The 72089-nt window shown below is 45.4% G+C and overlaps 2 protein-coding genes across 3 annotated transcripts; both read right to left on the bottom strand.

Annotated features, from left to right (window-relative positions):
- Positions 1-26028: 26028 nt before the first annotated feature.
- LOC136571951 (olfactory receptor 5V1-like) lies at positions 26029-26955 on the bottom strand. The gene has a single exon (XM_066572570.1). The coding sequence runs from the start codon at positions 26953-26955 to the stop codon at positions 26029-26031; it is 927 nt and encodes a 308-aa protein (XP_066428667.1).
- Positions 26956-39349: 12394 nt separating this feature from the next.
- On the bottom strand, positions 39350-48824 carry LOC136633435 (uncharacterized). Of its 2 annotated transcripts, XM_066609171.1 has the most exons (3): positions 48377-48824; positions 43075-43198; positions 39350-41849 (listed from the first exon to the last, which is right to left on the bottom strand). In XM_066609171.1, the coding sequence occupies exons 2-3, from the start codon at positions 43141-43143 to the stop codon at positions 39939-39941; spliced, it is 1980 nt and encodes a 659-aa protein (XP_066465268.1). In that variant the 5' UTR covers positions 43144-43198; positions 48377-48824; the 3' UTR covers positions 39350-39938. The 2 variants fall into 2 exon arrangements, with proteins under 2 accessions (XP_066465268.1, XP_066465269.1); XM_066609172.1 differs by lacking the exon at positions 43075-43198.
- Between the last annotated feature and the right edge of the window lie 23265 nt (positions 48825-72089).

Below are 72089 nucleotides of genomic sequence, written 5' to 3'. Positions count from 1 at the left end.
TCCTCCTCTATAACATGATGCCGAGCTGACAGATTCCCTTTAACCCTTTCCAATCCACTGTCTGACGTCTAAAGACATTCTGATTGAAGGCTGTACAGCTCCAATGTCGGAATACGCCTGGCAGGGTATTCTTACTGTAGATTACTGGCCGCTCTGCTGTCGGGGGCCTCTCCAGCATGTCCCATACCACAGTAGTGGCTCTAGCCAGCAGATGGTGCCATTGTATAATGGCAGAAAGAGAAAGCCCCCCAGGAAACCCTGAATCCAAAATTGGACTAGAAATGGTTAAGGATGCAAACCTTTTTACCACTTTTGTTTTCTCTTTTTCCTACCCCCTTCAAAAAATCATAACTCTTTTATTTATCCATCAACAAAGTTCTCTCAAAGATTGTTTTTTTGTCCATTGAGCTGCATTTGTTTTATTTCCATAGTTTTTATTTTTTAGAACAAAATATAATATATTAAAACTTTAGAACTACAAATGATGATAAAGAATCAAATAAAATCATATAACATATATTGTACATTTTTGGTTTTAGTCCAAAAGCATTCTAGGTTCAAAGTTGCAGTAGAAGTAAAGAAGTAATAGGGGAGTAAATAAAATTACGTCTAAGCCCTCCAAATATTGTAGACTTTATCAGAAGTGAAAGCATTACTTGCAAGTAGAGATGAGCGAACACCAAAATGTTCGGGTGTTCGTTATTCGAAACGAACTTCCCGCGATGTTCGAGGGTTCGTTTCGAATAACGAACCCCATTGAAGTCAATGGGCGACCGGAACATTTTTGTATTTCGCCGATGCTCGCTAAGGTTTTCATGTGTGAAAATCTGGGCAATTCAAGAAAGTGATGGGAACGACACAGCAACGGATAGGGCAGGCGAGGGGCTACATGTTGGGCTGCATCTCAAGTTCCCAGGTCCCACTATTAAGCCACAATAGCGGCAAGAGTGGGCCCCCCCCCCTCCCAACAACTTTTACTTCTGAAAAGCCATCATTAGCATGGCATACCTTTGCTAAGCACCACACTAGCTACAACAAAGCACAATCACTGCCTGGATGACACTCCACTGCCACTTCTACTGGGTTACATGCTGCCCAACCGCCCCCCCTCCCCCCCACAGCGCACACCAAAGTGTCCCTGCGCAGCCTTCAGCTGCCCTCATGCCACACCACCCTCATGTCTATTTAGAAGTGCGTCTGCCATGAGGAGGAACCACAGGCACACACTGCAGAGGTTGGTATGGCTAGGCAGCGACCCTCTTTAAAAGGGGCGGGGCGATAGCCCACAATGCTGTACAGAAGCAATGAGAAATAGAATCCTGTGCCACCGCCATCAGGAGCTGCACACGTGGGCATAGCAATGGGGAACCTATGTGCCACACACTATTCATTCTGTCAAGGTGTCTGCATGCCCCAGTTAGACCGGGCTTTTTAATTCATAGACACAGGCAGGTACAACTCCCTATTGTGAAGTCCCTGTCGACCGACAGCATGGGTGGGTGCCAGAAAGCCGCCGGCGGTACATAGAAATATCCCATTGCATTGCCCAACACAGCTGAGGTAGTAATGTCGTGCGTAATACAGGTGGGCTTCGGCCCACACTGCATGCCCCAGTCAGACTGGGGTTCTTTAGAAGTGGACACATGTAGGTTAAACTCCCTGTGGACCCACAGCATGGGTGGGTGCCAGGAAGCCACCGGCGGTACATAGAAATATCCCATTGCATTGCCCAACACAGCTGAGGTAGTAATGTCGTGCGTAATACAGGTGGGCTTCGGCCCACACTGCATGCCCCAGTCTGACTGGGGTTCTTTACAAGTGGACACATGTAGGTTACACTCCGTGTGCACCTACAGCATGGGTGGCTCCCTGGAACCCACCGGCGGTACACAAAAATATCCCATTGCATTGCCCAACACAGCTGAGGTAGTAATGTCGTGCGTAACACAGGTGGGCTTCGGCCCACACTGCATGCCCCAGTCAGACTGGAGTTCTTTAGAAGTGGACACATGTAGGTTAAACTCCCTGTGGACCCACAGCATGGGTGGGTGCCAGGAAGCCACCGGCGGTACATAAATATATCCCATTGCATTGCCCAACACAGCGGATGTAACGTCAGCTGTAATGCAGGTGGGCTAAAAATTTATTTGATTACACTGTAGGCGAGGGCCCCCAAAAATTGCTGTATCAACAGTACTAATGTACATCCCAAAAATTGGCCATGGCCAGCCAAGAGGGCAGGTGAAACCCATTAATCGCTTTGGTTAATGTGGCTTAAGTGGTAACTAGGCCTGGAGGCAGCCCAGTGTAACGAAGAATTGGTTCAAGTTACAGTTCCAACGCTTTTAAGCGCATTGAAACTTTTAAAAATTGTTTAGAAAAATTATTTGAGTGAGCCTTGTGGCCCTAAGAAAAATTGCCCGTTCAGCGTGATTACGTGAGGTTTCAGGAGGAGTAGCAGGAGGAGGAGGAATATTAGACACAGATTGATGAAGCAGAAATGTCCCCGTTTTGGATGGTGAGAGAGAACGTAGCTTCCATCCGCGGGTGCAGCCTACGTATTGCTTACGTATCGCTGCTGTCCGCTGGTGGAGAAGAGAAGTCTGGCGAAATCCAGGCTTTGTTCATCTTGATGAGTGTTAGCCTGTCGGCACTGTCGGTTGACAGGTGGCTACGCTTATCTGTGATGATTCCCCCAGCCGCACTAAACACCCTCTCTGACAAGACGCTAGCCGCAGGACAAGCAAGCACCTCCAGGGCATACAGCGCTAGTTCAGGCCATGTGTCCAGCTTCGACACCCAGTAGTTGTAGGTGGCAGAGGCGTCACGGAGGACGGTCGTGCGATCGGCTACGTACTCCCTCACCATCCTTTTACAGTGCTCCCGCCGACTCAGCCTTGACTGGGGAGCGGTGACACAGTCTTAGTGGGGAGCCATAAAGCTGTCCAGACCCTTAAAGACTGTTGCACTGCCTGGGATGTACATGCTGCTCGATCTCCGCACCTCCCCTGCTACCTTGCCCTGCTACTCAGTTTCCACAACCCTATACGGCAGCATCTCAAGGCTGATGAATTTTGCTATGCGGACGGTTAACGTTTGAGCGTGCGGGTGCGTGGCGGTGTACTTGCGCTTGCGCTCCAACAGTTGCGCAAGCGACGGCTGGACGGTGCGCTGAACTACACTGCTGGATGGGGCCGAGGACAGCGGAGATGAGGGTGTGGGTGCAGGCCATGAGGCGGTAGTGCCTGTGTCCTGAGAGGGGGGTTGCATCTCAGTGGCAGGTTGGGGCACAGGGGGAGAGGCAGGGGTGCAAACCGGAGGCGCTGAACGGCCTTCGTCCCACCTTGTGGGGTGCTTGGCCATCATATGTCTGCGCATGGTGGTGGTGGTGAGGCTGTTGGTGTTGGCTCCCCGGCTGAGCTTTGCGCGACAAAGGTTGCACACCACTGTTCGTCGGTCGTCAGGCGTCTCTGTGAAAAACTGCCAGACCTTAGAGCACCTCGGCCTCTGCAGGGTGGCATGGCGCGAGGGGGCGCTTTGGGAAACAGTTGGTGGATTATTCGGTCTGGCCCTGCCTCTACCCCTGGCCACCATACTGCCTCTTGCAACCTGCCCTGCTGATGCCCTTGACTCCCCCTCTGAAGACCTGTCCTCCTGAGTAAGCGTTGCACACCAGGTGGGGTCAGTCACCTCATCGTCCTGCTGCTCTTCCTCCGAATCCTCTGTGCGCTGCTCCCTCGGACTTACTGCCCTTACTACTACCTCACTGCAAGACAACTGTGTCTGATCGTCCTCCTCACCCACAGAAAGTTGTTGAGACAGTTGGCGGAAGTCCCCAGCCTCTTCCCCCGGACCCCGGGAACTTTCGAATGGTTGGGCATCAGTGACGATAAACTCCTCTGGTGGGAGAGGAACCGCTGCTGCCCAATCTAAGCAGGGGCCCGAGAACAGTTCCTGGGAGTGTTCCCGCTCCTGAGCAGGTGTCATTGTAGTGGAGTGAGGAGGCTGGGAGGAAGGAGGAGCAGCAGACAGAGGATTCGGATTTGCAGCAGTGGACGGCGCAGAACTGCGTGCTGACGATAGGTTGCTCAAAGCACTTTCTGCCATCCAGGACAGGACCTGCTCACACTGCTCATTTTCTAATAACCGTCTCCCGCGTGGACCCATTAATTGGGCGATGAATGTGGGGACGCCAGAAACGTGCCTCTCTCCTAATCGCGCAGCAGTCGGCTGTGACACACCTGGATCAGGAGCTCGGCCTGTGCCCACACCCTGACTTGGCCCTCCGCGTCCTCGGCCGCGTCCACGTCCTCTAGGCCTACCCCTACCCCTCAGCATGCTGTATTACCAGTGATTTGATTTCACAGGCAGGAAATAAATTGGCGCAAGACTGCAGGCCAAATATAATTTTTTCCCTTTTTTGAAAACGAAAGGCCCCACTGCCTCTAGTGAATGAATAATCTAAGTTTAATAACTGTGCTCTGGCCCTGCTAATGTGTCACAGAACGTGAGGGTAGCAGAGTTATTAACTCTGGCAGAGCAGGTATTTTTTTTCCCAATTAAGGAAAGCAAATGGCGAAGCCAGGAGTAAAACGTAGCTGGGTGCGTCTGATTTTTAAACGTTGCACACGCAGCCGACACGTGTCCACAGCCCTTAGGACGGACAGAGGCTGGACAAATAGAATTTTTTTCACTTGTTTTACAAGCAAAAGGCCGCACTGCGTATATTCAATGAATAATAACTGTGTTGTGGCCCTGCCTATACAATTCTTTCCCTGCAGTATCAATGGAGGGTACAATGCTCTGCAGAAGCGATTTTGAGAAGAAAAAAAAAATGCAGCACAGCTAACAGCAGCCAGCACAGTACTGCACACGGTTAAATATGGCCCTAGAAAGGACCGTTGAGGTTCTTGAAGGCTACACTCACTCCTAACACTCTCCCTGCCTATGCAACACTTCTGTCCCTAATGCCGGGTGCAACGCTCTGCAGAGCCGATTTTGAGAAGAAAAAAAAATTGCCACTGCTAACAGCAGCCAACACACAGCTATCAGTGGCCCTAATAAGGACCTTTGGGGGGTCTTGAAGCCTACACTAACTACCAATTCTTTCCCTACAGCAGCTCCGGTACAAACAGCACTGTCCCTCATCTAACTCACAAGGCATCTGAGGCGAACCGCGGGAGGGGCCGACTTTTATATTAGGCGAACACCTGATCTCCCCAGCCACTCACAGCAGGGGGGTGGTATAGGGCTTGAACGTTGCAGGGGGAAGTTGTAATGCCTTCCCTGTCTTTCAATTGGCCAGAAAAGCGCGCTAACGTCTCAGGGAAGGAAGGGAAAGTAACCCGAACAACGCATGGTGTTCGTTACGAGTAACGAACATCCCGAACACCCTAATATCCGCACGGATATCAAGCTCGGACGAACACGTTCGCTCATCTCTACTTGCAAGCATTCTTTAGTCCATACAGGTCTAAATGATCAACACAATAGTTTCTCCTACAGTGGAGATTGCCATATTTTTCCATGTCTCAATATAGTTAAATTCTATAATGCAATTACTTTGCTTCCTAAAATTCATAGCTTAGTTGGAATTACAAACAAGCCTGAATCTAATTATGCTAAGGCTTTATTCACACAAGCGATTTAATGCTGGCCAAGAATCACAACCATCTGATGCATTGGATTCCAATTAATCATTTCAGATGAGCGATTTTCCGATACGTAAAAACCGTCAGCCACAAAATATAGCGCATATGTGCACATTCTGGCCGGCCGTTTTTACACTGGATGGAAAAGAAAGGTCTGGACCTATCTTCTGGCTGGAATACACCGGCCAATCCCTTGACTCTTATGGGAGCCTATGAGAGCTGCTGGAAAAGAGAGGTTGGAGGGAGTTTAGCAGTGCCTCTGCTAAACTCCCTCCCCCTCTCTGCCCCTTGCCAGCTGTAGGCAAAGTGAGAGGGTGGGAGGTTAGCACACTAGCTCTAGCCCTGTCCTGCCCACTCGCATTGCAGGCAGCTGGCAAGGACCAGAGAGGGGGCGGGAGTTTAGCACACTAGCTCCCGCCCTGTCTTACTCCTCCTTTTACCGTCAGCAAGGGGTGGAGAGGAGGAGGGAGGTGGGGGTTTAGCAGAGTATATACATCGCAGGGACTTGGTCACGTCCGCCTCTCGTTCATGCAATTTTCATTCACGCTGCGGCTGTGACACGGTCGGCCGAAAATCGCAGTACCTGTGTGAAGGAGCCCTAAGCGAGGGGATTTCTGAATTACTTAGCAAATCAAAGATGACAATTTTCAGAAGATAGCATCTCAATACTTCAAAAGAAAGGGGCAGCCTCATAATAAATGTAAGGATGTGTATCTGTTGCCACATTCACTCTAACAGATGTACATTGGCTTCACATTCTCTCTGTTGAACTATTTGGGTATATTTAAGCTAAATGTGTTGGTGTATAAAACCTTCTCAACATAACCTTCATTAATGTTTCTATATGTGGGCAACATTTAAGTGCTTCAGGGTTATAATTAAAGCTTGTTCCCATCCATTGTCTTTAAATGTTTGGTTTCAGACCTTTTTCTATTCCTTCAGTGGATATGTTTTTTGGAACCTTGAACGGTCATGAAGTAATGTGTATGGGTTTCAACCCTTTGATACCCTTGGAGGATATTTGGGTTGCCCCTACGTGATGAATGTTTATGTGTATGTAGAAAATTGTGTAATTGTGAAAATGTGTAAAGATCGCCAGAATTAGGGGATAAATTAGACTGAGTTAGTTCAAATGTGATAAGTGATTCCCTTGTAAAATCTGAGCAAGAGTTTTCAAACCCTGTGAAAGCCAAATGCATATATTCAAATGGAGAATAATATACTGTAATGAAATATTTTGATAGGGATATCATTCTCTGGGAGAGTTTTAGAGACTCTTATGGTTATAAAATGTTTTACAAGTTTTCAAGTATATGCGAGTCAATGGGGGAAAGGGTAGAGGGGGGAGAAAGATTCCATATTGGTATCACCATAAAGGATTTGGTGGGGACTGGATAAGTTAGATGTTTTGCAACATGGAGCCAATGTTTCTGAATTTCAGATCGCAACCAAGGAGCTAATTAGAAGACATGTGAAGCTACATAATAATCTTGAATATTTTGGAGGCCTAGACCTCCCACCCATCTATCATTGATGAGAATAGTTCAGGCTATACGGGGTGTATGTCAAACACATTGAGATAAAATCTTATTGACTTCATTAAAGAAACGTGTTAATTCTATTGGGAGGGAACGAAAAAGATATAATAATTTTGACAATAAAAAACATTTCTAAAGTGGCTATTCTTCCCAACCATGATATTTCAAATTTAGTCAGTATTAGAGAATCTTCTGGTAGTCTTTTTAACATACGTTCATAGTTGAACTGATATATACTCACCTTGTCCTGGCAGAACGATGTTAGCCTATTGAATTCAATGGAGCCGGCAATTCAGCTGAGAGCTGCCCCTGAGCCAATCAGAGGCAGCACTCACTCACCCATTCATGAATTCATGAATGGGTGTGAGTGAGATCTGCCTCTGATTGGTCAGGCTGTGACCAATCAGAGGCAGCTTATTCAGCAGGCGGAGATTTTAAATCCCCGGCTGCTGAATACTACTCACAGCTGTTCAGAGCAGTTCAGGAGGACTGCAGCCGGCCGTGCTGAACTCCGTCTGCCGGGACCAGGTGAGTATATATATATTTTTTTTATTTTTACACATTTCTGGATGAATTGCAGGGAAGGGCTTATATATTTACGCCCTTCCCGACAATTCATCCCACGATCGCCGGCAGCCCATTGCTTTCAATGGAGCCGGCTGTATTGCCGGCTCCATTGAATTCAATGGGCTAACATCGTTCTGCCGGGACAAGGTGAGTATATATATTTTTTTATTTTTACACATTTCTGGATGAATTGCAGGGAAGTACTTATATATTTAAGCCCTTCCCGACAATTCATCCCGCGATCGCCGGCAGCCCATTGCTTTCAATGGAGCCGGCTGTATTGCCGGCTCCATTGAATTCAATGGGCTAACATCGTTCTGCCGGGACAAGGTGAGTATATATATATATATATATATATATATATATATTTTTTTTTTTTTTTTACACATTTCCGGATGAATTGCAGGGAAGTACTTATATATTTAAGCCCTTCCCGAGAATTCATCCCGCGATCGCCGGCAGCCCATCGCTTTCAATGGAGCCGGCTGTATTGCCGCCTCCATTGAATTCAATGGTCAGTGCTCGTTTAATCGAGACGAGTACCGCGTGGTGCTCGTCTCGATTAACGAGCATCTCGAGCACCCTAATACTCGAACGAGCATCAAGCTCGGACGAGTATGCTCGCTCATCTCTATTTATAGGATACATTTGCGAGTTTTGTGCATTTATTTTAAAGTATAAGATTTAGTAATTACTGAGACAGAAGGTTCCTGCCTTTCACTGAAACAATAACTGTAGGGAACCCATTATTTCTAAATTTGTTTTTTCCGTAGCTTAAAACATAGCTTTTATTATAATTACAAAGATAAAAGATTACAGACACATAAACACTACTACCAAAATTCGACAAACACTAACTTTACAATTATAACTTGTATCCTTGGTATTTCTATTTCCTTCTATAAACATAGACATTAAATTGGTCAGCAACCAGGACCAGATATGCATCCCTAATGGCGACTATGTGTGGTCAAATCACCACTATGTCATCCCTTGATGATTAGGATAGATGAAAATAGGGCAAATGATACCGGCTTGTTTGTCCTATGTCAAGTGTCTATTAGTGCTGCTATACCTGATCAGTGGCTAATTAGCACTCACGTTGTGGGTACTCCCACTCTGAGGAAATAGACCAGGAATAAGAAATCTTTCTGGACTGGTTTTATTAAGAAGATAATTCATTAACTGCAAGATGTATACCAACAGTGGGAGATGATCTCATGATACCTCGAATCACCGCTCTCTGCCGCCACTAAGTAACAACCTATTGTGGCAATACCCACATTAAGTTACTATCTAGGATCAATGATAGTGTAGATTGTTATCGGACTACACCGGTACCGATCTGATGACCTCGTTGCCAGGTGCCAAATTGGTAGATATGGAAGTCCGTGATGAGGAGATTTTGCTAGCATTATCTATCAATAGCATGAAATCCCTCCATGTTATGTCAAGACACCTCCATGAGAATCAATGAATGAATTCTACTTTATTGTGAACATTGCCAATTCTTATACAAGAAGAAGGCGTATCCAAATGTTGCCTGGTACAAAGATTAGTGTTACGTCGCTTACTGGTACAAAGGTGAAACTACTTGTCGCTTACTGGTACAAAGGTGAAACTACTTAAGACTTATTGACATCTACCAAATAGTCTCAAAGCTCAATCACAGAATTTACCCAAGTCAGGCGATTGCTGGTGCATTAGACAATAGTGATGAAATAATTGTGTGTCTTCTCTGTTAACATAGCTTAATTTGTCTGTTGACTTCTTATCTTAAAATCCTAGTTCCTGGCACTACAAAGCATAGGTTTTAGTCTTCTATTTAAGGGTCAATAGTCCAATACAAGGTAAGAAACATACACTTATTTCATTCTGAAACTTAACACTTTATATTCCATTACATTCCCCCCTTTTGCTTCTTATCTTGTCCCAGAACAACAGTAAATATTTGAAGTCCTTCAGTCCATCCAAGTGATGTCGACCAGCCTTTATCAATAACATTTCACTATTGTTCTGAGCAATACAAGAATGATCATAGCCGGGTGAACATAAGAGCTGGGCTTACATACCATTTTGTGCTATCATAGTGGGTATCACCTTTTTAGCAGATTTTGTTAATATGCGGCGTATAGAACATACTACAGAACAACCTACTACTACAAAAGCAATTACTATAATATTCAAAGTGGTAAGAGTGGTAAGAAGAGATGTGATCCAAGCACTCCATTGTCCAAAAATGTCCTCCAACCATGATGTAAATGGATCAGAAACACCAGAATTTTTTTTCCCCCAAGTTCAATAGATAGACTTAGTAGTCCGTGCAAAGCTTTAGTCACTGATCCGTCCAGAGCCGTGTTGTTGGGATGTAAGTGCAGCATGAACCCCCATTCATCTTGCAGACTCCTCCTTTCTCTGCTAGGAACAGGTCCAAAGCAAGATGGTTCAGGAAGGCCATAGAGGATGTTGAGCCTAGTTGTTCCACTAATCCTTGTATGGCATCTCTGGTGTAGTTTACAAATCTCTGTTGATTATAATTTATATAATTAATCCAATCAATATTTTTATTAATTGTGCACCAAGGACAAAAGACAGATTAGATTCCTCCTATAATCTGGTTTCTGGTTTTAAACTCATTCTGCATTCCCCTCGGTACCCTATTCCATCAATATAAATACCTGCATCAAAAAGATCCACCAGGGAGATTTACATGGCAGTCCAAGCAGAGATTCTTTATGTCCTGGTGGGGGGTGATAGTGTGTCCTGTCCACCCAGCTGCGAACAGCTGAAAGGGGAGGAGTACCTTTGTAGGTGCGTACTTACCTTTCCAAAATTTGGGCAGGGTTGCACGCATCCTGCTATCACCACAAATCCACCAGACATCCTGCAATGGAGGTAACATATGTTCAAATTGAACCTGTAATTGCTGAGGAAAGCATAGGCCTAGACAAGGGGCCAGACCAAGCAGAATCTCATAAGGACTGAGACCTGTCTGTTTGGTGGGCGTGTGTCTTATTGACAAGAGAGACAAGGAAAGACACTCAGGCCAAGGTTTATTGAATTTGGTCATTGTTTTTAAAATTTTATCTTATTTAATTTTTTTTTCCTGGTCCCATTCAGCCTCTTTACTCCCCCACTGCTTTGAGGATGGTAGGGTATGTGGAATGCCTGTTCTATGCCTAACATCCCTGCCATCTCACCAAAGGGAGCACCACTGTCACTCTCAATGGTTTCTGGGACACCAAACCTACAGACCTACAGAGAGCAATACATACAAGGACGTATTGAAACGGTCCAGATTTAAGGAAGTTGTATGTAGTTAATATGCAACCTCTGGGAGGGGTACAAGGGCCTAGGAGTGTGTTTAGAAGGAGTTTTCACAGTCCTACCTGAGTTGGACAATGCACAATTCATACGTCCCTGAGTATAAGAGACAGCAACTACCGAAAAACCGGGCACATACCAATACCTGGAAACAAGATCACACATTGCAATTTTGAGGCATGCATGAGGTCATGTGTTATGGAGGCTAGCACTGGAAACAAGGCTCTTGGAAGACAAGGCTTCCCGTGAAGTGTCCACATGCCACTGGAATCTGAAGTGGCTCCTTTTGCTTACCAACCTGACACTTCATGGGAAGATGCTTGTTTCTGAAAAGACAAAAGATGATGTTGTGAGACATTTAGCAACGGTGACATGTCATCTTCTTCTTGGCAGGTGGCCAGAACTGCTGGTGTGAAGGGTAGCAGGGCTGCTTCTTTGGTTGCTTGGCCTGCCAAGACATATCTAGAGTCCGTGTAAATGTTAGCTGTCTTGTGCCAGCATACAGGCATGTGTAAAGGCCTGCAGTTCAGCTTGTTGGGCTGAGACGTGTTCAAGTAATGACTGTTGATGAAGGACAGGGGTCTGTGTGGTGACCGCATATTCAGTTTGAAATTGTCCATCTACAGCATACCCGGAACCATCACTCAGCACGGTTAAATCGGGACTAAGTAGTGGAGCGTCCTTGATGGAATCAAACCCACAAGCTTCCATCTGCATGAGCTGGGCGCAGTTGCGAAGTTCTTCTTGAGTCGCTTGCTCAGTGTCATCTTGTTCCAGTAAAAGAGTAGTAGGATTCAAAGTCTGACAGCGGGTGATGGTAACGTTGGCAGGCATCAGTAGGGCACATTGGAATCTCTGGCAACGGGCTGCAGACAAGTACTTGGGCAGAACCTGTGTTAGAATGGCAGAGATATCATGCAGTGCTAACAGTTGTACCTCATGATCCAGAACTAGGTCTGCTCACTTGTCCTACATCCTGGAGACTGCCCCTACTGCTCGTAGACAGGAAGGTGATCGTCGGACGACGGGGAGTTTAACCCCTTAACGACGGCCCCATCGGGAAACTACGTCCTCAGAAAGTGGGCCCTAATTCTAGAGGACGTAGTTTTATGCATCCTCTTTGGATTGATGCCCACTGGCCTGAGGACGTGACAGCTCCATGCTGTCGGTGCCCGCAGGTAGCCGACAGCATGGAGCTGTCATCCCAGGATGCGGGCAGTCCCCCCCGGCATTGCGATCGGCGCTATAAAATGAATAGCGCCGATCGCAAAAAAGTAAATAAAACAGTGTAAAAAAGTAGTAATTCAGCTGCTATGATGGATCGGATCCATCACGGCAGCTGAAAATACTCACACGGCTTGTCGGCGGTGTCCCCCGGAGATCTGGTCCTCCCGGACCTGCCGGCGGCCTTCTGCGCATGCGCGCCAGCCGATGATGTCACGCGCACGCGCAGAAGCCCGGGTGTCCCCGGCAAATTTAAAATCTCCTGGCTCCCGGCTCCTGAAGGTAGCCGGGAACCAGGAGGTGTTACCGGGGACCACTGTGAGCGGTCCCCGGGCCCGCGATCACCGCTATCCATTGCGATAGCGGTGATCGCGAAAAAGTTGAAAAAGTAAAACAAAAGTAAAGTTTCACCTCCCCTTATGGATCGGATCCATGAGGGGAGGTGAAGATACTCACCCCCGGTCCTCTGCGATGTCCCGATGTCCCGGGACCCGAAATCCCCGTCTGCGCATGCGCGCCCGATGATTGACATCGGGCGCGTGCACAGAGGGGCTCGAGCCCCGGAAAATTCCAAATTGCTCTGCTCCTGGCTGCCATGTGTAGCCAAGAGCAGAGGGATGTCACTGGGGACATGATCACTGTCATCCAATGGATGACAGTGATCATGTAAAGTAAAAAAAAAGTGCAAAAAGTAAAAAAAAATAAATAAAAAAAGGGGTAAAAGGTAAAAAAAAAATAGTGCAAAAAGTTAAAAAAAAGTTTTAAAAAGTTTTAAAAAGTTAAAAAAAGCTTGCGTTTCATCTCCCCCCACGGATCATATCCGTGAGGGAGGATGAAATGACGTACCTAAGACCTGTGGATTTATCCGCGGACCTCACCCCAGCTTCTGCGCACGCGCCCGTCGCCAATGTGGCAGGCGCATGCGCAAAAGCCGTGGTTTTTTAAAATCTCCCTGCTCCTGGCTACAAAACTTAGCCGAGAGCCTGGAGATTTCACGGAGGGCCGCGGTGAGCGGTTCCTGATCACGTGTTCGCCGTTATCCAAAGAATAATGGCGATCACGTAAAAGTTAAAAAAAGGGGAAGGTTCATCTCCCCTCACCGATGCGATCGGTGAGAGGAGATAAAACTTTTTACCAGAGGCCTCCATATTTGCACCCCGACGCAATCTTCTTCCGTGAACTTTCCCGTATTCTGCGCATGCGACCGCCAGCAAAACACCGGACACATGCGCAGGAGTCGGGGAGCCCAGGAAACTTAATATCTCCTTGCTCTTGGCGACCAACGGTCACCGAGAGCCTGGAGCAGTGACAGGTGGCCTCGCTGAGCGGTCCCCGGACACGTGAAAAAATGGTAGCGATCTACCTTTGGCCGGTCTCACATGACCGGATAGGAATTACGGATTCCGCATGCGTTTGATTAGCGGTAATACGCAGATCAATCGCATTGGATTACACAATTTCGCTCACATTAGTGGGTTGGAATTATGTAATCCACTCGCAGAAAAGAGAACGCAGCAGGTTCTATTTTACCGCGGATATCCGCAACATAGAGCCCATTGTGCTCCATGGTCGTGGATATACCTGCAGCCCATACGCAACTACGTTGTATACGGGCTGCGGGTACCCGCGTCATCGCTAAGCGACGGTGCGGGAAATACAAACAACAAAAAAAAAAGTGTACTGCGCATGACCGCCCGTGTAAGTACGCAGTTATGCGCAGTACATTACGCGGCCGTACGCAGGGTCACAGCCGGGCTCACAGCCGGGATCCACCTACGGCTGCGTGAGCCCGGCGTTATTCAGACCGCTACCTGTAATACGCAATTTACAAGAAGCCCCGGGAACGCTCGCCTTCCTGCAGTTCCAGGAGCACCTTGTTGAGCGCCTTCTGTGTGAGACCGCCGCACCTCGTCAAGCTTACGGAGACTCACGGAACGCCACTTTTTACACCCCATCCCCGCCACTGAGGTCAAAAAATGACCCCCAAAAAGCATGAGAGGAGGGGGGATACCCGATTTTATTGCCCTATGTGCCCATCCCAACCAGCCTCCATAATTACCCGTCTTTGGAAATACTACACAGTTCACATTATTACTTTTATCTAAGATTTGGGGAACGCCGAAAAGGGCGTGGAGGGGGGGGGGATTTTAGGGAGTCAATTTTTATTCCGTACAAATGAGCAATGGGGCCTGGGATTTATTCAGTTGAGCCCTGCAATCCAACGGGTGTTCCCTCCATTACAGGCCTTGCCATGTTTCCTGTAAGTAGATTAGGGCCACAATGGGTATGTTTTTGAACAAGGGACAAACGGGGGTATCCATTTGGGGTGAACGTCTTCCTTCCTATGTACACTGTACAAAAAAAAAAGGTTTTAAATTGACAAAATTGCCAAAAAAATGAAAATCGTAATTTTTTCCTTCTGCTTTGCTGAAATTTAGTCAAATACTGTGGGGTCAAAATACGCAGTACACCCCTAGATGAATTCGTTAAGGGGTCTAGTTTTTAAAATGGGGATATTTGTGGGGGTTCTTTATAGTTTTGGACGCTCAATGGCTCTACAAGTGGGCAATGGGGCCTGGAATTTATTCCGTTATACCCTAAAATCCAACGGGTGCTCCTTCCATTATAGGCCTAGCCATGCGTCCTTTAAGTAGATTAGGGCCACAAGGGGTATGGTTTTGAACACGGGACAAACAGGGGTATCCATTTTGGGGTGAAAGTCTTCATTCCTATGTGTGCTGTACAAAAAAACAGTTTTTAAATTGATACAACTGCCAAAAAAATGAAAATTGTAATTTTTTTCCTACTGTTTTGCTTAGATTTATTCAAAAATTGTAGGGTAAAAATACACAGTACACCCCTAGATAAATTCGTTAGGGGGTCTAGTTTTCAAAATGGGATCATTTGTGGGGGTTCTCTGTCGTTTTGGCCGCTCAAGGGCTCTACAAGGGGGCAATGGGGCCTAAATCACCCTTATGCTAAATTTCTGTTCTGAAAGCCACCGACTACTCCTTTCATTTTGGGCCCCGTTGTGCATCCAGACAAAAGATTAGGGCCACAATGGGTATCTCTCTGAACACGGGAGAAACAGGGGTATCCACTTTGGTGTGCAAGTCTTCATTAATGTGTGTGCTGTACCAAAAAAGCAGTTTTTAAAACGACAGAATTGCCAAAAAAACAAAAATCACAATTTTTTCCTTTTGATTTGCTTCAATTCATTCAAAAACTGTGGAGTCAAAATGGTCAGTACACCCCTAGATAAATTCGTTAAGGGGTCTAGTTTTCAAAATGGGGTCACTTGTTGGGGTTCTCTTTGATTTTGGCCGCTCAAGAGCTCTACAAATGTGCTATGGGGCCTAAAACGCCTTCAAGGAAAATTTATGTTCTGAAAGCCACCGACTACTCCTTTCGTTTTGGGCCCCATTGTGCATCCAGACATGAGATTAGGGCCACAATGGGTATGTCTTTGAACACGGGAGAAACAGGGGTATCCATTTTGGGGTGAAAGGCTTCATTCATGCGTGTGCTGTACAAAAAAAGCTGTTTTTAAAATGACAGAATTGACAAAAAAATGAAAATCACAATTTTTTGCTTTTGCTTGGCTTGAATTCATTCAAAAACTGTGGGGTCAAAATGGTCAGTGCACCCCTAGATAAATTCGTTAAGGGGTCTAGTTTTCAAAATGGGGTCACTTGTGGGGGTTCTCTTTGGTTTTGGCCACTCAAGAGCTCTACAAAAGTGCTATGGGGCCTAAAACGCCTTCAAGCAAAATTTATGTTCTGAAAGACACCGACTACTCCTTTCATTTTGGCTCCCGTTATGCATCCAGACATAAGATTAGGGCCACAATGGGTATGTTTCTGAACACGGGAGAAACGGGGGTATCCATTTTGGTGTGTAAATCCTCATTTTCATGGGCTCTATAGGAAAAAAATATGTCTTTAAAATGACATATTTGCAAAAATATGAAATTTTATTTTTTCTCCCCTAAATTGAACTAATTCCTGAAAAAACGTGGTGGGGTCAAAATACTCATGACCCCCCTCAGTGAATACACTAAGGGGTGTAGTTTTTAAAATGGGGTCATTTGTGGGTGTATCTATTATTCTGACACTTATGAGCCTTAGCAAACTTGGCTTGGTGCAGGAAAACAAAGTGCTCCTCAAAATGCTGAAAAGTAATGTTAAATTTGTACGTCCTCTAAATGGTTAAAAAAAACACAAAAGTTTTTCAAGTGTGCATTCAGAATAAAGTAAACAGATGGAAATACATATCTTATCAAAAATTTGTACAGTATGTTTGGACATATTTGAGATATTACGGTTGAAAATGTGAAAAAATTACAATTTTTTCAAAATTTTTCCAATATTGCTACTTTTAATAAATATACACAAATTATATCGGTCTCTTTTTACAATCTAAATTAAGTACAACATGTGGCGAAAAAACAATGTCAGAATCACTGGGATATGTAAAGCCTTTACGGAGTTATGCCACGGTGAACGACGCATGTCAGATTTCCAAAATTTGGCTCCGTCACTAAGGCGCAAACAGGCTTCGTCACTAAGGGGTTAACCTGCTGGAGTAGTAGGCTGCGGATCGTTGGTGCCCTCCGTGCTGCTGTGTGTCCATTGTTCTCATTGCAGTAGAGCCTGAAGGGTTTGTTGTAGTTGGGCAGGCCCAGAGCTGGGGCTACCAAGATGGCTGCTTTAAGCTGGTGAAAAAAGTCGATGGCTTCTTCTGTAAGTTGGAAGGGTTCTTTCTTGAGACAGTCATACAGTGGTTGCATCAGTTATGAAGCATTCACAATCCATGGTCTACAATAAGAAACAAGTCCTAGAAAGGTAAGTAGTTTAGAGACAGAAGTGGGTACCTTAATGTCCATAACAGCAGATTTACGATGCTGGGTGAGATGACAAGCTCCTGATGTGAGACAATGTCCAAGAAAAGTCACAGATGAACAACAAAACTGGAGCTTCTTCTTTGACGCGTTACAACCGTTCTTTGCCAGGAATTGAAGAAGAGAAATTGAAGCTTCTTTGCATGTGGCTTTGTCTGGAGCACAGAGCAAAAGATCATCAACGTATTGCAACAAAACAACAGCCTGTGATTCAGGATGCCAGCCTTCCAACACTTGACCCAAGAGCTATGAGAACAGGGAGGGTGATATCTGAGCTCCCTGCAGCGTCACAAGCCAGGTATGTTGCTTGCCTATGTGTGTGAAAGCAAACAAATGCCTACTGTTTTTTATACAGAGGGATAGAAAAATACATGGCAATAGGACTCCTGGTTTCTACCTAACCTGAACTGGTGGTACTGCTAGTCTGCCTATATCCGATGTCCCCTCACTCCAAAGGCGGGCTGGAACTTGTTGTAAGCATTGTTTCAGCTCCTCCTCTGACAACAAAGGTGTGCATACGGATATAGGGGTTTCTGACTACTGACAAAATGCAGCTAGTATACAGATTTCTTTCTCTGCTAACTGACCCGTGATTTTAACCGACCCATCGTCCCTGAACTCTAAGAGGTGTGGATTTTCGGCAGCAAATCCGCTCCTAATAGGTTGAGAGGAGGGGTTTAATTAACCAACAATCGAGTAGTCAGAGAATAATTGGTTGTGAACTTCACTTCCATTGGCTTAGACAAAGTAGTATCTTTTGGTGTTCCATCTACTCCTACATATAAAAGACTTTGTTTACTGACGTCACTCTCTTTGACATGTCTGCTATGTATTACACTAGTGGCTGCTCCAGTGTCTACCAGAAAGGGGAGAGGACCTTCTGAACCTAGAGTCAGAGACAATAGGTACTGGGCCCCTTCTGGATTTACTAACTTGCAAAGGGCATGCGTCATCAATGAGTACAGACACTGGATTACCTGTTTCCTAATGGTCAGAGGAGGACGGTCTGGATTTGGACTGTCCATTCTCATTGCGAGAGCCCGGCCTGTCACCATGGCAACAGGACGCCAGACACTGGCGTCCTGTATTGCCTGTACCTATAATCGCTGTACAAGCGATAAGGCATGGCAGAGCAGTAGCTCTGCCATGCCTTATGACAGCGATCATCGGCATAGTGCTGCAAGTCCCTCAGAAGGACTCAAATAGTGAAAAAAAAGAACAGAAAAGTGTAAAAAAAGAAAAATGATAAAAAAAAATGTAAAAAAAACCCCTTTTTTTATGCTTTTTCTAATATTAGCATAAAAAAAGGGAAAAAAAATTAAAACCCCACATATTGGGTATTGACGTGTCCGTAACGACGTGTAAAAAAAGTTGAACATGCTTTTTATTTTGTACGACAAAAAGCGTAAAAAAACCCGCTAAAAAACAGAGGCAAAATGCTAATTTTTAGCATTTTGCCTCACAAAAAATGCAATAAAAGTGATCAAAAAAGCCGTACATTCCCCAAAATAGTACCAATAAAAACTACAGCTCGTCTCGCAAAAAATAAGCCCTCACAGAGCTCCGTACATAGAAAAATAAAAAAGTTACAGGACTTTAAATGCAGCTATAGAGAAAAAAAAGGATTTCCAAAAAAAAGGGGGTTTTATTGCAAAAAAGTGTAAAATCCTAAAAAAAATATAACAATTTTGGTATCGTTGTAACTGTACTGACCCGCAGAAAAAATTTAGTGTGTCATTTATGCTGCATGATTAACGCTGTAAAAAAAAAGAAAAAGAAATCTATGTCAGAATTGATGCATTTTCTCTCCCTGTTAGGGCGCCCACCCACTGGCGTTTGCGATTTTCGTGCGTGAAAAACGCCGCGTTTTCGCGGCGGTTTTCCCGCATTTTTCGCGGCGTTTTTTGCCGCGTTTTCGCGGCTTTTCCATTAATTTCCATTGACTTTCATGGGTGCATTAGGAGAAAAATAAGGACACATATGCAACTGACAGTTCCTATGTTAAGAAACGCAACTCAAAGCAACGCAAAACGCCAGTGGACAGGAGTACATTCAATTCTAATTGCTCTGCAGGAAAAACGCAAAACGCAAAGAAAAAAAAATCGCCAGTGGGTGGGCGCCCTTATCATAAAAATAAAAATAAAAAATTTTAAGATTTTTTCTATGTACCCAAAAGTGGCACCGATAAAAACTACAGATCGCCACGCAAAAAACAAGCCCTTATACGGCTGCGTCCACGGAAAAATAAAAAAGTTATGGCTTTTGAAAAATGGAGATGGAAAAATACCAAAAAATCGCTTGGTCCTCAACGCCAAAATAGGCCATGCCATTAAGGGGTTAAACACACTGAGTTACACATTCATTCCAACCTAGACAACGAGACAGCTTATTTGACAGGGTTCTTTGTCATATAAAATAGACAGAGTTTAGACCTTAAGTGAACCACTTGATATAAATGAACACACTTACCCAACTTTGAGCAGACAGAAGCACAGAGACACAATGAGGAATAAGAATAACAGTTTCTTACCAGCCGCCTTTATCCTGATTATGGGTCTGTGCATTCTGTCCGTTCGAGAGTAAGTCGGGTCAGAGGTTCTGGTCACACCTCGGTCCCTGCTTTTGGGCACCAGCTGTTATCGGACCACACCAGTACCGATCTGATGACCTCGTTGCCAGGTGCCAAATTGGTAGATATGGAAGCCCGTGATGAGGAGATTTTGCTAGCATTATCTATCAATAGCATGAAATCACTCCATGTTATGTCAAGACACCTCCATGAGAATCAATGAATTCTACTTTATTGTGAACATTGCCAAATCTTATACAAGAAGAAGAAGGCGTATCCAAATGTTGCCTGGTACAAAGATTAGTGTTACGTCGCTTACTGGTACAAAGGTGAAACTACTTGTCGCTTACTGGTACAAAGGTGAAACTACTTAGGACTTGACATCTACCAAATAGTCTCAAAGCTCAATCACAGAATTTACCCAAGTCAGGCGATTGCTGGTGCATTAGACAATAGTTATGCAATAATTGTGTGTCTTCTCTGTTAACATAGCTTAAAGGAGATGTCTCGAGGAAGCAGTGAATTTTTTTTTTTGCCCAGTCCCCCTAATTAAACATACATTACTAATTACCCCTGTAAATTACTTTCCTAGCTGGTTTCTACTTACCGTTCCAGCGTTTCAGCAACTTATAAAACTTTTTCCCAAGATGGCCGCCGGCTCTTTTCGCATCGCTTGCTGCAGCCCGACGTGCGCGCTCCCGAGACGCTACCAGCTGTGTCTCCATGGCAACCAGACGCCCCGCAGCCGCCGACCGGACCCCTGGAGTGAACACCGCCGACCTGTCACCCACCGCCAGGCACAAGGTAACCGGCGCAGTCCCCCCCCCATCACAGCCCCCCCGGCCCAGCGACAGCCCCCCCCATCGCAGCGGCAGCCCCCCCGGCCTAGCGACAGCCCCCCCCATCGCAGCGGCAGCCCCCCCGGCCTAGCGACAGCCCCCCCATCGCAGCGGCAGCCCCCCCCGGCCTAGCGACAGCCCCCCCATCGCAGCGGCAGCCCCCCCGGCCTAGCGACAGCCCCCCCCATCGCAGCGGCAGCCCCCCCGGCCTAGCGACAGCCCCCCCGGCCTAGCGACAGCCCCCCCCATCGCAGCGGCAGCCCCCCCGGCCTAGCGACAGCCCCCCCCCCATCGCAGCGGCAGCCCCCCGGCCCATCACTTACCAGGACAGCTGGACGGCGGGACAGCTGGGCGGCTTCTCCGGACAGCTCGGCAGCTCTGCACCTTCCTCTAACAGAGGAAGGTACAGAATGGCCGCTCCAGCGCGCTCCCGAGCAGTGACAGCTCGTCTGCGCATGCGCAGAAGAGCTGTAGCGGGGAGCACACTGAAGCGGCTCGTGCTGAATGGAGAAGACCGGACTGCGCAAGCGCGTCTAAAAAAGCAAGCTGCCGGCGAATTTAGACGGAACCATGGAGACGAGGACGCTAGCAACGGAGCAGGTAAGTGAATAACTTCTGTATGGCTCATATTTAATGCACGATGTATATTACAAAGTGCATTAATATGGCCATACGGAAGTGTATATCCCCACTTTGTTTCGCGAGACCACCCCTTTAATTTGTCTGTTGACTTCTTATCTTAAAATCCTAGTTCCCGGCACTACAAAGCATAGGTTTTAGTCTTCTATTTAAGTGTCAATAGGCCAATACAAGGTAAGAAACATACACTTATTTCATTCTGAAACTTAACACTTTATATTCTGTGACAAGATCAATGATAGTGTAGGGGTCATATTTTATTGACCCTAATGAACTGCATTTATTAGAGGGGATCGACGCGTTTCTTTAGCCCGATATTTTGGTTGGGCTAATTCATCAGGATCCAGAACATTATCAATGCATGATGAATCAATTGTTCCATTTAGTTGTTAGAAATGTGCAGTATAGGACAGTGGATAAACCCCGCAGGGAGTCAGCAACTTTTACAAGGGTATATGTTATCCGATTTAGAGCAGTCTAAGAACAATGTCTACTGACTGCTTATCAGATTGCTGTTCCAGTGGTAAGATATAACCACTGGATACTCTCGCAGTTTGTTAAATTGTGGAGTTAATGTAGCATGGGTCTATGACCTTGTATGCATCTCCAGGGAGTTATGCTACATGGACATTACCTCGTGCGTCTCCACACCCCTGTACAGAGACAGCTTGAGCACCAACAACTTATATGGGGCTTGCTCCAAGATAGATTACAGCACAGAACTACAGTAATTATTTAGCCTAGCGATATCACTGTTGTCCCTGATTATGTTAAACTGCTGATCCCTTATATCAGCCAAATCAGCGGACAAGTTACAATGAAGACGCCTAAACTATATGCCGGCTAACCCATGTGCTCAGCAGCGCGGCATAGTATGTGCTTATGCCCGCTCTGACAGTCCTGGTATGACGAGTTAGAACTGCCGTATATGAAGGGGAAGTCCCTCCCCTAGCTTTCAATGACTCACCTCCCCCTGTTCTAATCGGCGTGGTTCCAGCGGGACGAGCCCTCAATATCCCGCTCTCGCGATACTTCCCCACACTCTGACGTCCTCGCGCATGCGCCGTACAGCAAAAGGGGAACTTAGTCCCCTGAGCCGGAAAACTCCTGCTGCTGTCCTATGTAATGACGCCGCTGGAGTTCCCGCATGCGCTGTGTGGGCAATTCGGGACTTAGTCATAGATGAAGGTTACTTTAATTCTGCATCACCTTCATCTTAGGGATTGACCAAATGGATTTCCTATGGCTCCTATATTTGCTCCTTAGGTATTATGAGGATCCCCCAGTGTACATCTGTTTTGTAATAACGATATACTGGTAAGACCAGGTCCCATATAAACTGTATAATCAGTACCCTGGAGAATAATTTAGGTGTAGGGGATGTGGATATATTTGTTTATTTATTTTTTTGGACATACAGAATGGAAAAATTGTAGATCTCATTTATAATTATGACCTAAGATGTATCCGTATTGTCCTCTCAAAACATAGATACATTTTTAACCACTCCTACTACACCTCCCGGGTGTATCTCAGGAGTCCCAGTCTTCTGGCAAGAATAGTAATCACTAAAGCTATTTGCTATATTTGTAGGATTGGTAAGCTTCTCTTTATTGTTTCCATCTAACAGGTATCAGATTCTTGATTTAATATGTTGGGCTTCAATACAGGTGGCTAGTGCTTTCCCAGATTTGGCATTTTGTGAGTAATAATGGGCATTGGTTGTTTTTAGTTTTCTGTAATAGTTTTGGAGTAAGTAACCTCGAAGTTTATCTTCGTACTGGAAAAACTCTTCAGACAGTTGGGGTGTTTGTTTATCTTGGGTTTCAAGATTTTTAATCTTATCAAGTACCTCGTTCAAGGTTTTAGGTTTTTTTTAACACAGCGGTCTTTTGAGATAAATGAGCACCTATGTATGCTTTATGTACGTTCCACAGAACATGGGGATTTACATCAGAAGAGCTATTAAGAGCAAAGTATTTTTTGAGATTGCACTCCAAGCTAGGTCTGTGTTTCGTCTGTGATAACATGAAATCGTTACTAAGCCAAATGTATGTTGGAGGTTGGTTATATGTTCTGCTTATCTCAAAGATATTGCAGCATAAACAGATCATGTAATTACTTCCACTGATGATTTTTGAGAAAGATGAAGTACATTTCTGTCTACAATAAACATGTTGATCTTTGAATAGCTGTCATGAACATGTGAATAGAAAGAGTAATCCATTTTGGAGCTATGTATAATCTTAGGCGGCTACCTGTGTCTGCTGCCCTCTTGCTTTTCCGGGCAGATGCGGGCATTGCTCTGCTCCTCATATATAAGTGGGTTAGTAGCTGTGTACATTCGATCAGCACTGTAGGAGTTAATCCTCCCCAGTGCTCTCACCCTAGTTGCAGGGTAATAGGCTTTTGCCCTCCAATTTAGCTGAGCTGGGGATCCTCCTCATTACCTGAGTATTGGTGTGATTTTTTCTCAGTCACCTAGCAAATGTCTTCTGCTTCTGACTCCTGTGTCTGCCCAGATTCTGGGACTTATTATATGGATTATGATTTTACTCTGCCTGTCTGACATTAGGCTGGATTCTGATTGTAGTTCAGAATGTTTCACAGTGTGTTGCTCTGGTGTCTCTGACTCCTGTGGGTCAGTGACCAACTACACTGGGACTAATCCAGGAGGTAGCAGCCTGCAGTGAAGACCAGATCCCTATACAGAGGTTAAAAGGTGAAAACTGTGGAACCGTTAGGATACAGCCCTTAGAATTAGCCCAAAGCCAACCAGTTAGTTGTCACAGTGGGCCCACACTAGCTGTCCATAATACATAGCTCACCAGACCTCAAAAAGTTCGTCCCTCCATCATATATCATTTAAGGATTGTGCATGTCTGCACAATCTGGAGGTGGTATCCATGCACTCATCTGAAACTACAGTTGAGTTCACACAAATAAAAAATTTACCTTGGTTACACTTAGAAAGCAGGTGCAATATTCAATAAGTTAAATATTTTGTTTTTTGTTAGGAGCATAAAACAAAGTTAATGTGTATATGGAATTATTTATAGAAGAGACTATTACCATATGTTCCTTGAATGGGTTGAAATGCAGCAGAATTCTTTATTGCAATCAACACTCCTTTCGATTTTGCTAAAAGTCCTCATTAGTAAATGATTCAGAGCAATTTTGGAGCTTCATCCCCTGTGGCCTCTGGTCTCTCCATCTTGGTCCCTCGCTGGAGATTGGGAATAAGAGAAATTTATGTGTTTCTTTATCTCCTCCGTGGCATCCTGGATCTTTTAGCTATAAAGGGAAGCCTGTTTTGCAGTAAGTTTAATTTTTGGTGTCACTTTAGAACCCTGATGGAGCAGGAGCTCTGTATTCAAGCAACCATATGCCTTGGCAGAAAAGCCACACCCCAAGTTTTTTTTTTCCCAATGGTACTATTTAATGTACCGTATATGCCTGCAAAGACATATCTGGACCATTGCGTGAGGTGAAGCCTGTGGATTTGGAGCCCTCTATTATGAAGTCAAAAGTATGTATGGCAATGAAACACCTAGCCAAAAATTAAGCACCTGACATAGATAACATACCAGCAGAGCTATTGCTACCAGTACCAGTGAAAACTATCATGGCACTATGCCAGACAGTACGGGTATCCACACAATGGCCACAGGACTGGAAAAGATCTGTTTTCATCCCTCTACCAAAGAAAGGCGACTTCCAGAATTGCTCCAACTAGTGAACAATAGCCCTCATTCCACATGCAAGCAAGATCTCTTTCAAAATTATAAAGGAAAGACTGAGATCAGTAGTCAAAGCAGTTCTTCGTCATACGCAAGCAGGAATCCGTTGAAGACACGGCACCCGTGACCATATTGCAAACCTGCGATTGATATGGAAAAAATCTCAAGAATGCCAAGAGAATATCTGCATGTGCTTCATTGACTACATCTAGGCCTTTGAGTGCATTGACCATGACAAGCTGTGGTAGGCTCTACAAAAGGTGGACATATCGGCGCATCTAGGCAAGCTTATAAAATCACTTTATACCAATCAAGAAGCGACTGTGAGAAGACAGTATGGGGACACAGATTGGTTTGGGATCGGCAAAGGTGTGAGACAGGGCTGCATCCTCTCACCCTTCTTGTTTAACCTATATGTGGAAGTGATCTTGCGGAAAATGGACCTAGACAAATTGGAAGCCAGGGTGAGAATAGGTGGCAGAAACATCAACAATCTCTGTTCCGCAGATGACACAACTCTACTTGCAGAAACACAAGCTGGTCTGAAGCATACTTTACTGATACTATACTATGTTTTACATCATACCGCATCTGACTGCTGTGGGTCTTCAAAAGGGCCCAGAGGGACATGGCAACCAACCGGAAAACTGCAATCTCATCATGGGAGGGCTGTTCTGGAACCTGCAATATTGATCAAGTGATTTAAACACTGGTCTTGGCTGTTGCTGGTGGGTGTCAGCTGTGAGAAACAATTGGCACCCATATTGTATGGAGAGGGATCGGCTCCTAGTACCCCTCCAAACAAACCCTTTATGTCCTGTGACAATAAGGATTTAAACTATAATAATAAAAGCAAATATAGTTATAAAGAATACCAATGTTCTTTTGGGGTCCAGAAGTTTTTTGTTTTGATCACATATACTAGATGGCTTTTGCAATGTTATCAAACAAAGTATGTATAGTTTCATAAAGCTCATCTGCTTTACTATAGCTCGAGTTAGCTATGATAACTCATGTTAGAATATTTTTAGACAATATCACTTGAGTTTGATGTTCTGTATTATACAATTTTTAACATCCTTATTTCTGATGCTGTAGATGATAGGATTTAACATTGGAGTGACCGCACTATAGAGAACAGATACAATATTGTCTATCTTCTGAGAATGAGAAGATGGAGGCTGGAGATAATTAAACAAAAGAGCTCCATAATAGAGGGTGACAACAGTGATGTGAGAGGTACAAGTAGAAAAAACAGCATGTCTTCCTTGTGAGGAACGGATCTTCAATATGGTGGAGATGATATAAACATAGGAAATCAAGGTCAAAAGAAAAGAACACAAAGCTATAGTTCCGGCTGCTAAATACATTGCTACCACATTAAGCCAAGGATCTCTGCAGGAAAGTTTTAAGAAGGCAGGTACTTCACAAAAGAGATGGTTGACATGATGAGACCTACAGAAGGGGAGTCTCCAGGTGATGGGCACTTGTATAGAGGAGTTTAGGAAAGCAATAATCCATGGTATTAGGGCTAAGATAATGCAAAATCTCATGTTCATAATACTGTTGTAGTGCAATGGTTTGCAGATGGCTACAAATCTATCATAAGCCATTACGGCAAATAACATGCACTCTGCTGCCCCAACTGTTAAATGAAGAAACATCTGGCTAATACAGCTACCCCTTGAGATACTCTTGTCTGCAGATACAGTATTTATGAGGATTACAGGAACTACAGTGGAGGAGAAACAGATGTCAATGAAAGAGAGATTACTCAAGAAGAAGTACATGGGGGTGTGTAATTTTGGGCTGATCCTTACTGTAATGAGAAGAAGACCATTTCCTAACAATATGATAAAATACATCAGCACAAATACAAGGAACCCTAAAACTTGGAGGTGAGGGTCAGTAGATAATCCAAGCAGGAAGAACCGACTTTGAAGTGTTTGGTTGACGTTCGCCATAGAGTTATCCATAACCTTCAACAAAGAATGAAGTTGTAGACAGTTAAATAGTTTGACTGAACTTGGCAATAGTTATATAAAAGGATGTTAACAGACTTCACAGATTAAATTAGTGGCCAGAACCAATTAAATCATTGCATTCTAAAGAACACCGGAAATTGAGACTTGGAATCTGATTGGTTGTTATTGATGACTACGCTACATTTTCTTGTTCACTTTTGTTGTCTTCTACATAAAAGCATTAGTATATTACCCTACGATTATAGGGTTTGTATCAAAATAGCAAGTTATCAGCTATCCACAGGGGAAATAACTTATTGATCGTGGGGGTCTCACTGGTAAGAACCTCGCCAATCTCCAAGATGGGACTACAATTAAGCAAAAGGAGACCAGTGCTTTTGGAGGACTGTCTAAGCTATTAGGTGACCTCCTCTTTGCTTTTATTCTTTATTTACCTCTTAATATGTAAGAAAAACATGATAGAAAGGAGGGATAAAGGTGAAACTTTCATGATTTGTATAAAGTGGCAGCAATACTTAAACTGCTCTACTCCATATGCCATCTATCATGACCTACAATCTCATAAAGCTGTCAGAATTCTCTTTGTTAGAGATTACTCCACCCTAAACTAGATTACAGGAAACCCACCTAATACCATTGCAATTATGTATCTCTCCTCAGGCCTAGATAGATAACCTAGTCTAACCAAAATTATTTCATAACCTTTTTCACCCAAAGCCACAGAGATTCCTCTTTTTAACTACAGATATATTTCAAAATAGTCAAACCATGCAAAGGCAAGAATACAAAGATAAGTCTTTGGCTTTGTCTTTTTTTTTTGTTTCTATGGTAACAAATGTTACATCACATGAAAGCCTTATGTGTCTAATACATGTTTTCAAAATGTTGTGTTTGTATTTATGGCAACAGTGATCTAGGCACGCGGGAAAACAAAATGGCAGAGTCTAAGGCGATATTCACAGCAAATGAGAGCAGAGGAGGGATAAAATTCTTGTTTCTGCAAGAAAAGTCCGCGAAGGATATTCATGGTGATATGTCGCAGACATTGGGGGATCCATGCCCCTCAAATTCTACAGTTAAGAACTGGGCTGCCAAATTTAAAGCGGGCCACTTCAGTACCAATGGTGAGGAACGTCCTGGATGACTGAGAGAGGTTGTTGTTCCAGAGATCGTCGATGCTGTGTACAACCTCATACTGAAGAATCGGCCAATTTCAGCTAAAGGAATAGCAGACATCTTGGGGATTTCTCATTAATGTGTTTGTGTCATTATCCATGAACATTTGAACATGAAGAAGTTATCTGCAAAGTTGGTCCCCAAATGTTTGACAACAGATCAGAAAAGCATGCGAGTGAAAACTTCCCGGTCCATTTGTGAGCATTAATAAGAACTTCCTGGATCGACTGGTCACTATGGATGAGACCTGGATGTATTTGTATGAGCCTGAAACCAAAGAGCAGTGAAAAGAGTGGAGGCACAGTGGTTCTCTTCGCCCAAAGAAGTTCAGGGTGCAAAAATCAGCCACTAAGGTGATGGCTGCTAGTGGACTACCTTCAAAATGGTTCCACCATCAATGCAAGGTATTACATTGAACTTTTGGACCAATTGAAGGCAGCTCTGAGGGCCAAAATGCGCGGAAAGCTGTCCAAAGGAATCAATTCAAAAAATCTTTACACCGCTCTGTGTCTGCCGTCAACTGCACACACAGCGTACGGCGACAGCCGCTGATAGAGGGAAAGTCAGATACACGCTATATAGCCTGCATTGCATTTCCAAAAAAAAATCCTTCTTAGGGCTACCTGTGACCGTGTGCATTTAACTGCGTGGCTGCTGGGAGTTGAGGTGCATCACTATTGCATATAGCACAGCTAGGCCTGCTTGCAGCCTTCCGTATAATTTATTTCTGGCTGCAGTTTGCGTAACATAAGCGCTGTCTGCCTCCAACTGCACGCCAATAAATCAAAAACTTTTTACACAACTCTGTGTGTGCCGTCAACTGCACGCACAGCGTACGGCGACAGCCCCCGATAGAGGGAAAGTCAGATACACGCTATATAGCCTGCATTGCATTTCCAAAAATTTTTAAAAAAATCCTTCTTAGGCCTCGGTCACACAGGCGTTTTATCTCGCGATTTGCGCATGCGCATGTGATCTGTGCATTTTTATAACCATTGCTTTGCAATGGTATCAGACACATGGCCGCTTTTTATGCGGTTGTCCGATAAATTATAGGACACAAGAAATCGCAGATCGCGCCTATCTGCGATCTGCGATTCCTTGTGTTCTCTATATGCGCTCAATGGGGCCGGCGGCAGCAGCGCTGACCCCATTGAGAACATATACTACACAAATCATTCGGTGGCTTCCTGGGACCCACCCATGCTGTGGGTCCACACAGACTTCCCATAGCGCAGTTGTACCTGCCTGGCCCTATGAAAAAAACCCAGCCTGACTAGGGCATGCAGTGTGGGCCGAAGCCAACCTGTACTTTATCTCACGTTAGCTCAGTTATCCGGGGCATTGCAATGGGATTTATTTATCTACTGTCGGTGGGTTCCAGGGAGCCACCCATGCTGTGGGTGCACACAGACTTCCCATAGTGGAGTTGTACCTGCCTGTGACTATGAAAAAAGCCCTGCCTGACTAGGGCATGCAGTGTGGGCCGAAGCTAACCTGTATTTTATCTCACGTTACCTCAGCTATCCGGGGCACTGCTATGGGATTTATTTATGTACCGTCGGTGGCTTCCTAGGACCCACCCATGCTGTGGGTCCACACAGACTTGCCATAGCGGAGTTGTACCTGCCTGGCACTATGGAAAAAACCACAGACTGACTAGGGCATGGAGTGTGGGCCGAAGCCAACCTGTACTTTATCTCACGTTAGCTCAGTTATCCGGGGCATTGCAATGGGATTTATTTATCTACTGTCGGTGGGTTCCAGGGAGCCACCCATGCTGTGGGTGCACACAGACTTCCCATAGTGGAGTTGTACCTGCCTGTGACTATGAAAAAAGCCCTGCCTGACTAGGGCATGCAGTGTGGGCCGAAGCTAACCTGTATTTTATCTCACGTTACCTCAGCTATCCGGGGCACTGCTATGGGATTTATTTATGTACCGTCGGTGGCTTCCTAGGACCCACCCATGCTGTGGGTCCACACAGACTTGCCATAGCGGAGTTGTACCTGCCTGGCACTATGGAAAAAACCACAGACTGACTAGGGCATGGAGTGTGGGCCGAAGCTAACCTGTATTTTATCTCACGTTAGCTCAGCTATCCAGGGCACTGCATTGGGACAAACAAGAGGAGCGATACAGCGCTAATGAGACGTTCACAGCTACACTAGTATTGGAGTCCGCTCTAGGCCCGCGATTGCTGAGGGTTTGTGCAGAGGCCTATGTCCTGGGTGCAGTGAAAGTCCACTTCCTGCCTACAATTGCTGAAGCTGTTGGCCGAGACCTATGTCCCGGGGGAACTGCAACTCCGCCAGGTTGGGGCTGTGCAACTTTTTCCTGGCTAATCCAGTCATTGGAGCAGGGAAAGAAAACGTCACTGATTTACTGAGCCAGTCGCAAATGAAGTAGCATCGAAGTCTGCTTCATGCCCGCATTTGCTAAGGGTGTGGGCTGAGGCTTATGTCCCGGGGGAACTGCAACTATGCCAGGTTGGGGCTGTGGAGCTTTTTTCTGCTAATCCAGTCATTGGAGCCGTGAAAGAAAAGCTAACTGATTTAATGAGCCCGTCGCAAATGAACTAGCATCTAAGTCCGCTTCATGACTACGATTGCTGAAGCTGTGGGCTGAGGCCTATGTCGTTGTCGCGGTGCAAGTCTGCCATGTTTGGCCGCTCTGATTTCTTTATTGTTCACATCTTGGGTTGCCTAGGACCCACCTATGCTGTTGGTGCACATTTAGTTCCCATCGCGGTGTTTGATCTGTCTGGCACAAAGACACTGACTGACTTGGATAGGGGACAGAGTGCAGATGGCTTTCCCCTTGCGGTGTCGATTGAGCTATGCGACTGTAAGATGGTGAAACAGTCCTCCTGCTGGGAATGTCCGTTTCTGTTGTAACTGTCATTTTGTTTTTTGACCACAAGAGGTCACTGTGCTCTGGACTGGGACAGAGAAAAAAGAAGTGCATCATGACCATAGAGAGCAGCAGAGGAAAGCGGTTAGATGCGTGTGAGCGAGATGAGATGAGCTGGTGAGGACTGCAGCTAGCGAGACAGACACTGCGATCCACCGGAAAAAGGACCCCAACGAGGACCGGAGCTTCCGTGAGGGGAGCTGCATTAGAGACTGTTCCAGAGTTTGTCAGACTACCATCTTAACGGAGAAGATGGTCATTACAGACCGGGCTCAGAAGTAGCGGCGTCAGTGAGTTCATATGGTTCTTGGATGAAATCCTATTCCTGCGTTCCGGACAAAGTCTAAAGGTACCCACCAGACCCGGGTCAGCCAGAGAACTAAGGCCTCTGGTGTAACCGTGCACGCACCGCCAATCTGACTGAGACTAATAACAAGGCCGGCAGTTAGTTAGTTAGTTAGGCATACTGATGGCCGCCGGCCGCACTGCTGGGGACTGAGCTGTCCGACATAGTCCTAACACACAGAGAACTCTATACTCGTAGAGCTGTCTAAGGATATCTACAAGTCACACGTTACGCAACTGTACTTTGCCTTGACTTGTGAGCTATATATATTGTTATATCTGTTGAGTGGTGTTGTGTAAGGGGAGAATACGGGTGTGTTGATAAGATTGTAAGCTCTTGTGCTGTGCCGCCGGTGCTTCCCTAGCATCCTCACTGATTGTTCCTGCTTCCAGGGTGATAGAAGGTAATAGCGGCTGGTTAGAGACGGCCTGCGGCTAGGCAAAAGCTTGGAGGATATTGAAGGCGCACATTATAGAGCACAGCGCTGCATGACACAAGAGTCTCAGCTTCCCCGCTGAGTGTATGTAACTTTCTGGGGGAGTTCGGGTTGGTTAAGGGTTCGGCCAAATTAAGTAAAATCTCATTGCTACGGATTGGTTTTGAGTCGCGTCTTTTGTTCAGGACTTCGCTGTATTCTGGAAAGCCCACCCCGGTCGTCGGCTTACACTTGGCGTAGTTCGGCAGGATACAGCGATCGTCATGGACGGAGACGTGGCGGGAAACATTCCCCTAGCGCCAGCGGCCCAGGGTGCCCCTGCGCAACAAGAATTCCTAGCCCCAGTACCTGTCACGCCAGCCCAAGTAGGGTACTTATCGGCTGGAGCACTAATGCAGCACTTGCCAAAGTTTAACGGTAAAAATATGGGGTTGCAGGACTGGACCGAAAGGGTACAAAGTATAGTTAAATTGAGTAATTTGATACCTGCGCTGCGTGCAGAGATAGCATTGGGGGCCCTGGAAGGCGACGCTAGACGGACCGTGATGGTACGACCCGAGTCAGAAAGAGACACTTTGGAGAAAATATTCTCCCTGCTGGAGGGGGCACAGGGAGGGCGAACCAGGGTAGCGCAGTTGCGCAGCAGCTTCTTCAACCGGTCCCAGCGAGAGGGTGAAACGTTAATACAATACTCTAACGCCCTACAGGAAGTGTTGAATGAAGTGCAACGACGGGATTCAGGGGCCATGGGAGCTTTCAAGGAAGTGGACCGGCTACTACGAGACCAATTTATTCTAGGACTATCCAATAGATTTTTACAGGATAAACTGCAAGAGATGACCCGGGCAGATGCTGACCTGACATTTTATAATGTTTACCGGGCTGCTGTAGAGAGAGAAGAAGAGCCCATGGCTGTGAGTGTGAAGGCAGTGAGTAGCACCCAAGTGACAGGGGCCCGGGGAGGTCTTGAAGACTCCGAGTCCTTGAAGGATGTGGTCCAGGCCCTACGAGCAGAAATGAGAGAACTCCGCCTGGAAGTGTCCCAGATGAAGGCGGACTCATCCAGGGCCCCGGGATTGACCTCATCGTCCTGCCCACCTCCACAGAGAGTGTTCCGGGGGCGAGGATCCATTAATCCAGACCCATCCGGGGTGCGGGGATCAAGGGGACCTCTTTGCTGGAGCTGCCGACAGTATGGCCATATCGCTCGAGAGTGCCACCAACAGACGGAACCTGAGCTGGCTTTAAACTTCCGACTGCCGCAGTAACAGGGCATCCTGCGGCAGTTCCCTCAGAGCTAAGCCCACTACGCAATGAACGCGATCTCTATGCCAGCAGTCCCATTATGGAAGCTGAGCTGGAGGGCCAAAAGGTACACTGCCTAGTGGATACCGGATCGGAATGCACCCTGATGCCGTTGGAGTTTTTCGAGAGACACTTCGGGCATATGATGGAACCGGAAGATGGAAGTGTTATCCGGTTGACAGCTGCCAATAATGGTGCAATGGATGTACAAGGGATCGTCTGGATGCGAATCCGGCTGTTTGGGCAGGACATTGGCAAAAAGGGGATCGTGCTGGTAGATCATCCGTCCCGAAAGGGACTCGATGTAACGCTGGGCATGAACGTGCTGAGAGACCTCGATCATCACCTCTATGCCAAGGAAGGGCCTAAATACTGGCAGCGGACCACCACGCACCGGCCAACTCAAAAGGTCCTACAGCAGATGGTGAGGAGCTGCAGTTTACAGAAGAGCCTCATGTCAGGGTGTCCTATTGGGCATGTGAGAGTACCGCTGAGAGCTCCAGTGAAGATTCCACCACGCCAGGAGAAAATCTTGATGCTTCCAGTGGGAGCTGGGCTGCCATTGAATGGACTGGAGGTCCTGATCGAACCTGCTCCACGGGGAGAACTGCAGAACCGCCCGCTGGTAGCCCGAGCACTCGTCACTGTGAAAGATGGGTGCGTGCCTATACGCTGCCTCAATGTCTGGGACAGTGAGTCGATCGTTCCTGGGAATACCCTGCTGGCTGAAGTTCATGTGCCCGAGGGCGGTGTCATTCACCGGAGGAGCTTCACGCTACAGCCAGATGGGAGGTCAGCTTGGACCTTTGCTGTGAAGGTCCAGCAAGAACAGGCCCCAACAGCTGAGTGGAACGGTCGAGTGATCATGTCTCTGATGGGAGTGGACCCCCGCTCTCTGACCCCGGGGCAACAAAAGCTTCTGGAAGACACGCTATGGGAATACCAGGAAGCGTTCTCAAGGCATGATGAAGACTTCGGGTGTGCCACCGCTATCGAGCATGAAATCCCTACCTGCGACGCTGTGCCAGTTCGAGAACGGTACAGGCAAATCCCACCCAAGATGTATCAAGAGGTGAAAAATATGGTGGCCTGCATGCTGGAAAACCAGGTGATACAGGAAAGTAAAAGCCCGTGGGCTGCTCCTGTGGTCCTGGTGCGAAAGAAAGACGGAAGTCTTCGGTTCTGTGTAGATTATCGGAAATTGAATGCCCAAACCATCCGGGATGCTTATCCTCTTCCACGGATCGAAGAGTCACTATCCTCCTTGGGTCGAGCCAAGTACTTTTCCACGCTCGACCTGGCTAGTGGATATTGGCAAGTGCCAGTAGCTGAAAAAGACAAGGCAAAGACAGCCTTTATCTTGCCCATGGGACTATATGAGTTCAATAGGATGCCGTTCGGACTGACCAACGCTCCAGGGACGTTTCAGCGGTTGATGGAGCACTGTCTGGGTGACCTAAACTTTGAATCAGTATTGATATATCTGGATGACATTGTGGTGTTTGGGACTTCATTCGAAGATCATCTTAAAAAACTGCGGCAGGTCCTGGGACGACTACAAGATCATGGTCTGAAAATCAAGCCCAAAAAGTGTCAACTGCTTCAACAGCGCATAGAGTTCCTGGGACATGTGGTCACTCCAGAAGGGGTACAACCGGCCCCTAGCAAGGTGGAGGCCGTGCAAAAGTGGCCCCAGCCAAGAACCCTACGGGAAGTACAAGCGTTCCTAGGCCTGGCCGGTTATTACAGGAGATTTATACCCAAGTTCTCTCATCTGGCCGGTCCACTAAACGAGCTGCTGAGAGGCACAACTGGAGGGCCCAGGAATCGCCCCATTGAGTGGGGGCCACGATAGCAAGAAGCCTTCGAGGCATTGAAAAGAACTCTGACCAGCGCCCCAATCCTGGCCTATGCACAGTTTGATAGCCCGTTCTTGCTGTACACGGATGGAAGTTTACATGGTCTTGGAGCTGTGTTATCTCAAGTTCAAGACGGGCGTGAGAGGGTCATTGCCTATGGCAGTAGGTCGTTAAGGGAGTCGGAGCGCAACCCTGACAACTATAGCTCCTTTAGGTTGGAGCTTTTGGCGCTGGTCTGGGCCATGACTGAGAAGTTTGCAGAGTATCTGATGGGTGCAGAAGTGACTGTGATGACGGACAATAACCCGCTAGCACACTTGGAAAACGCTAAGCTAGGCGCCCTTGAGCAGCGATGGATGGCCCGCCTTTCCAAGTATCGATACCGCATCCAGTTCCGGTCAGGGAGGGAGAACGGCAACGCCGATGCCCTCTCCCGAGTTCCAGTGGGGTCGCCGACCAAGAGGGGAGAAGAGGATTTAGAAGACACTGAAATTCCACACCTCGGCAGAGTACCACCATTCCAGAATCTGACACATTCAAGTGGGGTGGCTTCAGGGATGCCGATGGTGTTGGGGAAGACGTTGGGAGATTGGGAACGAGTCCAAAGTAGCTGCTTGGACCTATGGAAAGTGAGAGAGTGGGTCCGAACTAAGGTTTGGCCTCGCCCGGACGAGCGGGCCAGTCTGACGCAGGAAGGTCAGAAGTTGCTGAGACAATGGGATAAGCTGAGTATTAACCAGGGGCTCCTGTGCCGGACCATATACGTACAGTCAGAGCTGCAGCACCGGCAACAGGTTGTCATCCCTATGTCACTGGGACCAGCTGCCGCTCAAGAAGCCCATGAGAGGGGGGCTCATTTCGGGAGCGCGAAGACGTACCAATGGCTCCAGCGCTTTGTATATTGCCCGGATTTGGGAGAAATGGTGACCGAGGCATGTCTGAAATGTCGGTCCTGCGGGCTGAGTAAAAGCCCCGAGCAACGGGCCCCTGTGCAAACTATCCGCACTTCCGCCCCCCTGGAAATCTTATTGATTGATTATGTACAGATCGGGTACTCTACCTCAGGACACCCCTACTGTTTGGTCATGACGGACCACTTCACAAAATATGCAGTGGCCGTGCCCACCAGAGATCAGACGGCTGAATCGGCTGCTGAGGCAGTCTGTAAACACTTTATACAAGTGTTTGGTTGTCCGCGGAGAATTCATTCAGATCAGGGGGCATGTTTCCAGGGTGCTTTGATGAGGGAGCTGTATCAGCTCTATGGTATCGAACGTTCCCGCACGACTACGTACCATCCACAAGGGAATGGGGCGTGTGAGCGGTTCAACCGCACCTTGATACAGATGCTGCGGACTCTAGAGGAAAGTCAAAAAGCCCAGTGGCCAGAGTACTTACCTGAGCTGATGTGGGCCTACAACAATAGGGTTCACAATACCACTGGTTACTCTCCACACATGCTTATGTTTGGGAGAGCAGGCCAGGAGATCGAGGATCTTCACATGCCGGATCCGAGGCAGCCTCCGCCGAGGAGCACCACCGCCTGGGTGCAAGACCATCGCCGCCGACTGAGAGCAATACATAAGGTTGTGGGTGAGCGCCTGAGACAAGTGGTGCACCCCAACCCGGGGCCAGTGCAGATGGACGAGTATGCTCCAGGTGATCGTGTGATGGTCAGAGCCAAGAGGCCAACCGGAAAATTGGATGGGCGGTGGGAGGCGGTTCCATACATAGTGAAGCAGAAGGTAGATCCTGATATCCCCGTGTATGAGGTTGAGCCCGAGGGGACTGGGAGACCCTCAAGGAACCTCCACCGTAACATGTTGAGACACTGTCACTTTCAGCAACCTGCGGCTGATAAGGAGATGCTTATCCCTACCCCTAGTATTGGGGAACCCCTGGTAGATGATGAATGGTGGGTAGTTCCTGTCCCGGCCATGTCGGAGTCCCCGGTCGTGACAAGCTCGCCACTCAGGGAGAGAGATGCCCAGCCAGCAGAACCACATCCACCGAGTGTGCCAACTGTCCCTGGTCCTATGACTCTGCGCAGGACAGCCAGGTCCACCGCTGGTGTACCCCCACAGCGCTACGCGCAGGATGAGTTTGAGTGGGGGAGGTTGCCGGGGACGGCAACATCTAGTGGGGTGGCATGTAAGATGGTGAAACAGTCCTCCTGCTGGGAATGTCCGTTTCTGTTGTAACTGTCATTTTGTTTTTTGACCACAAGAGGTCACTGTGCTCTGGACTGGGACAGAGAAAAAAGAAGTGCATCATGACCATAGAGAGCAGCAGAGGAAAGCGGTTAGATGCGTGTGAGCGAGATGAGATGAGCTGGTGAGGACTGCAGCTAGCGAGACAGACACTGCGATCCACCGGAAAAAGGACCCCAACGAGGACCGGAGCTTCCGTGAGGGGAGCTGCATTAGAGACTGTTCCAGAGTTTGTCAGACTACCATCTTAACGGAGAAGATGGTCATTACAGACCGGGCTCAGAAGTAGCGGCGTCAGTGAGTTCATATGGTTCTTGGATGAAATCCTATTCCTGCGTTCCGGACAAAGTCTAAAGGTACCCACCAGACCCGGGTCAGCCAGAGAACTAAGGCCTCTGGTGTAACCGTGCACGCACCGCCAATCTGACTGAGACTAATAACAAGGCCGGCAGTTAGTTAGTTAGTTAGGCATACTGATGGCCGCCGGCCGCACTGCTGGGGACTGAGCTGTCCGACATAGTCCTAACACACAGAGAACTCTATACTCGTAGAGCTGTCTAAGGATATCTACAAGTCACACGTTACGCAACTGTACTTTGCCTTGACTTGTGAGCTATATATATTGTTATATCTGTTGAGTGGTGTTGTGTAAGGGGAGAATACGGGTGTGTTGATAAGATTGTAAGCTCTTGTGCTGTGCCGCCGGTGCCTCCCTAGCATCCTCACTGATTGTTCCGGCTTCCAGGGTGATAGAAGGTAATAGCGGCTGGTTAGAGACGGCCTGCAGCTAGGCAAAAGCTTGGAGGATATTGAAGGCGCACATTATAGAGCACAGCGCTGCATGGCACAAGAGTCTCAGCTTCCCCGCTGAGTGTATGTAACTTTCTGGGGGAGTTCGGGTTGGTTAAGGGTTCGGCCAAATTAAGTAAAATCTCATTGCTACGGATTGGTTTTGAGTCGCGTCTTTTGTTCAGGACTTCGCTGTATTCTGGAAAGCCCACCCCGGTCGTCGGCTTACACTTGGCGTAGTTCGGCAGGATACAGCGATCGTCATGGACGGAGACGTGGCGGGAAACATTCCCCTAGCGCCAGCGGCCCAGGGTGCCCCTGCGCAACAAGAATTCCTAGCCCCACTACCTGTCACGCCAGCCCAAGTAGGGTACTTACACGACACCTAGACAGAATGAATACTGTGTGGGCACATGGATTCCTCGTAGCTATGTAACTCATGCCCACGTTTGCAGCTCCTGACAGAGGTGGAACAGGATTGGAATGAAGATCGAACGTCAATATCTCATTGATTCTCTACAGCATTGTGGGCTATCGCCCCGCCCCTTTTAAAGAGGGTTGCTACCTGGCTCTGCCAACCCTCTGCAGTGTGTGCCTCCGGTTCCTCCTCATGGCAGAACCACTTATAAATAGACATGAGAGTGGTGTGGCTATGCAGCCAGCGTGTGGCATGAGGGCAGCTGAAGGCTGCGCAGGGACACTTTTGTGTGCGCTGCGGACGCAGGGTTGTGTGGGGGGGTTGGGCATCATGTAACCCAGAAGAAGAGGCAGCGGTGTGTTCCGCAGGCAGTGATTGTGCTTGGTTGGAGGTAGCGTGGTGCTTAGCTAAGGTGTGCCTTGCTAATGAGAGTTTGTCCGAAGTAAAAATTGTTGGGGGGGGGGGGGGCTCACTCTTGCCGCTATTGTGGCTTAATAGTGGGACCTGGGAGCCTGAGATGCAGTCCTGCATGTTGCCTCTCGCCTGCCCTATCTGTTTCTGTGTCGTTTCCATCACTTTCTTGGGTTTTCCAGATTTTCACAAATGAAAATCTTAGCGGAGCATCGGTCATATACAAAAATGCTCGGGTCACCCATGGACTTCAATGGGGTTCATTACTCGAAACGAGCTCTCGAGCATCGCGGAAAGTTCGACTCGAGCAACGAGCACCCGAGCATTTTGGTGCTCGCTCATCTCTAGTGCTATTTTATCACTGTTAGCAGCACACAGAATGCGCTTCTAATAGGAACCAATAGGTTCTTTTGGAAATGCTAACATGAGAAAATGTTAGTGTCTTACCTGCTCAAGATTTTGGCAATTTTTTAACCTCATTAACATACCCGTTAAGCACACAGTCTGAGGTAAGACAAATATAAAACACAAGTTTATTTACTCTTTAGTATATGTAAGTAAAATAGTTAATTAACATATAGGCATTGAGATCACATGGGTAACAAAGTTAAGCATCAATACGTCACCGGATATTGTAGCATCACTCCGCAATCGGGGGATCTCCAGGTACGATTGTCAAGAGGATCCGGTTAGTACGCCGGTACGTCTAACGGCCACAAGATGAGTCCCGACTCTTCCCTGAAGATCACTGCTATTTATGCCGTTCTTACACTACGTGGCATATCTGCTTCTGCGCAGTTATGGGTATATACGTCATTCTAATATGGCTATTCAGGTTCTAGACATGCGTAGTAGATGATTGGCAACACAATATATTGAATATTTTGTCCATGAAGTTATCACATCTGTGTTATATTATGAGTCATTCTTTCTGTTCTTACCATATATGTCGAAGATATTCTGCATTGAGCAGAATATTCAGACAGGTCATTAGTTCATTGAAGTTCTGGTTAACTCATACGGCAACTAGTTATTTGATTACACAATCATCCAGTTCAATCGTATCCCATACGTGTCACAATCGGTCCTTAATCATTCACTATTTGCCGTATGATACCATTAAAACTTTTGGTTTTCTACAGAATACCTTATATGCCATGAAACAATTCCATAGCGATAAAAGTATTACAACTATGGCCAATACCAAAACAGGATGTATTAGCCAATTAAGAGTGGTTTGTGCAGATGATGAATAACCCATAAAGATGTCATACCAATGGTGTGACGTGGCATCAGCAATAGCCGATCCCATCTTTACAATTTTGCCAGCTATTACAGTAGTACTTACAATATGCGTTGCCAAAGATCTATTAAGCAATTTAATATGTTGCTGTACTTCTTCTGTGTCTTCTAACAACTTTTTGAATTTGGTCAAATTTAGATCCCAATTTGACACATTTAAAGGCAGTGGTTGCCAATTGACAGCCACTGTCTTGTCTTGTTCGGGTAATAACACAAAGGTCTCATTTTCCCAAACAAGTGCAGATACGTTTCGCAAGCATCCTGAAAATGGGACAACCATCCCAGGTACAACAGGATGATTACTTGCCAAACATACCTCCTGTGGGGCTATTTCAACCATCATCTTAAAAGTGAGTGGCAGCACAGTCCATTCACATACATTGATCGTATTTTGTAATAAGCATGGTTCATAAACAGCCGATTGGACCTTGCATATGGTCCCTTCTAATGTATCATCACACAATGATAAATCATGAGTTCTATTTTGGTCATCAATGTAAATCCCGTTAAATCTAGGTACCCAGAAATGCATATCTTCTGGAACACCTATAAGTAAGGGGAGAACTACAAACTTACACATCACATTCTTTTTAGTAACATTGTATATGAATATGGTCCCTTTACATAATATATCATTGCAAACCATTTTCTGCGCCTCCAACTGTATCCAATCAGTCTCAGTTATAGTCTGATTGAACACGGTCCTCCATACTTGCTCATTGCCAGTCATGAGCATAGTTTGAAGTGTGTTCTTTTGTTGTTGCTGATAAATGGTCTGCAAGGTACATATTGACCAATTAACATAGTTAGATATGTTAGAATTTATTTCATATGAAAACCTATTAGATGCATCTTGGAAATCAAGCATTATTGTGTCCACATCCGTTTGCATACTAAAGGGCTGCCATATAGTGGGCATCCAGTTAGCCTGCAATGTGAGCACATCTTTAATACCACTTCCCGCGTTATGCATTCGATTAGCTAAAGTCTCTATATCAAAACCATTAATAGTCCCAGAAAGCGCTCCGTAGCCTCCGAGTAAGGTATCATACCAAGCTCGACGGGAACGCTTGGTAGGACAAGTCCTTGAGGGTGGAAACTGCACGGAGGCTTGTATAACAGTCTTTTGAGCATCTCGTCCCACCATGCGACAGGTGGATGGAACCCTTTTTATATGTCCAGGATCTATTTTAGAAGCATTAATGTTCACGAATACCAGGAACTGGCCCCACATGGCCCGATTCTCGATCTCCGTTGCATTCCCACACGTAATTACTTCTGTCTCATTTAAGGGAAATGAAAACTGCACTCCCGTATTTGTACAATTCTGAACATATTGTATCACCAGGGAGTAATTGAGATATGGCAACTCTTTTGGTCTCTGACAGCAGGACACTTTCACAAGTGACGTAATGTTTATTTGTCCCGTTGCCTTATGCAGTGCATATGAAGGACGGTAGGTCGAACTTATATGCGATAATGGATTTCCACTCCAGATAGTCCCATCAAAGGTAATATTCACGATATAACATTTCTGGTTGGCTTCACAAGTGAAGTTGTCTTGCTTCCTGGTTCGGGTTGAATTCCTCCAGCCCCACGAATAATCATTCCTTCCGGTGTCATTGACGCGGATCCCTGGCGTCCACCCATCACCTACTGCGAACACCGAACACATGACGCCAAGGATTCCAAAAATGACTATGTGATTCTAGAGAAGGCAAGGAAACAAGCATTATTCCCGCAAATAGCACTTTTCTTGTGGGACATATTCCCATTTCTCTACTCCGGGTCGCATAATAAGCAAAGTTCGATCTTTCCCCACAGCAATAACCTCTGCCGGGGAGGGCGGTCCTTGGTGATTCTGAACCCATATTTTGGCCCCTACATTAGTAACATCAGTTGAGCCAAAACCTTTATCTCCTCTTACAGTAAGTTCAGTGGGAGCCGCCCCTTCTTCCACTTGTGTCAGATACACTGGTATTAATAGCAGCTGTGCCATGCGCTCCTTTTTCCCTATTATCAGAGGATCTGTTCCTAAATTTATCATGATTACTTTAATTTCCCCCTGATAATCTGCATCTATGACTCCGCCTAGGACTACTGCACCTCTCAGAGCAAAACTTGATCTAGTGGCTATCTGCCCAAAGTGATTCTCCGGGATCTTGCATCCTATCCCTGTGGGAATAGTACTCACCTTTCCCGGGGCTATCACCACCGTATCAAGAGCATATAGATCCAACCCTGCAGCGGCAGGAGTGGCTCTATAAGGTGCCTGCGCATCTGGATTAATTTTCCAGTATAAGATTGTCTCTACCTTAGCTACATCTATACTGAGATTGGGTGTTAGCATGCGCATTAAGGGTGTCATAGAATCAGTGATGGGCCTGTTGTTGATAATCTGTAAAGCAGCAGTCAGATTATCTCTCCATTGACCATATTTGTCGGTCTCAGTGAGCTTCTTCAGGGTAGATTTTAATAACCCATTCATTCGTTCCACCAGGCCCGCGGCCTGTGGATAGTAGGGCATATGATATACCCATTCTATGTTGTTTTTACTGGCATACTCTTTTACCTGATTTCCGGTAAAATGTGAACCATTGTCTGTCTGGATCTGCAGGGGAGTCCCATAATACTGGGTAATAACTTCCAGAGTACGTAAAGTACTCCATTGTGTTGCTGTTTTACATGGGAATCCCACCATCAGACCTGAGAATGTATCTACTGCTGTACAAATATACTTACATCCTCTGCTCTCAGGGAGGGGCCCTACAAAATCCATCTGCCAAATCTGCGCTGGCAACTGGCCTCTCCCTATGTGTCCCATTACTGTATGAGGCACTTCTCGTTTTTGCACATGTTGACATACTGGACATTGCGCGATTACTTGTTTGATCATGTCCACTGTCAAAGGGATACCTCTTTCTTGTGCCCACCTGTAAGTGGCCTTCTCTCCCAAGTGTCCACTTTTTTGGTGAGCCCAAACAGCTGTACCTTGAAGCCATGCTTCCTTTTCCTTGTCAGGTTCTTGTATGGCAACAGAAATCGATGCTGCCGCATCTGCTTGAGAATTAAATAAACGTTCCAATGAGTCAAGAGGGACATGAGCATCAACATGAAACACTGTACTTTTGGTACTCCTAATGAATTCCTCTATGTCTTGCCAAAGCTCTTTCCCCCACAATTCCTTACCATGAATGTTCCAGTCGTTCTTCTTCCATCCCATGATCCAAGTGGCCAAACCATTGGCAACTGACCATGAGTCCGTATACAAATGACATTCTTGCCCTTGTTCCTGCTTCAGAGCTAAGAATACTGCACAAAGTTCTGCATATTGACTACTCTTACCTTCTCCTTCCATGACCAACGTCTTGTCTAATTTTGGATTAAAGGCTACACTTTTCCATCTACGTCTTCCACTGATATACTTGGCCGAACCATCCGTGAACCAAGCATGCTCTTTTTGGGAGTCTGTCAACTCAGAGTAAGGTATTCCCCACTTTACTGGGGATTCCTCCATTTGCGCTACTGGTGTAACCTGACCATCTGGAGGGATATCAGCTATCTTTTCATGCAGGGCAGCTATCCCTCCTTCACCTTTTTTCGCTCTTTCCGAGATGTACCATTTCCACTTAATGATACTCTGCTCCTGGGCATGTCCTATCCGATTGGACTTTGGATTAGATAATACCCAACTCATGATGGGTATTTGCGGCCTTAGAAGGACTATGTGTCCTGTCGTCAATTGTTCAGTATCCACCAGGGCCCAATAACATGCCAACAGCTGTTGCTCCAGTGGAGTGTATTTTTCTCCTGCATCTGGTAATTTCCGATTCCAGAAGCCTAGTGGCACTCTTTTGCCCCCTTGCTTCTGCCACAATGACCAGTTTGCATACATATGCTGAACTGATACATGAAGTTCTATCTCACCATCTTGTAAGGGCCATAAATCTACGGCCTGTTGTATGGCTTCTTTTACTGCTTCAAATGCAACCTGTTGCTCTTCTCCCCACGTGAACTCGTACTTCTTGCGAGTCACCTTGTAAAGAGGAGCAAGAAGCTGCCCCAGATGCGGAATGTGTTGTCTCCAGAATCCAAACAATCCTATGTAGGATTGTGTTTCCTTCTTGTCTTTTGGAGTGGGAAAATGTAAGATTTTCTGCCTTGCCTTAGGGAGAATCTCCCTATGGCCCTTATTCCATTGAATTCCTAAGAATTTCACCGTCTGAGAGGGGCCTTGCACCTTGCTATCATTTATTTCCCATCCTTTTTCTCGCAGATGATGTAACAATCCGTCCAATTGTTTCTTTACAGATTGTTCATCCGGTCCCTGAATCATTATATCATCGATATAATGTGAAAACTGCATTTCTGATGGTAAATCAAACTCATCCAAATGTTCTGCCACCGTCCGGTGACAGATGGTTGGACTATGTATCCAACCTTGTGGCAATCGAGTGAACGTATATTGACGTCCTTGCCACGTAAAGGCAAACTGATCTTGCGCCTTTTCTTCTATTGGAATTGTGAAGAACGCTTGTGCGATATCAATCACAGCGTACCATTGTCCACTGTGACTTTGGATCTGCTCCACAATTGTAATGGTGTCTGGGACAGCTGCCGTCAAGGGAGGTGTTTGTTTATTCAACTCCCTGTAATCGACAGTCATCCTCCAAGACCCATCACTTTTCTTCACAGGCCATACCGGATTGTTCCATGCTGTGGTTGCAGGCCTCACAACCCCAGCATCGACCAAATCCTTAATGGTTTCTCCTATTTCCTTGTGACCTCCAGGAATTCTGTATTGCTTCATAGCAACCAGTTTTCCTGCAGGAGGGATATGTACGGGTGGCATTTTGACCTTTCCCACCGTAACTGGACAAGCTTTTATCCCTATTTTCCTTACGCCAAAGGCAAACTTACCATCTTCGAGGTGTAGTGTCAATCCTTTCAGAATATCTATGCCAATGATATATTCCGGAATAGGTACTACTAACACCGTGTATTTACGTAAGGGCAAATTGCCCAATTTCAAAGTTACCTGTGTCTGTACTCCTTCGGTAACTTTTCCTCCCAATCCTGAAATATTAACTTTTGGACCTTTAAACTTTTTGGGATTTCCATAAATCAGAGTAGCCTCCGCCCCTGTATCTACTAAAGCTGGGACCCTTTGGACATTACCCCCTTTCCAATGTATGGCTAGCGGGACGTAGGGTCTGTCATCCCGCCTAACCCAAACAGGGGCTTGGCTTGCTACCTATGCGGAATCAGAATCTGATTCCTCCAGGAGCGGAGCAGATGGCTTCATATGGTCCTGCACTTGGCTAGCTACCATTGCAGCCATCTCCTTCCATGGATAGATCTTTTGAAAATCCTCCCATTCTAATTTCTTAGGTTCTAAATTAGTGACCTGCTTCTCTCTCTTTTTAGAAGCTTTTGGGGCCACTGAATCTTCCCTTTTATCCACCTTTTTGTTGGATAATACTTTCTGTTTATAAAGACGCCACAAATCACCTGTATCTTTTCCATCAATGGCGTCCTTGGAGACTCCAGCTTTCAGGAGAGCCTGAAACATATCTCTACGAGATACCCTTGGCACTCCTGAATCACCAGTCCCCTGGGAACTAGGATTCCTAGACCTATCACGATCTGTTCGCTTTTCCTCTCTATCCCAGTTTCCCATATCTTGCAATTCCCGCATTCTAGCCACAACCGCAGACATTGGCTCATTAGTCATGGATAGAAGTAGGGTCATCATCACGGCTTTATAAGCCGAAGGTGCAGTCTTAATTAAACGATTTCTAACTCCTGCTGTCAGCCGAGTCTCCAAATAATCTTCCATATGCTCGATGATAATTAATGAGACCCTCATAGCTTCCTCCTTCAACCTTTCAATGCCATCCCTGATAGTGTACCAAGGTTTGTCATTGATTGGAATGTCTGCCTCTGTTGGGAATTTATTAAGAAACCCATTGGTTACTATATTAAACAGGGAAATAGCACTTTCTCCTTGATGATTAGGAAAATATTCTCTAAAATTTCTACTGATTACTGGATCTCTAGTTAGAGTAACAAATCTCATTGCATCTTTTGGATCCAACATTACCCCAGTCGCCCCGTGCTCAAATAGACGGACCAACCATGGTATGTCAGATTCCCCAGGCCTTTGCCTAAATCTACTCAGTATATCATCAACTTCTGACTGAGAAAAATCCTCTAGGGTAAGCCTGGTGCGCCTATGTGGCACCAATTCTTCTTGCACCAACAGTCTCCCATCGGCATCGTACATATAGTTTCCCTGATCGTCATACCTGGGCAACCTTTGCCCATCATGACCTACGATAGGCTGGGTATCGGGTCCATATTCAGTAGTTTCCTTCCTTCTGCTAATGGGCTGGGCACGTTTTAAAGCAGGTGGATCAATTATTGGATTGGGTGGGTCTTCCCAATCCCCCTTATGCCAGTCCTCCTCCCCCGAAGAAGATGAGGAATCCCATAAGTCTCCATCCCACTTATCTGGGTCCCAGTTCACAGAAGCAGAAGCTATAGCTTTCGATACCTTTCGCTTATCAACTTTACCTTTACGCCCCTTATATTTATTCTGAGCAACTTTTACAACAGCCTTTTCTGCAATATTCTGGTAATGTTCTATTTTTTCCTTTATCAGCCTTTGGTTACATTCCAACACCACTCTCTTTCCTTCAGATTCTACTAACTTTTGTTCCGTCTGATTAAGTTTTCTTATTAGTTGGGACTTCTTCTTATGGATATTCCTATAGGCTGAGGCCAATACCCAATTTCTCCTACCCAACTGAACTGCGTCACCTGCCTTGGCAGGGGTCTCCTCGAGTACCTTAACGACATCGAGGGGCTCTGAATCTTTTAGCTTACTATCCCATGATTCTGCAAGCCCACTATGCATCAACTCCTGAGCTAATATATCATAGGGACCCTCGGACCAGCCGGGGATGTCTATTTTCTGAACGATTTTAGTTTTATCTTTCTTGGTTCTTTTTCTAAACATATTGTTGTCTTATTGGCAAAATGCCAATTGGTGAAACTTTTTGCGCAGAGTTCCCCCTTACAGAACTCACAAAATTTTGGCAACTTGCCAATTGGTGAAACTTTGCACAGAGGTCCCCTTTACTGCGAGAAACCACCCTGCAAATTGGCACCAATTTCCCAAGTCCTGTCTCAAAGTTACAGAACTCCAAAAGTTTTGGCAACGTGCCAATTTGGTGAAACTCTGCACAGAGGTCCCCTTTACGGCGAGGCACCACCCTGCAAACTGGCACCGATTTCCCAAGTCCTGTCTCAAAGTTACAGAACTCCAAAAGTTTTGGCAACGTGCCAATTTGGTGAAACTCTGCACAGAGTTCCCCTTTACAAAATTTTGGCAACGTGCCAATCTGGTGAAACTTTGCACAGAGGTCCCCTTTACGGCGAGGCACCACCCTGCAAACTGGCACCGATTTCCCGAGTCCTGCCTCAAAGTTACAGAACTCCGAAAATTTTGGCAACGTGCCAATTTGGTGAAACTCTGCACAGAGTTCCCCTTTACAAAATTTTGGCAACGTGCCAATCTGGTGAAACTTTGCACAGAGGTCCCCTTTACGGCGAGGCACCACCCTGCAAACTGGCACCGATTTCCCGAGTCCTGCCTCAAAGTTACAGAACTCTGAAAATTTTGGCAACGTGCCAATTGGTGAAATTTTGCACAGTAGTCCCCTTTACTGCTAGACACCACCGTGCAAACTGGCACCAATCTCCCAAGTCCTGCTTCAAAGTTACAGAACTTATAATATTTTGGCAGTATGCCAATGGGTTCAACAAGGACTACTTACTGCAACTATCAATTTGTATTTACTATTATTACTCTATCACTTATCAAAGCAAAGTTATAACCATTTGAACCCCTTGGCAATGGGCCAAAAATCTAATATGGCGACAGCAACCCCCCCGTGCACTGAGAAGCACTGTCACAATACCAAATTATACAGTAATATAACCTTACCAAAGACAACAATATCCTGCCAGACTACGCCAATTTATGTCTTACCTGCTCAAGATTTTGGCAATTTTTTAACCTCATTAACATACCCGTTAAGCACACAGTCTGAGGTAAGACAAATATAAAACACAAGTTTATTTACTCTTTAGTATATGTAAGTAAAATAGTTAATTAACATATAGGCATTGAGATCACATGGGTAACAAAGTTAAGCATCAATACGTCACCGGATATTGTAGCATCACTCCGCAATCGGGGGATCTCCAGGTACGATTGTCAAGAGGATCCGGTTAGTACGCCGGTACGTCTAACGGCCACAAGATGAGTCCCGACTCTTCCCTGAAGATCACTGCTATTTATGCCGTTCTTACACTACGTGGCATATCTGCTTCTGCGCAGTTATGGGTATATACGTCATTCTAATATGGCTATTCAGGTTCTAGACATGCGTAGTAGATGATTGGCAACACAATATATTGAATATTTTGTCCATGAAGTTATCACATCTGTGTTATATTATGAGTCATTCTTTCTGTTCTTACCATATATGTCGAAGATATTCTGCATTGAGCAGAATATTCAGACAGGTCATTAGTTCATTGAAGTTCTGGTTAACTCATACGGCAACTAGTTATTTGATTACACAATCATCCAGTTCAATCGTATCCCATACGTGTCACAGTTAGGCACGCTGAATCAGCACACCTAACAAAAATAGGACATGCGAGTGCAAACTCGCATGTCGGCTCTGAGGTGCGCGCAGAGATAGAACCTGTCCTATCTTAGCTGTGTGCTTTCAATAGGCTCCTATGGGCTCCTGCACACTTGCATTTTTCTTGCGTTTTTTTTCACGTGATATCGCTGCGTTTTTTTTCACGCGATTGTCAATGGGACATTCTAATGTTGAAAACGCATCGCACAGAAATTGCAAAGCAGCAACTTGCGATGCATTCTTTTACATTAGAAAGTCCCATTGACAATTGCGTTAAAAAACGCAGTGATATTGCATGAAAAAAATGCGCAAGAAAAAAACAAGTGTGCAGGAGCCCTAACAGCGCTAAAGCAGCGCTTGTCTGAATGATGCCTTAAGGAGAGAACACACATTGCATTCTTTTTATCAGAGATTACCTTTGTTGGTTTATCATTAGAGATGAGCGAACACCAAAATGTTCGGGTGTTCGTTATTCGTAACGAACTTCCCGTGATGCTCGAGGGTTCGTTTCGAACAACGAACCCCATTGAAGTCAATGGGCGACCGGAACATTTTTGTATTTCGCCGATGCTCGCTAAGGTTTTCATGTGTGAAAATCTGGGCAATTCAGGAAAGTGATGGGAATGACACAGTGACGGATAGGGCAGGCGAGGGGCTACATGGTGGGCTGCATCTCAAGTTCACAGGTCCCACTATTAAGCCACAATAGCGGCAAGAGTGCCCCCCCCCCCCCCCCCACTGTCAGCATAAAGATCGTCCTCCTCTGGCACAGCTGTAACAGCTGTAGCAGAGAAGAACGATGTTTGCCCATTGAATTCAATGGAACCGGCAATACAGCCGACTCCACTGAATGCAATGGGCTGCCGGCGATCGCAGGATGAATGGTCGGAAAGGGGTTAAATATATAACCCCTTTCCTGCAATTCATCCAGAAATGTGTTACACTAAAAATATATACCGGCGTATAAGGCGACGGGGCGTATAAGACGACCCCCCAACTGTCACCTTATACGCCGGTAATACAGTGGAGCAAAGAATAAAAAGCATTACTTACGTTTTTAGATGATCTGCGGCGCTCCTGCAGGCTGTCACTCCCTCCTGGTCCACGGCAGACAAGCTTTCTCCACGAAAGACTTTAAATCCCTGCCTCCAGAAGCACATGTGCCTTCAGCCAATCACAGCCAATGACAATGATGTCATTGAATGGCTGTGATTGGCTGTGTTTCTGGAGGCGGGGATTTCAAGCCTTGAAATCCCCGCCTCCAGAAACACAGCCAATCACAGCCATTCAATGACATCATTGTCATTGGCTGTGATTGGCTGAAGGCACGTGTCTTTCTGGAGGCAGGGATTTAAAGTCTTTCGTGGAGAAAGGAATACTCTGCCGTGGATTAGGAGGGAGCGACAGCCTGCAGGAGCACCGCAGATCATCTAAAAACGTAAGTAATGCTTTTTATTCTTTTCTCCACTGTATTACCGGCGTATAAGGTGACAGTTGGGGGGTCGTCTTATACGCCCGGTCGCCTTATACGCCGGTATATATTTTTAGTGTAACACATTTCTGGATGAATTGCAGGAAAGGGGTTATATATTTAACCCCTTTCCGACCATTCATCCTGCGATCGCCGGCAGCCCATTGCATTCAGTGGAGTCGGCTGTATTGCCGGTTCCATTGAATTCAATGGGCAAACATCGTTCTTCTCTGCTACAGCTGTTACAGCTGTGCCAGAGAAGAAGGATTTGTCTTCTATATGTTCTCAATGGGGTCAGCGCTGCTGCCGCTGGCCCCATTGAGCGCATATAGAATGCATCCATAGCGAGCAGCGGGAGGGGCAGACTTTCATATCAGGCGGACACCTTATCTCCCCAGCCACTCACAGCAGGGGGGTGGTATAGGGCTTAAACGTTGCAGGGGGAAGTTGTAATGCCTTCCCTGTCTTTATATTGGCCAAAAAAAAGCGCTAACGTCTCAGGGAAGAAAGTTTAATTTACCAGAACACCGCATGGTGTTCGTTACGAATAACGAACATCCCGAACACCCTAATATTCGCACGAATAGCAAGCTCGGACGAACGCGTTCGCTCATCTCTATTTATCATCAATGCTTTAGCCTTCATCTGGGCTTCTCTCCATGATTGGTTCTGTGTTTCATCACCGTCTCAGCGCATGCACAAAGCCTGCTTCTTATCACCTTTCCTTTGAAGATTTCCGGTGGCCTTTTGTGCACATGCAGTCCTGGCATTAGGCTTTACAAGGAGTGGGCATTATCTCCACGTGTCACTTGCTAGTGGGCAGTCTGGCCTGGACTGCACGTGCATGGTACAACGAGGTTTCCTGTGAAGAGACCTGTTTGGTAGGCAGTCCTAGATGACTTAGGGTATCGGGATTGGCCGGGCAGGCCTAGCTTCCACATTGGGTGCCATCATTCGGGGGCTATTTAAGATACACCTCCAGCAGCAATATACAGCTGATCTGCCTTGCTGCCAGTTCACCATCAGAACTGGTAGTTCTGTTATTTATTATTTTTATCTGTATCTTTTCTATCCTTGTTCTGTATCACTCCTGATGAATTCTTACTGAAAGAAACAGGATGCCAACTAAAGTATCCTGCATTGACATTGCCTATGATCGCTAATACAAGTGATAAGGGATTGCAGGACAGAAGTCACAGCGATCATAGCAGCTATGGTACAAATCCCCAACAGAAATATGAAAAGTGTAAAAAAAAGTTAAAAATTAAAAATAGTGTAAAAAAAAAAAATGTTAAAAACCCCTTTTTTGTGCCTTTTCCCTTATTAGTATAAAAAGAAAATGAAAAAAAAAATCCCACGTTTGGTATCGTTGACTCGCACAACAAATTGAACCCACTTTTTATCCTGCACGGCAAAAAGTGTAAAAAAAAAAAGAGGCAAAATGCTTATTTTTTTCATTTTGCCTCCCAGAAAACGCAATGAAAGAGATCGAAAAAGCCACATGTACCTCAAAATGGTACCAATAAAAATTACAGCTTGTCATGCACAAAGTAAAAAAAAAGTTATAGGACTTTGAATGCAGCAATTTAGAAAAAGAAATAATTTCCAAAAAAGGGTTTTAAGAGTGGCTACCCACTAGCAATATTTTTTCCTGCGATGCAAGAGCGATAATTATAAAACCAATGATTTTCAATGGTTCCATACACATTTGTGATTTTTACTCTTAAGCCTCGCAGTGCAGAGAAAAAATCTGCGATATCGCTCAGTGTTTCCAATGGGGCCGGCGGCAGTACATTGCGGACTTCTGACCGCGAGGATGAAGGAATCCTCTGCCGCAGCTGTCACAGCTGTGGCAGAAGTCCGTGATGCTGTCCCATTGCTTTCAATGGGGCTGCAGCAGTGCCCACCCATTGAAAGAAATTGGATAGCATCACGGATTTCTCCCACAGCTGTGAAGGAATCCTTTGCCATAGCCGTCACAGCTGTGGCAGAAGTCCGCGATGTATTCCCTATGCTTTCAATGGGCTAGCGTTGCTGCCACCGGCCACATTGCAAACAGAGTGCGATATCACAGAGTTTCCTTTGCACTACGAGGCACTCGCTCTTGCAGTGCAAGGAAAAATATCCCTAGTGGGTAGCTACTAGAGATGATCGAACATGTTCGGCCCCGCCCCTTTTCGCCCGAACACCGAACTTTGCGAGTACTTCCGTGTTCGGGCGAAAAATGTTCGGCGGTCGCCGTGGCAGCGCGGGGGGGTGCGGCGGGGAGTGGGGGGGAGAGGGAGAGAGAGAGGGCTCCCCCCTGTTCCCCGCTGCTGCCGCCCGCGCTGCCACGGCGACCCCCGCCCCCCGGCGGCCCCCGAACATTTACGCCCGAACACTGAAGTGTTCGGGAAAGCCGGTGTCCGGGTGCGTAAGTGTCCGTAACGGACACGTTCGATCATCTCTAGTAGCTACCCTTATTGTGGAAAAGTGGAAAAACGTAAAAAAAAGTTAGAATCTTGTGTCATTTATGCTGCATGATTGACGTTGTAAAAAAAAACAAAAAAACAGCAAAATTGGCAGAATTGATGTGTTTTCTCTACCTGCTAATAAAAGTTTTACAATATAGTCTATGCTTTCAAAAATGGCACCGATAAAAACTACAGCTCGCCATGCAAAAAACAAGCCCTCATACGGCCGTGTCGACGGTAAAATAAAAAAGTTATGGGTTTTGAAAAGTGGAGATGAAAATCCCCCAAAAATCATTGTGTCCTTATGCCCAAAATAGGCCATGTCCTTAACGCATTAATAAAAGTTAAGTCTTAGAAGGACCTTCAGTGAATTCCACGTCAGCCTGGGGCCTAGTGAAGGCTCCCAGGGTTGTCATGTAATTAAGCCTACTATATCCTGCCTGTGGGGATTAATAGATTAATGCTTAAAGTACAATATACTGCAATATTGAGGTATTGTGGTACATTGTGATCAAGTGAGTGCAAGCTCAAGTTCCTTAGTGGGACTAAACAAATGTAAAAAAGCAGTTTTTCTCCATTTCACCATACTTGAAAATGTTTAAAACTTTTAAACATTTCTTATGGTACTGTACATTAACCCCTTCACGACTGCTTAATAGTAAATTTATGTAGGGTGTTTGTGAGGGGTGTTTGGAGCTGACAGCCACCAATAACTGTTGCAATCAGTGTCAGTTCTCATTTTGGCAGTTAACAGATTGTGCATGTAAACAGTCCGCGGGAAGGGGACCCCAAAAGGTTCTTGTAAAAACTATGAATAACACATCAATAAGCTGAGATCTGCTACATCTGTGTGTCAAAAGGAAGACACTACTTCTATGTACAACAGTAATTGTAAAAAAAAGCCCATTTTTAACAGTTGAAATGTTTTTAGTACTTTTCCCTATTAATCCAAAGTATACAAAGGATTTCAACAGAATACGGCTTCCAGAAATATTATGATGTGTTATTCGAGCATTTGGTCAGAATTTGTACATTTCTTGAACATCTAGTATCATATTTATCAAAACCTACAAACAAGATGGGATGGAATTGGGACTTTTCACATAAATAGTTTTGACTTAAATATAGATATTTATATACATCATGAATATTATAATGAAGTGGAAGCAATGCAGTCCTTTAAAGTCATGGATAACTTTTTTTGGTATATTAAGACTTCACTTTACAATTTTAGTTTTTACCTACCTTTAAATGATATCAGTGCATCAAGTTGCCATCTTATCTCAGTATAGAGTTCTTGAAAGTTGTTACATTATTAAAAGCTATTCTTTATGAGTGCAGATATGTATTTCTTTGCTATAGTATGTCTTCTGCCTCTGCTCATGGAGTGACCCATTCTCTATGAATACAGGCCACATGAACACTAACCTTACTGAACTATTTATATGGTACCATAAGCATTTTTCTTTTCTGTATAAATTAGTGGTTGGAGAATTGATTCACAGTTCAATATCCCTCAGTGCCAATTTGTCTCTTGACATTCACAGCTCTCTTTTCATCAAGTTTAAACAATTCAAAGAAAGTTTGAAAATGCTTAGTAATTTCAGGATATCAACTTTTAAATTCTATGTGCCACCATATTCAAAATTGATGCAAAAGTCAGACATGTTATGGAATCAGCCATTTTGTTGTGTGATGTAATGACTGAGAAGAAGCTATTGTAGTACTTAATAGATACAAAATGAATATGGATGTTATAGAGCAGGATCCCTGTTCAGTGGTCTCCTCTTTGACAGACTCATTTGATCCCACTCTCTAAGTTATTTGATTGTGACCAATGTAAGAATCCAAGGATAATAAGTAGCCATTCTCAGTTTATATTGATGGGGGTTAGAGAAGCTATGTATGTGGACAACGTGAGGTACTGGGAGAACCTCTTGCTGAATTGCGAAATGTGAAGGACTGTAGGACATCATAGTAGCCGTGGACTATTAGCTGGAGTCAGTAACTGTGTACCTGTGGTAAAGCTACACATTGAGCATCCTGAAATTGGGACAGAGTCACAGAACACTCATGGTGGTAGAGGCATAGTGCATAAGGAGAAAGAGTAACACTACAGCATTGAGACCATTCTCTTAGTGCAGTGAATGTTGGGTGATACGAAAACAAAACGTTTTGGTACCGTGTTAGCCAGTAGAGCAAGATGTGATTGTTCTCAGTAGGAGAAGCCGAGTAATCTTGTAGATAAGATACCTTTTAATGGCTAACAAAAATACACAAGCTTATTGCAAGTTTTCGGATCCTCTCAGAATCCTTCCTCAGGCTGAATCCTTCCTTGGTATTATGCCTGAGGACGGATTCTGAGAGGATCCAAAAACTTGCAATAAGATTATGTATTTCTATTAGCCATTAAAAGGTATCATATCTACAGGATTACTTGATTTCTCATACTGAGAACAATCACATGTTGGGTGGTATATGCATTCTATGATCGGCAATGAGAGAAACTGGACTGTGAAAGAGAGTTTTAGCAGTCACAAGGATCTTGGAGGCACTATGACTACCTAGACAAAATGGTCCAACCTTGCAAGTAGCTCCTTAGGAGGGACAGGCTGTGGAAAAGAGAAGCATCTTAGTGATACACTGCGAAACAGAAAATTGAGTAAAAGCCATCAGTAGTATACGTCCATACAACTTGTCAAGCCGCCCACTTTTGGAAAGTGACAGGTGCCACGCCCCTTTCCATGACCTTTGACCCTCCATCCTTTCGGCGCAGCAGCTGGGCGTCTGTGACGTGTATCAGGGGCCCCCATCTGCATTCTAGGCCTGTGACGCATCACGAGACACACTTTAGAATACAGTGTGTGTCATGATAACCAAGGGGCTTATTATATGTATAGTCTGACTTGATGTTATATACCAATCAAGTCGGCTTATGAGTATAAGGGTTAATATATAGAATGCATTTCAAACCACTAACAGATTTTTTCAGCATTGCAGCCCATCATCCTAATAAGTCTGAGCAGGATGTAGAGAACACAAAAGGCCTTATTATATGTATAGTCTGAGCCGCTGTTATCTACCATTCAAGTCATTCCCAATCAATGGGCTTATTATGTGTATAAGTTGAGTTGATGTTATGTATAGCCTGACATGATGTTATGTTCCATTCTAGTCATACTCCAATCAATGGACTTATTATGTGTATAGGCTGACTTGCTGTTATATATCAATCAAGTCAGTCTATGAGTATAAGGAAGTTAATATATAGAAAGAGCACAAAGTAATGCAAAGTTTTATAAAAGCTTTATTGAGTGCCCAGAATATATAAACGATGCACTGTAAAAAAAAATAAATACAGAATATAGAGTTATTACATAAAGGAATGCATACGAATGATTACATAGATATGTATAACACTGTATAATGTTAACAGAAATATAGTTACATTTTTACAATCCTTTACAAAGTTAACCACGACATGGGGAGCAGTGGTGTCGGTCGCTTTTTAGGCAGCAGGCTCCCCTGTGTTATTCCATGTGGGGTTGGGGAGAAAGTCAGGATTTTGTTTTTGGGGGTACCAGGTGCAAAGCCGGGATCTGAGCCTGTTTTCAAATCCTGGAGAATTTCTCGTAGAAGGCATATTAACTTCGGCCAACGCTCGCATAAAAATGTCCCAGCCCAGAGGGTGATTTTTCTTGGTAGCTCTATGGCTCTGCGTAGCATGATGGATCAAGTCCAAAATGTTTGACCCATTAACCGGCTCACCTTTATAAACAAACTCGTCGCGCAAATTCCACAATGTAATATCGCCATTCTGCGACAGTCTGTGGTTAGCATAATGTAGTAAGTTCCGTATGTTTGAGGGGAGTTCCGAGTTAAAGTTTTAGATCCATCATGGACTTTATTAAAAAATCCATCTTCAAAGATTCCACCAATTCACGAGTACTGGCGTCTGCAGCGACATCGCTAGGTACATTAGCCTCCGCTATTGCATGCATAAAAATGTTCCACCCCAAAGGTATACTTCTTCTCACGAAGGTGTGACTCTGCGTCGTATGTCTGATCAGCGCGGGGAAATTGGTTCCGTGAATTACAACTTTTTTATATACCAGTTCGTGCTTATCGTTCCATGTGATAATATTCCTGTGATTGAGTAGAGCGGCCAGCAATCGCTCCGTGTTTTTCTTGCACGATTGTGGAAGGTCCCAGCGTCGAATGACATTAGCTATTTCAGCTTCATAACGCGATCGTTCGGCAGCATGCACGGATGGAATAGCGTAGTCTGACTCCATATTAAAGTCTTTATCACTTCCGTTTAGCTACGAGCTCAGTCTTGGTATAATTCCTCTAGCTGGGGGCAGCCACTAATGATTTCTGTCTGCTGACTTCAAGAAGCTCTCATTAGTGTGATCAGCTGACCATCACTCATGTCCAGGCCCCACAGGATGTGGGTGTGTGACAATGAATGGGGTGCGGCTTGAATTAGTTACACCTTTTTACAATCAGTAGCTAATTAGTTCCAGCTCGGGAAGGGTGGCAGCATAGTGATGAATGATGGTGTCTATTATTACACAGTAAGAATCAAAGACTACTCTGTTAACAGTTAACACAGGTATCTATCTCTATATTTTATTATACCTTATGTATCTAACGATTATATAAAGATGCACAGATCATATTAAAAACACAAGGGATCCGACATCTGTAATGATGGTCACAAAACTTATCTTTTATAAATTGATTTACAAAATTATCATTTTTTTTAAAAATCTGGCGTAAAGAAACGTAAAATACTCTCATAAGATAATCCACGAGCTATGTAATATAATACAAACACACAGTAATGCCCACAAAATACACTGTCGGTATCCTGAATTTGGTTATCCTAATATATGTATCTAGCGCAGTTTCTTTTTAAAAACTCTATAAAAGCCTCGGGAAAAATGGGACTATCCAGTGCTAGGCCGTAACTATCAAAAAAGACCACTCTCTCCGAGTCACATAGTACAATTAACACCCAGTGTCGTCCTCGCTGAGTTGAATCATCAGTATTAATTATATAAGCCGATGGTCTTTTATCCACATTAAATTGGGGTAGGGAGTCACTCGGGTATACGCCAGCAAAAATTTGCGAAGTATAACGATCGGATTTAAGGAGATTCGTGAGTTGAAGTGTGTTCATAATTTAATTGTAATCGTACAGAACTTCTCTTCTGTGATTTATTTCCAGAATAGCAGGACTTGACGCATAGACAAGCATGTTAACCGTGTGAGGGGTAGGGACTGAGAATCGTACTTCCGCACGCAGGTTCCCAGTTTTAACGAGCGAGAAGTGCGTGCCGGGCTCCATGTCCGGTGACAGATCGAATGCAAAAAATGTGTATCCGCTAACGAACTCATTTCTGTCAATCGAAATCGAGTTGTCTGCTCGCTGCTTTCTGGAGATATGCACGAGAGCCATGTATTCCCTAATAACTAATTCGGCCTTAAAATCAGGCTGAAAAGGCCTGGCCGGAATCTGTTGACCATCCAGATACAAGGCCGCGTGGTTTACGGAATAATGGTGAAAACAGAGAGGACTTTTTTGGAAGCTACCACTAAAGGCTTCATTGTCCACAAAGGCTAATATCACAGTTTTAGGTATCTGGCCCAGGAACAAATTTTCATGGGTTGCTATACGGCTTCCGATTGCTATGCTGAAGACTTTGAGACTCGTCCTATCCAAAGTATATTTAGCAGTGGTCGCTAGTAGCGCCTGACTGTGGCCTATGCGGACGGCTGGGGATACTTGTACTCTCTTGATGAAAATTGAAGCATGAAGGATTTGAACTTTAAATCCATCAGGGTCTGCTGACATCAAGCAGAACGAGTCTTTATTCCTTGTCAGTTTTATCTTTAAATCCAGACCGTTCAAGATAAGCTTCGGTTGGTTAAATATATCGTCATAAATAGGCCCCAGAAGCTCCACAGTTTTAGAGCGCTGTGTTGCTGCAGCTCTTTTAGCGAAGCCTAAATTTGGGCCATCGAGTGTCCTTTCATGGTGGTGACCTGCCGAATCCTTGTAAAACAGGCCGGCTGTAAATTGGGATGCGAGCGTTTGACCACTATAATTTAAAATTGTCTCGATGAACGCTCTATAGCTATAAAGATTATCGGATTGTGAGATTAGTCGATCCCCCAATGTGATGTCCACTTGATTAAAAAGTGTGGCTACAGGGTAATTAATAAAGCCCACACGTGCACTATCGAGGATGGGTGTGTTAACTTGTTTAACTATACGACAGGTTAAGTGCAGGAGGGTGTTATTTAAGTCATAGTAATATTCGCCGCTACCCGATATGAAGAATTCCAACGGCGTGTTGTCAGTGAGGGCTGCGATAGGCAGGACTTCAAAAAATAAAGATTTTTCAATACTTGTCTGCGTTGGCGGTATGGTGAAAATATCCAACTCAGATTTGGTGCACTCTACAGAACCGTTGTGTATGAACGCCATGTTAGAGAATTAAAAGATGTCGTCTGCTGCGTGACTAGCGGGTTTCTGATGGCGTTGTCTTTTGCGTGAAGGAGTCTTATCCATGAGGAGCGGGTGAAATCGTGCAACGATTCGTCTTTTTCTTTTACGGGGGTTTTTTACAACAGAAACAAGTCCGGAGCCGCGCTGTTCTTGACGCGACTGATTGAGTCTGTCCAAAACAGCCGACGAAACAGAAGTGATTGCGTCTGTAGCGATATTTTTGACAGCCGTCTTTACATGAGACTTTACTAATTCTAGACATTTTCTGAAAAGAGGGAAGGCCCCTCGGAAGAGTGACCTGAAGAAGCCCCCAATTCCTGCGCCAATCATATACTCATCTCCATGAAATCCATCTATTTTTCTGTTTCCACTCTGCGCCAAATAATGTTTCCCGTAGAGCGCAGGATCTCCGTACACTTGCTGAGACAACATGTTCTAATGCTGCGAATCGTTACGCGGTCTAAAGTGTAATCGCACTATACTTTTCCCGTACTTGAATTTAACAGGCGTGTTGTGGTCTGATAAAATCGAGATTGTGAGGCCTTAGTCAGACGGGCGTTTTTTGCCGCGATTTGCGCATGCGCATGCGTCCGGCGATTTTATAAAACCATTGCTTTGCAATGGTATCGGACACATGAGCGCTTTTTATGCGCTCGTCTGATAAATTATAGAACAAAGAATCGCAGATCGCACCTATCTGCGATCTGCGATTCCTGTTCTCTTCTGTATATGCGCTCAATGGGGCCGGCGGCAGCAGCGCCGACCCCATTGAGAACATATAGAAGACAAATCATTCTTCTCTGCCACAGCTGTAACAGCTGTGGCAGAGAAGAACGATGTTTGCCCATTGAATTCAATGGAGCGGCAATACAGCCGCTCCATTGAAAGCAATGGGCTGCCGGCGTGCGCGGGGTGAATTGTCGGGAAGGGATTAAATAAATAAGCCCTTCCCTGCAATTCATCCTAAAATGTGTTAAAATAAAAAAAAAATGTATACTCACCTTTCCGCTGCAGCCGGAGTCCAGCCGCGGCCGCTGTCAGTTCTCCTGAACTGCTTCTCGGCACTATTCAGCCGGCGGGGCTTTAAAATCCCCGCCTGCTGAATGATCTGCCTCTGATTGGTCACAGCCCTGACCAATCAGAGGCCGGTTTCACTCACACACCCATTCATGAATTCATGAATGGGTGAGTGACTGCTGCCTCTCAGCGCTGAGCCAATCAGGGGCAGGTCTGACTCACATCCATTCATGAATTCATGAATGGGTGTGAGTGAGGCATGCCTCTGATTGGCTCAGCGCTGAGCCAATCAGGGGGCAGGTCTGACTCACACCCCCTTCACACCCACTGCAGGACGGCCGCGCTGAGCTCCGGCTGCCGGGAGAAGGTGAGTATACAATTTTTTTTTTATTTTAACACATTTTAGGATGAATTGCAGGGAAGGGCTTATATATTTAAGCCCTTACCGACAATTCATCCCGGGCTCGCCTGCAGCGCATTGCTTTAAATGGAGGCGGCTCTATTGCCGTCTCCATTGAATGCAATGCGCTGGACAGCTCCAGCCCGTTTCTAATGAAACGCGGCTAGGAGCAGATTTTCGGGCGATTTGCGGGCGACTTGCGCGCACCGGTCACGCGATTTGCGGATGCGCATCCGTCATGCGATCCGCAAATCGCGCGAAAAAACGCCCGTCTGACTAAGGCCTGATCGTGTCAAAATGTTGTTTACACACCGGCACGTAATCAGGGCGATTGTACTGAATTGTGACAATGTCGCTGTTTTTACCGCTGATTTCTACCGTTCTTAATAGCTGCACATAGCTATCGCCTACAAACTGATGATTGATAATATCCGTATACACGTACAATGTATAGAAGCCGCCTTTTATGTCCGCAAAATGCCACCTCTTGTCCGGGATATTCCCAGCTAAAGCGGCGTTATATTCAGGCAGACCTAGCAGAACGGACAACTTATGACCCGGAGCAAAGTGTAGCGTTGGCGAATCAGTAACTGTAACAATTCTTTGTACTTCATCATAGCGTAGCTTAAAGACCTCGTTTGTTAGCCTTAAAGCCTCAATTCTGTCATTTATCGCACGCGTCAAATCTGATAGGGAGGAATAAAATCCAGCCGTGACAAAATATTCCTGGTATGTACTGCCATGTTTAGCAATGAAAAAGTTTCCCTCGGTCGCCGCAATCGTGTCCCATGTGTGCGGGTACTGAATTTCGGTTAGCGCCACATCGTAAGCGCCCGAGAGCTGAATCGGCTTCGCTAGTTTCGTAGTGTAAGTAGAAATTGAGTTTTCGGGGTAGATTCTGGACGATGCATTACTAGGAAGAGTTATATAAAAGGAGCCCGACTCCATGCTCTATGCGGGTGACAGTTGATTTTCAGCGACCCAGCTGTTAAATTTTGTAGGGTACCCGAGCCACTTCACAAAATAATGCTCCGTTCCGCGGATGCGCCTTTTCTTTAATATTTTCTCGATCCTGTAGACGCGGTTCTCGTCAGCGGGTACCTGCTGTATTTCCTCTTTATAAAACGACCCCTCTATAGCTTCGCTGCTCAGGTCGATTAATTTTGACAGTCTGAAAGATCTGGTTCTGGATTATCATCGTAACAGCGACCCTGAAACACAAAAGACCATCACCGTAGAGCAGCCTGGCTTCGTAAGAAATAAAAAGTATTGGGATATCGAAACAAGGCCGCTACAAAAAACACAGAGGTGTGTTTATACAAAGAGGTATCTACTGGATGATTTTACCACTCTCCCTTACGGTTATTAGATCATAAAGTATGCAAATACACCCAGACACGCAAACCCGTAATATTGTTTGATTTTGTGGCGTGTTGGCGTAATTATATGTCGGGGATAACTGCTTCTTCTCCTAACTAGGATCTGTAAGGAATACGTACTACCGGATCGACTCAGCATTAACGCCACGCAATCCGCAAGATCGTGTGAGGAGACGACTATTAGACGAATTCACACTATAACATCACGGTGTTAACGGTTGCATGATGGACACACGATTGCAACATCCCTTCTCTTGTATTTTAGCCTGTCCGTCTAACTCTGGGAAAAGTTACTTTGTTAAGCAATTGTTACTTAACTCTGCAACGCATATATCTCATATGCCCACCAACATCGTGTTTTTTCATTCGTGTTGGCAGCCGCTTTATGATGAACTTTCCGCCTCTTTTTCCAACATTAGATTTATAGAAGGACTACCTCAGACTTTTATAGATGATGACTTATTCCCGCCTGATAAGGTAAATTTGACCGTTGTTGATGATCTCATGGAGAGTGCCAGCGAGAACAACGAAATAGAGAAAGCGTTTACCAAGTATGTACACCACAGAAATCTGAGCATTTTGTACCTTGTACAGAACATATTTTGTCAAGGTAAAAAAAGCCGCACTATAAATCTGAATACTAATTATATGGTGCTGTTTAAAAGTCCACGTGATAAACTTCAAATTGTCACGTTGGCTAGACAGATGTATCCGGGTCAGACGCGCTTCTTCTTAGAAGCTTTTGAGGATGCCACGAGTGCTCCTTACGGATATCTGCTAGTTGACTTAAGAGCCAATACGTCTGAGGAGCACCGCTTGAGCACCAGCTGTGTACATCCCCAAGAAAAATGCTTCTAAAAAGTGAGTTTGTCTTTTTCGCGACTTATTTTATTCTGTGCGCATTGGTCCGACAGGATGTCTGAGAGAATACGTCGTAATTGGGCTCTCTTAAAAAGCCTGGTGAAAGCGAAACCGTCCGTAAGAAAATCTATTTTACGCGACGCGAGCAGCGATCTGATTACAGCCATAGCTGAGATCACATTAAATATTTTAAAAGGCCGGATACCTCTAAAACCTCGTCAGAAAAAGATACTAAAAAAATGGCGAAGTGTTATAAGGCGCCTGGGTGATAAAACACTGGCCATTAAGAAAAAGAAGCGTATAGTGAATCAGGCCGGCGGTTTTATAGGATCACTCTTGGGTTTTGCAATCCCAATAATTACGAGTCTGCTTGCCAATCGATAATGGAGCATGCAGAGAAAATGTACTTGGTGCCTAAACACGAACTTAACAAGATAAGACAATCCGCTACAATGACACCGAGCATACGACAGACGACTATTCATCGCCTTGATGATGAAATTAGCTTGATTTTACAACGTAGTGACATTCCTGATGATGTGAAAATTAAAAAATACACAGATGTTTTACAAAGATACTTGGTACACACTAAACAGGACACAAAAGAGCTAACAACTTTAAACCTCGTAACCGCGGGTGACGCTGATCATCAGCAAGTGTCAAATACATCTCCTGATAATAGAAATACTGTTCACGAAATTGTGAGCCATGTCAATCCACGGTTCAAAAAAAATGCTGAGCTTTTGCTAAACAGACTGTCACAGAATGGCAATATTACATCATGGAATTTGCGCGACGAGTTTGTTTATAAAGGTGAGCCGGTTAATGGGTCAAACATTTTGGACTTGATCCGTCATGCTACGCAGAGCCATAGCGCTACCAAGAAAAATCACCCACTGGGCTGGGACATTTTTATGCGAGCGTTGGCCGAAGTTAATATGCCTTCTACGGTCATTGGCAGCCACAGTACTAGAGAAATTCTCCAGGATTTGAAAACAGGCTCAGATCCCGGCTTTGCACCTGGTACCCCCAAAAACAAAATCCTGACTTTCTCCCCAACCCCACATGGAATAACACAGGGGAGCCTGCTGCCTAAAAAGCGACCAACACCACTGCTCCCCATGTCGTGGTTAACTTTGTAGAGGATTGTAAAAATGTAACTATATTTCTTTTAACATTATACAGTGTTATACATATCTATGTAATCATTCGTATGCATTCCTTTATGTAATAACTCTATATTCTGTATTTTTTTTTACAGTGCATCGTTTATATATTCTGGGCACTCAATAAAGCTTTTATAAAACTTTGCATTACTTTGTGCTCTTTCTATATATTAACTTCCTTATACTCATAGACTGACTTGATTGATATATAACAGCAAGTCAGCCTATACACATAATAAGTCCATTGATTGGAGTATGACTTGAATGGAACATAACATCATGTCAGGCTGTACATAACATCAACTCAACCTATACACATAATAAGCCCATTGATTGGGGATGACTTGAATGGTAGATAACAGCGGCTCAGACTATACATATAATAAGGCCTTTTGTGTTCTCTATATCCTGCTCAGACTTATTAGGATGATGGGCTGCAATGCTGAAAAAATCTGTTAGTGGTTTGAAATGCATTCTATATATTAACCCTTATACTCATAAGCCGACTTGATTGGTATATAACATCAAGTCAGACTATACATGTAATAGGCCCCTTGATTATCATGACACACACTGTATTCTAAAGTGTGTCTCGTGATGCGTCACAGGCTTAGAATGCGGATGGGGGCCCCTGATACACGTCACAGACGCCCAGCTGCTGCGCCGAAGGGATGGAGGGTTAAGGGTCATGGGAAGGGGCGTGGCACCTGTCACTTTCCAAAAGTGGGCGGCTTGACAAGTTGTATGGACGTATACTACTGCCATCATTTACTTTAGTCATAACCAAGCTAATATAGGTCTATGGAGTATCTTATAGACCCTAGCCATGGTCTGGAACTACTAAGTAAATGTGTTCTTGTTATTTAAAGTGTTTTGCAAGTCAAAATGTTATATGCATCAAGTATATTGTGCCTCTAAGAGTGTTTACTAACCATCAAGAAGCCTTTTGTACTATTGTTGTGAAAGTAATCAGTTTCATAAAAATGTTCAGTGGTCCTTACTTTCAAGGGGCTGTGGAGTGGGTTTTGACAGAAGTATATGGATCTCATAAAGGCCTTTCTATAGCTACACCAATCTCTGCATGTATCGTAATGTTCTGCTGGTTTCAATTGACAAAAGTAAAGATACAGTAAATTAAGACAATAAGTAAATAATTTGCATGTCTCAACCAATTATGAAGCCCAGGCATGGGAATAGAATGGATGGCTGCAAGCATTCATCTGCTCTATCTGTGTGTATGGATCCTATATGTCTGTTTTCATCCAGCACTGAGTGGGTTAACCAGTTTTTTTGCTCCCAGCTCACCCGTGGGCTTAATAGCCATTACTACTCTATTTAAGCTGGGTTGTGGCACTTTCTCTTTGCCTCAGAATTATTGTGTGTTGGATATGTGTTCTGTCTCTCACACTCTGCATTTCTAGGTCACCGGTTTCTGATCTCTTGTCTGTTTTATCCTCCAACCTTTCCTACATCTGTTTATTTTGCGTGTCGATTGCTTTATGCTTTTGCCTTTGTGTGCCTCTTTGCATGTCTATCCAGTCTGTGCACTACTCCCCTTTCCTTGGTAAGTCAGTTCTGTTCTATGTGTCCTGTGTTCTATTCATTGTCCCTGTGTCTTGTCTGGGATAGTTAGTAACGAGGTTCCAGTGCTGGGTCGTTCTTATCACCTTACTTGTAGGCAGGGAATCTTTCCTTTCTTCCAGCTTACCTAAGGGCAAGTTTCCCATATGGGATTTCTCTACTTCCCTACCCCCATTCACTTGGGTCAGCTGTTAGCCATACCAGGTCTGGTCTAAAAGACAGGTCTGGAAGGTTAGTCCAGTGGGTCCACGTTCTAAATCCCTAACAATATTCTGAGGCCATGGACTTTGCTGACCCCGCCTGCAGAGGTATCTCAGATTTATTTCAGGAATTGGTACAGCAGCGAGATTGCCAAGAACAGATCCTGTCATATTTATAGAATCTGAATGCCTGTCTGAACTCTAAATCATCTGACACAGCGGTACCGCAGTCTTCTGTAACAGACGTAACTCATGTATCGCTTCCCTAGTCAGTTTCTGTGACTGATTACGGCCCTCTTCTGTCTTCCCCGCGTCAGTATGAGGGAGACCCCAGACTATGCCATGGGTTCATCAACCAGTGTTTGTTGCACTTTGAACTGCTGCCGAATCTGTTTCCCACAGATTGGCATTCATGATGATTCGCCTATTTAGTCAGACTCTGGCCTCGAATAACCCCCTCTGGGAGAGAGACGATCTGGTGAGTAATGAACTTGCTTCGTTTGAAGATGAGTATCAAAGATGAGTTGGCAGGTCGCAAGGTTCCAACTTCCCTGGATGCTTTGATCTCTCTGGCCACGAGAATTAATCTCCGGTTCCAGTAGAGGACCAAGGAGATTACCTAGGGATAGAAGGTCGATCTGCCTGGCACCCCAGTACCAGGGTCTGCTTTTGGTCACACCCACTACCTTCTCTGCTGATGCCCTGAGCCCATGTAGGTTGATCAGGTCAATCTAGCCAAGGAGGAGCGCATGCACAGACCTATAAGGGACTGTGCATGTACTGTGGAGATCCAGGTTATCAGGTCAGTACCTGTCCTCATAAATCGGGAGAACACTTGAGCCTGGGGTCTGTAGGGGTAGCTTTCCCAGGTATAGACCAGTCCCCTCCAGTTTTGCACTTACCTGTGACATTGACCACCTCCAGTACACAGTTCCCTGTGTTAGCCTGTCTAGATTCTGGTTCGGCAGGAAATTTCTTGCATCAGGCCTTGGTAGATTGCTACCAGATTCCTATTCAGTGTCTGGAGACACCGCTAAGAGTGACTACTGTGAATGGAGATACTCTACCTGAGACCATTTGGTTTATTACTAAGCCATTGTATCTGAGAGTTGCACCCACCACTCTGAGAAAATTTCCTTGCTGTTCTCCCAAGGTCCACCAGTCCCCTGTTGCTAGGGTTGCCTTGGCTTAAACTGCATAATCCCATCCTGGATTGGAGGTTAGGGAGGGTGTCAGGTTGGGGGTTATCCTGTTACTCTAAATGCTTGGACCCAGTACAGCCTGTTGGTCCCCTAACGGTGCCTCAGCACCCCTAGGACCTGCCAGTGGTCAATTACGGCACTGTTCCATGTCCTCTCAGCTCATCTAAAAGGAAGCTGCGTTTTGAGCATGTCACTTTGCTCCAGCAACTAAAGATTTTTGTACACTCCTCTCTCAGTCACAGATGACGAGTATGGAACTACAGATGGTCTAGCTCTAGACAAGGTTCCCTGCCTCCAGTTGGACAGAGCAAATTAAACTACTTGTATCCTCAGCAACAAGCTGTGGACGTTCTCTTGGATGACTCCACTAGGGAGAGCGGTATCATAGATGTCTTCAGAAGGATACTTCTCACTCAGATAACATCATCCCTGACAATTCTGGCAAATTTATAGCCCTAGGAGATGGATCCTGGATTGGTAGATTCAGGAAAAGGAGGGGGCATAAGGGGAGAGGTACTGTAAGGTGTGCCACTCATGCCTGCCGCCCTCTCACGATTCCAGGCAGTTGCAAGCATCCCTCTGCTCTCTCTGTATGTAGAGATCCTATATATCTGTTTTCATCTAGCACTGAGAGGGTTAACCAGTTCTCTGGCTCCTAGCTCACCTGTAGGCTTAATAGCCATTACTACACTATTTAGGGCTCATGCCCACAGCTGGGTTGGAGTCCGCTTGCAAAATACCACAGTGGAATCAGACCTGGTGCCCCCCAGAGACACCATACTCGCCTCTCCGAATCCACCATGAGTGTCCCACCCGGCAAGCAGGCGCACATGCACAGTGCAGAGCATGACGTGCCGGCACTGGGTGGTGACGCAGATTCTCACAGTACTTCCACCATGCTTACACCGGAAGTATTGCGGGAAGGACGTCTTCCATTGACTGCAATAGAAGCCGTCCGTGCGATTTTCCGCATAGAATAGAACATGCTGCGATTCTCCGCTGTGACTAGAAAATCACAGTTGATTTCTGCTCATAGGCATGGGAGAATTATTTACCACAGCATATCTATGGATGGACATTGCTGCGGAATTCACAGCGGGTGTCTGACCGCGAATTCCACAGTGATAATCCGTCCATGGGCGTTAGCCCTTAAGATAGGTTGTGGCGCTTTCTCTTTGCCTCAAAATTGTCGTGTGTTGGATGTGTGTTTTGACTCTGACACTCTGCATTTCTAGGTCACCTTTTTCTGATCTCTTGTCTGTTTTCTCCTCTACCCTTTTCGGCAACTCTTTACATCGCATGTCCATTGCTTTATGATTTTGTCTTTATGTGTCTCTTTCAATTTCTGTCCAGTCTGTGCACCACTCCCCTTTCCTTGGTAAGTCAGTTCTGTTCTATGTGCCCTGTGTTCTCTTCATTGTCCCTGGGATGGTTAGCACCGAGGTTCCAGCGCGGGGTCGTTCTTATCAGGACGATCGCCCTGCTTGTACCCTTTTTTCAGCTTACCTTAGAGCAAATTTCCTACATGGGATTTCTCTGCTTCCCTACCACCATTCACTTGGGTCAGTTGCTAGCCATACCAAGTTTGGTCTAAAAGCCAGGTCTGGGAGGTTAAAATCCCGAACAACTACAACACCCTGCATGCAGAACAGTGCATAGCCACAGATTGGAAACAACAATAATATTTATTAACAACTGGTCTTAGGAAGGTGCTATTTTGGTAGCAAAAAGCTTTGCATGTCAGTAAACTTTGAATCTTTCACACTCTTCCTGGGTCTTTTTTACAGCACAAGGAAGACAGCAAGTGTAAGGCCTCCTTCCCACGAACGGATTTCCGCCGCGTAGTTCGCGGCGAAAATCCGCTGCGTTGCCCGCAGCTATTAGGTTCTATTGAACCTAATAGCACAATGCTCACGATGCGTAATTCCACCGCGGAATTACGCACCGCGATTTCTCCCGTCCTCACCCGCAGCATGCTCTATTTTCTGCGGGTGAGGACGGGCTGTACGCACTGACGGCTTCCATTGCAGTCAATGGAAGCCGTCCGTTCACGCTATCTCCCGCTGTAACCAGCGGGAGATAGCGTGAAAAAACGCTTTCCCGCCCACCGCCGCGCGTCATATGACGCCATATGACGCGGCCGGCCGCGTCACGTGACACGGCCGGCCGCGTCACGTGACACGCTCGGTGACGCGGCGGCGGTGGGCGGTGACGGGCGGTGACGCGGCGGCGGTGGGCGGGGAAGCGATTTCACGCTATCTCCCGCAGGTAAGTATAGGGGCTCTGGGGGGTGCCGTGACGGGCTTCACAGCGTAATATTACGCGGCGGAGCCCGTCACGCTCGTGGGAAGGAGGCCTAATGCTTGTTTTAAAAACAATGTCATAAAGTTTGCAAAAAAACAAATTCTACCAGGTGAATAGGACAGGCAAGTACGGGCCTGCTCCAAGGAAAAGATGTAGTGCTATAGCTGTTTCTTGTGCTTTAGAAAATGTTTGTTTTCAGTAAAGAAGGGGGATGAAACATAGCAGAAGCAAGAGAAGGAGAGCAGCAGCATCACCAGCAGCAACAGCACCTTGAGGGCAATGTGTGCTCTTCGTGGAAACATGCAAGCTGTAGCTCTCTATTTCCATATGAAAATATTTTTCATTTGGGCGGAAGCAGGAGGAGGACACATGGTGGAAGCAGGAGGAGTAGAGCTGCAGCAGCATAACCAGCACTAGCAGAAGCAGCAACAGCACCTTAAGGACATAATGTGGTATTTGATATCTTGATCTATGCTCAGTCACACATGAGTACAAATTGACAATGTGCTAGTTAATCAGTGGAATCTGCCATAGGGGTACATAAGTCAGGAAATATCCATGCCTGGTTCAGTTTTTTAAATGTCAGGTGATCCACATTGTCTGTAAACAGGAAGATAGAACATCACTCCCGCAACTGTGCTAAACACCCTTTCTGATAGCACACTAGTAGCAGGGCAGGCACACACCTCTTAAGTATGCCACAGCGGCCTTTTCACATAAATGAGCACCTATGTATGCTTTATGTACGTTCCACAGAGCATGGGGATTTACATCAGAAGAGCTATTGAGAGCAAAATATTTTTTGAGATTGCACTCCAAGTTAGGTCTGTGTTTTGTCTGTGATAACATAAAATCGTTACTAAGCCAAATGTATGTTGGAGGTTGGTTATATGTTCTGCTTGTCTCAAGGATATTGCAGCCTAATCAGATCAGGTAATTACTTCAACTGATGATTTTTGGGAAAGATGAAGTACATTTCTGTCTACAATAAACATGTTGATCTGCGAATAGCTGTCATGAACATGTGAATAGAAAGAGGAATCCATTTTGGAGCTATGTATAATCTTAGGCGGCTACCTGTGTCTGCTGCCCTCTTGCTCTTCCGGGCAGATGCAGCATTGCTCTGCTTCTCATATATGAGTGGGTTAGTAGCTGTGTACGTTCCATCAGCACTGTAGGAGTTAATCCTCCCCAGTGCTCTCAGCCCAGCTGCAGGGTAATAGGCTTTTGCCCTCCTATTCAGCTGAGCTAGGGATCTTCCTCATTGCCTGAGTATTGGTGTGAATTTTTCTCAGTCACCTAGCAAAGGTCTTCTGATTCTGACTCCTGTGTCTGCCCAGATTCTGGGACTTACTATATGGATTATGATTGTACTCTGCCTGCTCTGACATAAGACTGGATTCTGATTGTAGTTCAGAATGTTTCACAGTGTGTTGCTCTGGTGTCTCTGACTCCTGTGGGTCAGTGACTAACTACACTGGGACTAATCCAGGAGGTAGCAGCCTGCAGTGAAGACCAGATCCCTATACAGAGGTTAAAAGGTGAAAACTGCGGAACCGTTAGGATACATCCCTTAGAATTAGCCCAAAGCCAACCAGTTAGTTGTCACAGTGGGCCCACATTAGCTGTCAATAATACATAGCTCACCAGACCTCAAAAAGTTTGTCCCTCCATCATATATCGTTTAAGGATTGTGCATGTCTACACAATCTGGAGGTGGTATCCATGCACTCATCTGAAACTACATTAATGTTCACACAAATAAAAAAATTACCTTGTTTACACTTAGAAAGCAGGTGCAATATTCAATAAGTTAAAGATTTTGTTTTTTGTTAGGAGCATAAAACAAAGTTAATGTGTATATGGAATTATTTATAGAAGAGACTATTACCATATGTTCCTTGAATGGGTTGAAATGAAGCAGAATTCTGTATTGCGATCAACACTTCTTTCGATTTTGCTAAAAGTCCTCATTAGCAAATGATTCGGAGCAATTTGGGAGCTTCATCCCCTCTGGCTTCTGGTCTCTCCATCTTGGTCCCTCGCCGGAGATTGGGAATAAGAGAAATGCATGTGTTTCTCTATCTCCTCCGTGGCATCCTGGATCTTATAGCTATAAAGGGAAGCCTGTTTTGCAGTAAGTTTAATTTTTGGTGTCACTTTAGAACCCTGATGGAGCAGGAGCTCTGTATTCAAGCAACCATACGCCTTGGCAGAAAAGCCACACCCCAAGTCGTTTTTGTCTTTTCAATGGTACTATTTAATGTACCGTATATGCCTGCAACCACATATTTGGACCATTGCGTGAGGTGAAGCCTGTGGATTTGGAGCCCTCTATTATGAAGTCAAAAGTATGTATGGCAATGAAACACCTAGCCAAAAATAAAGAGCCAGACATAGATAACATACCAGCAGAGCTATTGCTACCAGTACCAGTGAAAACCATCACTGCACTATGCCAGGCAGTACGGCTATCCACACAATGGCCACAGGACTGGAAAAGATCTGTCTTCATCCCTCTACCAAAGAAAGGCGACTCCCAAGATTGCTCCAACTACTGAACAATAGCCCTCATTCCACAGGCAAGCAAGATCTCTCTCAAAATTATAAAGGAAAGACTGAGATCAGTAGTCGAAGCAGCTCTTCGTCATACGCAAGCAGGAATCCGTTGAAGACA

This window comes from Eleutherodactylus coqui, chromosome 6 (genome assembly GCF_035609145.1).
Source record: "Eleutherodactylus coqui strain aEleCoq1 chromosome 6, aEleCoq1.hap1, whole genome shotgun sequence".
Taxonomy (NCBI): domain Eukaryota; kingdom Metazoa; phylum Chordata; class Amphibia; order Anura; family Eleutherodactylidae; genus Eleutherodactylus; species Eleutherodactylus coqui.
This window is presented reverse-complemented; position numbering and strand designations above follow the sequence as displayed.

Coding starts and splice junctions, on each gene's coding strand:
- LOC136571951 (XM_066572570.1), bottom strand. CDS start 26,955: ATGGCGAACGTCAACCAAACACTTCAAAGTCGGTTCTTCCTGCTTGGA.
- LOC136633435 (XM_066609171.1), bottom strand. CDS start 43,143: ATGGCTTCAAGGTACAGCTGTTTGGGCTCACCAAAAAAGTGGACACTT. Junction 41,850..43,074: donor GGAGAGAAGGCCACTTACAG/GTGGGCACAAGA, acceptor TGCCTTCTCTAG/AATCACATAGTCATTTTTGG.